This window comes from Chelmon rostratus, chromosome 7 (genome assembly GCF_017976325.1).
Source record: "Chelmon rostratus isolate fCheRos1 chromosome 7, fCheRos1.pri, whole genome shotgun sequence".
NCBI lineage: Eukaryota > Metazoa > Chordata > Actinopteri > Chaetodontiformes > Chaetodontidae > Chelmon > Chelmon rostratus.
This window is the reverse complement of record NC_055664.1, coordinates 25,866,298-25,919,215: the sequence shown is the minus strand read 5'-3', so window position 1 is coordinate 25,919,215 and position 52,918 is coordinate 25,866,298. Positions and strand designations below refer to the sequence as shown.

General features: G+C 43.4%; 4 protein-coding genes across 4 annotated transcripts; 2 read left to right on the top strand and 2 right to left on the bottom strand.

Moving 5' to 3' along the window:
* The first annotated feature begins 6,274 nt into the window (after window positions 1-6,274).
* On the top strand, window positions 6,275-11,362 carry blvrb (biliverdin reductase B). The gene is made up of 5 exons (XM_041940526.1): window positions 6,275-6,497; window positions 7,756-7,917; window positions 8,933-9,022; window positions 9,335-9,466; window positions 10,338-11,362. Exons 1-5 carry the CDS (start codon window positions 6,320-6,322, stop codon window positions 10,496-10,498), a joined length of 723 nt encoding a protein of 240 aa, XP_041796460.1. The 5' UTR covers window positions 6,275-6,319; the 3' UTR covers window positions 10,499-11,362.
* Window positions 11,363-12,165: 803 nt separating this feature from the next.
* On the top strand, window positions 12,166-16,468 carry sertad3 (SERTA domain containing 3). Its single transcript, XM_041941032.1, has 2 exons — window positions 12,166-12,403; window positions 13,412-16,468. The coding sequence occupies exon 2, from the start codon at window positions 13,425-13,427 to the stop codon at window positions 14,082-14,084; it is 660 nt and encodes a 219-aa protein (XP_041796966.1). The 5' UTR covers window positions 12,166-12,403; window positions 13,412-13,424; the 3' UTR covers window positions 14,085-16,468.
* Window positions 16,469-19,735: 3,267 nt separating this feature from the next.
* On the bottom strand, window positions 19,736-34,367 carry kcnk6 (potassium channel, subfamily K, member 6). The gene is made up of 3 exons (XM_041940730.1): window positions 33,962-34,367; window positions 28,144-28,536; window positions 19,736-21,414 (listed from the first exon to the last, which is right to left on the bottom strand). The coding sequence occupies exons 1-3, from the start codon at window positions 34,275-34,277 to the stop codon at window positions 21,164-21,166; spliced, it is 960 nt and encodes a 319-aa protein (XP_041796664.1). The 5' UTR covers window positions 34,278-34,367; the 3' UTR covers window positions 19,736-21,163.
* Window positions 34,368-37,535: 3,168 nt separating this feature from the next.
* On the bottom strand, window positions 37,536-46,769 carry si:ch211-14c7.2. Its single transcript, XM_041941325.1, has 5 exons — window positions 46,667-46,769; window positions 43,682-43,881; window positions 41,118-41,239; window positions 39,238-39,352; window positions 37,536-38,597 (listed from the first exon to the last, which is right to left on the bottom strand). The coding sequence occupies exons 1-5, from the start codon at window positions 46,746-46,748 to the stop codon at window positions 38,466-38,468; spliced, it is 651 nt and encodes a 216-aa protein (XP_041797259.1). The 5' UTR covers window positions 46,749-46,769; the 3' UTR covers window positions 37,536-38,465.
* Window positions 46,770-52,918: the final 6,149 nt, after the last annotated feature.

Genomic DNA, 52,918 nt, shown 5'->3' with positions numbered 1-52,918 from the left:
AGCAGGGTAATATATTGTACAGTGAGACAATAATCATTTTGCTATACCATTGTAGATTCTTAATGTTGACCTCAATATCATACCACAGCTGTATGTAGCAAATATTATGTGTATATGTGCATGCATGAATATATATATTGTACATATATGTGCGTGTGTGCGTGTGTGTGTGTGTATGTACGTATATACACACACACTCACTTCTGTACACATAAATATAAGTGCGTGTGTATGTATCTGTGCGTGCATGTGTGTGCAAGTGTGTGCAAGTGTATGCACAAGACAGCAGCAGGTCATGGGTGAAATGCAGGTGATTGCCGACTGTTGTTTTTTTCTAATCTAAACAACTACAACCATTGTAATTACCACCGCTAATGCAATATGTGAAAAGTAAGATGCATTGGCAGCCTCTGTGGACAATGCGTCTGATCGCAGGAGTCAAGCTTGCATGCAAACAGCACTACTCACGGGGAGACTCTACCAACAAGACCCCTCCCATGAATATCTACTGAGAAGAGAGCTAGCAGACCCCGTCTTCCAGCAGTATGTCAGTCTGCTGTCTGAACAACATTGGATGGCTTTCCAGCCGTATGAGAAGATCTACAGGGACCACTTGAACACCAATCAACGTTGCGAGCTGAACTTTGTGTACAGTATGTGTATGCATGAACAGCAAATAGTATAATATTGACCAGTACAAAAGTTGCCAAAGCATAGTAGTAACATACGACAACCTAGTAATGTAGGAGCATTTTAATTACTTTTGAGGACAAGCAAACTGATGAGAACCATACACACACTACAACATCCTATAGGTGTATTACAGAAGTTGATTAGTGGCAGCACAGGGCTTTAACTTAAGAAAAGTAGAATAAGGAAAAAAAACACTAGTCTATAATGTACCACAGGCTACTATGAACGCACAGCGAATTATCAGAGTGAGGGGATTTAACTGTCTCACTAAATGTCACTGAACTTACCAGTAGTTTTTATAGATGTTTGCTATCAACTATGATGAAATGACTGAATTAAATGAATAAAATGACTACAGCCATTGCTCCTTGTGACTGCATGTAAAGGTTAGGGTTAAAAGGTTAGGGTTATAATCACACTGCCTTCCTCCTTTCTGTCCTGTTCATCCCCCTCTAACACCTCCATCCATACACACACACACACACACACACACACACACAGAGAGAGAGAGAGAGAGAGAGAGAGAGAGAGAGAGAGAGAGAGAGAGAGAGAGAGAGAGAGAGAGAGAGAGAGAGAGAGAGAGAGAGAGAGAGAGAGAGAGAGAGAGAGAGAGAGAGAGAGAGTTGTGTGTCCGTCACTTTTGGGGACATTACTTGGACTTGCATTCATTTCCTGGATACTTGCCCTAACCATAACTATAACCACTACTTGCCTAACCCCAGTCCTTACCCTCACCCTAACCTCATCCTGACCTTAAACTCAGTCTTCATCCTCAAATGTAATGATTGACATTATGGGGACATGCTTCCCCACAACATGAGTAATATATGTCCTCTCTCTCTGTCTCTCTGTCTCACACACACACACACTCACACACACACACACACACACACACACACACACACACCTTGCACCAACAAACCAAAGCTCACTCGCTAACCTGCGGTACACCTGCCTGCACGGCTCTCCAGGAGTCCAGATTTAAATGACTGTCAAATTTAAGCCAATTTGCGACCATATTAGACAATCTCAAGGAAAGACTGAGGTTATATTCACTTTTGACTGCAGCTGTGATCAAACACACCACATAACGACTCGACAGGCTACAGTGCATCTGCTTTTTCAGTTGCTAAAGCAAACTATGCTGCTGTTGGCCTTGTCTTACCAAAGCATATATAGAGCAATCTGAATGAAATCCACCGCTGTAAAATCCCCTCAGGATTCAGGAATAACTGATACCACAAGGGGCAGAAAGGCAAAAAAGTAATGTGAGGTCACACAGTGAGGCCAGGGACACACGATAACTTCCTGCAGAAATATGTAGTGATCCTGTAGAGATTTGTCGCTTGGATAGGTACGTTGCTGTTTGCACCGGGGCACAGTTTGCCAAAAGGCCACAGAACGCAACCTAACCGTCCTGAAATGAAAGTTATCGGTTATAAAGAAACCTAAACTGATCCGGTATAACACACAACGTGATATCATAGCGCATACACTAGGCCGCTATTCTGCTTCTTAATCAATTTGTCTTTCCTAATTAGACAACCAGCTCTGCAGACATCATAAGCACTTTTCTCGGCATGCATCATGTAACGCATGTAGGTGAAAAAAAGACATGAAACAGCGCGTCCCCTCGTCGGTTCACTGCGGTACCCTGCACCCAAATGCAGGCCGGCGTCCCTGCAAAAAAAAAAGGAAAAAAACCCACCATGCACCGACTCCCAGCTCTCACACGGGGAATGACAAAATAAAACGACATCCCATGAGAAAGGAATCATCCTGTCGCTCTTCCATCGGCCTTACCTTCAGCTTCAGTGTCAGTTTTTTTGAGCGGTTTTGTCCTCCTCTGATACCAAGACGTCGCTGGACTGAATCGATGAGGAGAGCGGTTTATCAATGGAGGAGACTGATGCTCCGCTTTTATTCCAGCGGGGTCCTCCCTCGATTAGTCCGTACTGACGAAGGAAGCGGTTTGTCAGGGTATTTACAGAAGCAGCCCGGGGAGTCTCTACCGTGGAAATGCAACGCTTTGGCGCATGAAAAGAGCGCTGTGTGCCTGCAGCGGTGACCGCCGGCCGGGAGATGCTGTCGGTGCTGAAGATGCGAGCCGGTGGAGGGTGATGATGATATCCATAGAGGTCCTAGTTTCCACCTGACACAACCTCTCCTTCCTCCTCCTCCTCCTCCGCCTCTCCGCTGGTGATGCTGGAGAGAAATATCAGCATTAGTGCGGCGAGCAGGGAGAGAGAGACAGAGGGAGTGAGAGAGGCTGTCAGTGATTTTTTTTTTAGCAAGAAGCCACAAGACGCTGTTTCTCAGCTGCAGATGCGGCTTTAAGGCGGAAATCAAACGTTCAAAATGTCAAAGCCAATTGTTACATAAAGCAACTACCAAAATAAAAATAAATCGTGTTTGTTTCTAACTGTTTGTAATCATTTTGAGTCATATAACTGCTAAACGTTTTAAATTTCAAATAACGCTGCTAGCTAAAACGTTAGCCTAGTACTAAGGCTAAAGTAAGCTAGCTAACTTTTACTGTTGTTTTACTGTTACAAGTTTTGACTCAAGTTTAGCATACCTTAGGCATGGCCGTTAAATTGGTGTAACTTCCCACTAACTAACTACCTGACCACTTAATTAATATCTCCTTGTCATTAAAGTTAAAACAGAATGGATGTTTGGACTCCCATTTTCCCCTTTTTCAAGTTTCTGTTCCACGAAGAAGAAGTGGGTGGGGCTCTGGCTGTGGAGCCAATCAGAAACGTTTCATTTCCATCCAAATATTTAAATAAAGAAAAATTACTGATAATTGAACTTTTTCTGTTTTTAAGTCCTGTCATTCAACAGCTTACTTTATTCACCTAAATCAAGCTAATGATGTAATTTCAGCTGGTAAATGTGGTCTGGGGTGAGTTTGATATGCGCTAATATACTCAATAATGTAGTATTTGCTGTCCCTACTGTTTTAAAAATACTTAAAGTAAAACATTACTGTTTTCCCCACATTAAAGATCGAAACTGTGTTGCCAAGCTCTTTATTTATTTTGTTGTCTTAAAAGTATTAAGTTGTCTTTTGGTAAGGTAAATAGTCTGTATTTGGTATTTGGTGTATTTTGTATTTGTATTTTGATGGAAATCAAAAAGTCTGCATAACAACAGGCACCTCACAGCCCTGTGCCAGTGTGTAAAGGCAATGTTGTCAGTGAAAAGGGGAGCAGAAGGGCTAAGTGCACTTGAGGTCTCTCATACTCAGTCTGTTTTGGAGGCCCTCAGGAGATGTATTAAAAAATCATAAAGCAGGCCAGTATCCTCTGTGTATTACAAGCACAACTTGTGTATAGCAAAGAACAGGATTGAGCTTTTCTCCATTCGCTGCTCCAGAACCATCGACCATTGTTCTACCCTGAATCATCTCATGTGCTTAATATTCATCAGTCATATGAAAACTGCACTAATATTCCCACTTTCAAAGCTTGCATATGTTGAACTCTTTATGATGTTAGCTACGTTCGGACACTCACCTTAGCTACAGCCTATATATATAAACACATCAATGAAAGAAAATTGAATCTCATATTCCGATTCCAACAAATCACTGTGTTGCCACCTTTCAAAAAGACCTGGTTTGGGTTACTTTCAGACACTTTCGTGGAATACCAAGGCTGGTAGAAATCAGCAAAGTGGATGAGACTGGTGAGTTAAAATAAAGGAAAGAGATCAACAGTCTCAGTTCACTGTAATAATGCTAGCTCTGACAAGAACATGTGAGCAGCAGGGCTACTTTAAGCAAGCAACCCGCTGCAGCCATGCAGACTCTATGAAACAAGGCAGCTGCCGGACATGTCTACCACATGATACACCCTCAAAACGGGCTAGTTTGGGCTTTAGAACTATTTGTGTGCAACCCCATCATCACTAAGCTGTACCAGAGTGCTGGTGGCATGCCCGGTGGTATGCCAGAGGGTATGGCTGGTGGCTTCTCCGGAGCTGGTGGTGCCGCTCCTGGTGGTGGATCCTTTGGCCCAACCATCGAGGAGGTCGACTAAACATCGCATCACTTCAGCTGCTACTTCTGAAAGATGTTTTCAAAGAAAGTAACCCTCTTGTAGCACAAGCTAAAGAGTGTAATTTAAAGAATTTAAATGAAAAATTTCAGGAGGTGTGTCATGTATTCTGCAGAAAAAAGCTTCTCCCTTTAACTCTTTGTGTGGGAGCAAATGTGAATGTTGCCATACTTTGCTTTGTACATTTTCAATAAAATGTTTATGAAAAAACAAAACAAAACAGGAAATCAAATTGTTTAAAAAACTGAGTCAAAGGTAAAAGCACATTCAGGTTTCCCGGTAAACAAAAGAACAGACAAATTGGCAAAAGAAGTAGACAAAAATGAAATGGTTGAAGTCAGTATTAAATGATCAGAATTAGAGAAGAAAGGCAAAGAGTGGAGAACAGTGGCAACAGCAATGGGATAATGCAATGAAAGGGAGACTTTTACATTCAATCCAAAACAGAGAGGGTATATTACATGGTAGAAGAAAAAATAGGAAAGAGCAAGTAATATTAAGCAGGTTGAGGACTGAGCACAGCAACCTTAACAGAACACTTTTCATCATAGGAAAACATCCAACAGGCCTTTGCAATCAGTGTCATGAGGCTGAGACAGCTGAACATATTCTTATATCATGCAGGAAATTTAGACATGACGGACGCGGCTGTGTTTTATTAGAGGGGAGAGGTTTTCCAGTCAAGCTTTGTATTTAATGGTATGAGTGTGTTTTATCAGAGGGCAGAATATTAAAGATGTTGCCTGGGTGTGCGAGGTTGGCAAACTAATGCCTGCTCCAAGCTGCGCTTAAAAAACACGGGTACATGACACAGCCCTGTGCTACCGACAGCACCTCTGCTGTCCGTGTGTGTGCGGGCTTCAACTGACGTGCCAAAGGCAATGTGTGCGTGTGTGTGTTGCACTTTAATCTGGTTTGTCAGGAACAGAGAGAAGTCAGGTTCCTTTACAGGCTCCCCATGTGAGAGTCCAACAGACGACTAGACCCATCATTATACAAGTATTCGTTTTGATAAGCAGACAGATAAAACACACAGCACGATGCATATGCAATGAAACGACATTCATGCATTTAATGTCATTTAATGAACATGAAGGGGGGTAAAGTATTACAAAGTTGTCTAAACATGACTTCAGTGCAGGAAATAAAACAAGTGAAGTATTTGTGATGATCTTAGAGGAAAGAAGCAGAGATATAGATAGATAGATAGATAGATAGATAGATAGATAGATAGATAGATAGATAGATAGATAGATAGATATACTTTATTTATCCCAAGCTGGGAAATTGCAGTTGCAGTTAACAGCTTACACAATATTACAAAGAATGACACAGAAACAGGGTAGAGGACACCGTTAAAAGCACATTAGAATATGGAGATAATATGCAAAGGAATAAATGGTTTTGTCGTTTTGTAAGGACTGGAAGGAGGGCTCTACAGGGACGCCACAGGACCTCCCCTCAAAAATGGATAAAGATGGAGAATAACACCTGAGGGTGGCAGTAATGCAGCTTCGTGGTTGTCAGCGGCTGTAAAACTCCGTAGAAGAAGACGATATCGAATGTGGTTGTTAAGTGAAAGTGTCCTCCGCGTCGGACGCAGTTTATCTCCCAGTTTGAAGCTGCTGTGTCGTGAAACTCGGTGTTTAGGAACAATGTCTGACTCCATCAAAAACGTCGCGATATTCGGCTCCACGGGAATGACCGGGCAGGCGACGCTGCCGCAAGCGGTGGCTGCAGGTGAGGACGGAAGCAGAACAGAGAGAACAGAACAGAAATGATCGTTTAACTGCTTTTTGCTGGTGTTCCAGGACACAAACGAGTCTTTGATCAGTTCCTGTAAGTCCCCGCAGTAACATCAGATTGTTTCTGCATTCAGTTGGAGTTTGCAGCACAGAGAAAAGAAGTACTTTCTGTTTGGGTTTGTAGCGGTCGGACTTATTTCGTAGACCCGGATCAGTCAGTCATCTTCCCCCCTTTTGGGGTTAAACAGCGGATAAACTTGAGCTCACAGCAGCCCCCTGTCCTGCGAGGGTCTAATAATCAATCAAAACGTTGTTCAGCTGAGTCTGAAGTAGTTTAGTTTTACAGCAGATGTGTAGTGATAACATAAATTATTCATAATGAAATAAAACCAGAGTCCAGGCTTCACAGAGTCGAGTTGTCCACATTAACTTCTGTTGTGGATTCAGAGCTGGGCAATAAATCAATAAAACAACGTGATGACGTGTAGCGCAATACATAACGTGACATGTGACCTACATTGGGATTATCAAAGTGTAAAAGTTTAACTTTGCGATTCGCAAACTATTTGTTCTCAAAGTTTCCATTTGTGTAAATGTGTTGAAAATACCTTAAACCACAATAATACCACAAATCCACATCAAGGTATTCAGCCATCAGTATGTAATCTAATTTACATACAGTTCAGAAGTGGATCTTTTTTCCTTAAACTCACATCAACTTAAATGTTGAACTGGCGGATGAATTATGTTCTTTTAAACTCACTTTAGAATAAGGTTTAAACATCAGCCCCTGCTGTCATTCGCTCCTGCAGAGAGACAAATACTCACTCAAACATCTTATAAAAAACACAAAATGCCATATGATTAATTTGATTGTGCAACATTTGCTCTTCCTCTCCTCCGAAAAAAAAATAACGTTGACTCATGTTAGACGTTAGAGTTTAGCATTTTGCTGAGTCACTGTGACAGGGACAGCTGATAGTAAGAGAAGTTTGCTATCTCGCTCATACAGGAGGGGTGGGATCACCTTCATGGAGGTGGTGAAGTTCACCACCGACTACAGCCGACTCTGGATGAGACTCTTGTTCCAGTTTGAAGAAGTTTAAATCATGTCATCCTGTTGGATTTTAATGTCAAACTTGCCATGTTCACCAACGCATGCAGCAGTGACAGCACTAAAGCCGCCGAGGTGACAGTGATAGTTTGAGCCAGATGACACAGTCAGCTGCTTCATTTCCACGTTTCCCCCTCAGGATACAATGTGACGGTGATGGTGAGGGACCCTGTTAGGCTGCCCGCTGACCACAAGGCATCCAGAGTGGAGGTGGGAGACGTGCTTAATAAAGAGGATGTGAAGAGGACCATGGAGGGCCAGGACGCTGTCATCATCATCCTGGGCACCAGGAACGATCTCAGTAAGGCTCTGCAGTTTGAAGAAAAACAAAGAAAACTTTCATTTCTTATTTTTTTCTGTCTACTTAAAATAAGTTTCATCCCAGACGTAGACACTAGTACACTAATGGCACTGCATTAATCAAATTTACAGTTTAGTTTGTAGTTTCTGCATTTTTAATACTTACTTGGTGTCCATGTTTAAAGAAGAGCAGGTCACACTTAGCAATATTTTGTTTGTTAATGACTGAGTGAACGTCTTAAACAATACATGGCTGAGTGCAGCCCTGTCTTTTTCATTCATGGACACAGATATTTAGGATGCAGCAGCAGCTGGTCAGTGCGCAGAAGCAACCTTACATTTAAATAAAATAAATAAAATATTTCTCCACACTGATAGTTAAAGTTCACGTCTCCTTATGTAACTGACCCTGTTCACCTTACACAAGGATTGTAAGTTTTAATGGTGTAATAATGCAGAACATTCAGTAGAGGTCGCCATAAGGCCTTTACGACATCTGTGACGTTGTGTCAGTGTGACAGAACGTGAAACAGGACTGGACAGGATTTACAATATGACTTTACACTGAAGACAGTGTGCATTGGTTTGTACAGGCCAACATTTCCATGATTCAATTAATAAGCAACTCATTCATTTTAGATAAATCAACTTGCACAAAAAGCAACTTTCAGACAACATGGATACAAGATGGGGTTCAAATAAATATTGGGAATATATTAATCAAAAGTAGCGACACTGTAGTAGAAAAATGCTTCATTGACAACTTCAGTTAGAGTACAGACTTAATTCTGGTCCTCTAAATACTCTGTTTACAGTTTTAAGGTTTTAATCTTGTGTTTTCATGTATGTACTTGACTCTGTAGTAGAATAGCTCTCTGAACTACAGTGGAACAACTGTCAGCCAGTGGAAACACAGTAAAGTCCCAGTGTCTCCAAACTGAACTCCAGTTCAGTTTTAGAATATTTAGTTACTTTGTACAACAGTATGAGTCTGAGATCTGATCTGTCTTCATCAGGCCCGACCACCGTGATGTCTGAAGGCACCAAGAACATCGTTGAAGCGATGAAGGCTCGTGGGATCCGCAAAGTGGTCGGCTGCATGTCAGGTACGATGCCCCAGTGCAAGAATTATAAGAGAGTGGCTGTTATGTGGCTGATCTGGAGTTTGAAAAAGTACCTTGAAATGCGTTTTTTGTTTAATTCTCTGTTGGATACGTTTGTCACTTATTTAACAGCCTTTTCCTTCTGAGAGTGATCATGACGGCTCATTAAAACTATAAGGAAAAAAGCGAATAAAAATTTCATTTACGTGACAAACTTCTGTGCAAAGGAGACAACAGGAAGTGAACTCCTCTACTTTTCTCTGCTTCTCTTTCATCTGTACTCACTCTCTTCATCTTTTTCCTTATCCCCCCCAGCCTTCCTGCTGTGGGATCGCTCCAAAGTCCCCCCTCGCATGATTCCTGTGACAGAGGACCATGACAGGATGCACACAGTGCTGAAGACATCGGGGCTGGACTACGTGGCCGTCATGCCTCCTCACATCGGTGGTCAGTAAGAAGTAGAAACTGAGAGCTTTATTCCAAACACAAGTGGAAGAAATTGAAAAAGCATTGGTGCCATAAGTTTTGCTCTCGACATTACTTTGTGTGAAATTGCTCTTTTGCACAGCTCTGAAGCAAATTTGAAAAAATAACATTAAAGGGCAAAATCAGACTGATGAGCAACCAGTATAATAAGTGTCTATTAAACACACACAGTATGTTGTATCTGCCACTAGGGGTCTCTCTAGTCAGTCAGTGAAAAGAAACAGTTTGATGACGTGGTTAAGTAGTGTGGGATCATGGGAGTCTTCATTGTTAAACAACCACAGATAAAAATCTATCTGATGTGACTCCGGCAGAATTCATATTCATGTGATGTACTAACGTTGTATTCACGCAACGTTTAGTCACGTTCGCGGAAGTCTGACATTTTTCCTGGCGTTTGCTGTGTCATCATCAGATGCGGCCAATTGAAACGCACCGTTTCCTTGAATGAAATTGCACATTTCTCTCTGTTCTAACATTGTTTAAAACATTTGGGATAATGTAAGTGCACAACTCAACAAAATATATACCACTGGTGCAGTCGTTTTTAGACATTTGAATGCAGAAATGTGAAGTGTTTAAACAGAGAAAAACATTTCAGATGCACAGATTGAGACATCGTAGATTCGCCTCCTCAACCTAAAACGAAATTAGATCATTGATTTGACACTTTTTGTTTTTATAGTATTTTTGAATCTGATTTCCTGCTGCATTTGTTTCCCTCTCTCTCTGTGACGTCTTCGGCTGGTACAGTTTATTAACTGCAGCTGCAGAGCATTCACGTGTTCCTTATATTTTCTGTAAGGTTTTGCTTCTGTCTTGCTCCCTCCAGACGACCTTCCTCTGACAGAGCGCTACACGGCGATGGAGAACATGCTTAAAGGAAGAGCCATCTCTAAACACGACCTGGGACATTATTTCGTCAAGTGTCTGTCCACCTCAGAGTGGGACGGCAAGACGGTGGGAGTGTGGGGAGAGTATAAATCATCCTGAACAACACACCGCTGATGCCCTCTGTACAGCGAAGGGGTTTCATTCCCTTCCTGTCACTGATCGTCATTCTTTATTTCCACCAAAACACACTGAAGAGAAACTATTTCTTCATGCTGAGACACGCTTGCTGCTGTTACATATTTTTATACTAGTTTCAATTTTATCATCCGCTTCCACCAGAGTACATTTTAAGCCAAACCTGTACTGCTGCTTTAGCTGTAGCTCTTTACATTGCATCACATCATTTCTGTCTTTTCACATTAACAGTCTTTACATTTGTAATGTTTTGTTTCCCATCATTGAACATTTCATGCTGCCTGTTGCTGCTCTGGTTTACAGTAGGTCTGTTTTTTAGCTGCTTGAAGACTTTATTGTACTGTATTGTTGTGTTGAAAGAGCAAAAAAAAACATGTGCGTGAGTAAAGCTGCGGGCTGCTTGTTGCTAGAATTTGACTCACCGAAAGCCCCAAATGGCATCCTGACAGGAAGCATTTTAGCTAAAGCAACTTACCAACCAATACCTCAGCAAATTAGCTTTTTTTTAATAGCAAATTTGTTATCTAAATCATGAGTCTCACCTTTTACTTAAATTGAGCTGTTATTTAAAAATCCCCTCTGTTGAAAGAAGAATTTTTGAATTAAACAAAATAGATTAGTTATGTTTTCTCCTGTTGACTTCATCACTCACCCAGGTAACGTTCTCGAAGTTACATTCAAGCATGTAACAGTGGCTTTTCACAGGAAATGAAGGAATGGGGTTTGTTCTTGTCCCCAGGTGTGAATCTATATATGGATGGCAGTTTGAAGTGTGTTAGCGCAGACTTGTTAAATATACTATATAATAAAGTCTTTATTGCCACATGGCTTCTTCTTTTCTTTTGGATTTCCTTTGGTCCTTTGCTTATTGTTACTTCATTTGAATGTTTGAGCTTCACTGATTTATGGAGCCAAACACATCTGATTCTTCATGTGGCGAAAAGTACAGTGAACTTTGACATATTGGTGGTTTACGACAGCTGTTAAGTTCAATAACAGCCATCTCTCCCTGAGGACTGTTACCCAGGTAAATGGCTCTGTTTCTGCCTGTAATATGACTGGTTTGGACAAGTGCAGCTAAAAAAAATGACTTTTGACACAAGATTTTTAAGTGTTTTGATTTATTCATTATCGTTAACCTTTGTAAATTGTCAGTAATATGTGCACATTTTCATGTCTACTGTTCATTGATCTCTTCAGTAGCCTAATATTCTCCCAGAAGATTGGTGTTTTCTGACTGTAAGTTTAACAAAAACATAATACATGCTGACTGGAAAACCCACTCAGCTGTCTAATTGTCAGAGTTTTGCAGACACGTTGTCCACTTTGGATTTAATGGCAAAATGCGGATGGGAATCTCTCTCCTGCCGATGATGGAATTAGGAATTAGTGCTATACAAATTACATAATAACAAGCTTGACAAACCGACCTGTGCGTGAATAAATCAGGGCGGGAGCTCATTTACAGGGCTTCATATTAATATTATTATATTTGTCATTTAAATAGATTTGTCTGTGTTTGATGCGGGTTTGTAACGTGAAATTGATCTGATGGCACGTAACGTATACAAACTTCATTACCCACAATGCCTTTCGAACATCCAACCCCAATTGGAAGCGTTTGACGTGAAACTGAAATCACGGGCGGGAGAAGATCGAAACAGTTGGGTCGCTTAAACGAAACAATAACGTTTAGAGTTTAACCTGCTTTAAATGGTTTTTAATCGGTGACTTATTTCTGCATGACTTGAGTAAAACGTGTGACGTTAAATTAGGTTTTGTGGTCGAAGAGGACGGATAAAGACGACCAACAGCAAGGGTATCGACGATCGTAAACTTACCGAGGAGAGACGGGAAGTGATTCAACAGGTCTGTTTGGCTAAACATGTCATACTTTTAAACCAGATTTAAAGCCTACCATCTAGCTAGGTTAGTGTTTTAACTGCGTTTGTCGTTTTCGTCTGAATCAAGCTGATCAAAGTCAGTTTAGGATCATTTACGTTACGAATGAATGGCCCTTTTACGAGAAGTTTTATGTTTCCCTCCAAACTGTGAGCTAAGTTACACGGATGAAACTAACTTACGTTACAACCCCCAACTCATATTTAAGCTAACGCTAACTAACTGGGTGACTTAGCAGCTCTTCACATTATCACCTTTAGGTAGCACGGTTGTTTTAATCGGTTCTACATATGCTATCATATGCAATTTTCAGCAGTAATCTAAACTCTCTATTAAGAAAATGTCGTGTTTTGCCAAATCGTTGTAAATTGTAATGATCATTAAATCCATTTAGATACACTGAGTATGAACTTTTGCCTTAATAAGCTGTCTGATCAGGCTCTTCCTTAATTTTACCTTTTTTATTAAAAATATTTGTTAATGTATTACCTGGAGCAGTTAAACTGCCTTTTTTCTGCTCTCCTCACTATCAGCTGTCTCAGTCTATGGCTGCAACGTTTAATTATCTTTATTGCTCATTAGAAGCTATAAGACTAGAACAAGGCAAATGTTTACCCCAGGCTGTCAGAGACCAGAGTGATGTCTTAACATGAGAACAGCAGTCCAAAAGTGTGATAACAGTAAAACAAGCAAATCTTCTTTGTGCTTGTCAATCCTTTTTTTGTGGGAAATACAATTTCCTCGATTTACTGTTAAGCAACTGCTTGTTTCATCAGAGATTTGATCAAATGTACATGTTGTTCATCACATTATCATTTTGATATGATTCCATTTTTCTTCTTTAGTAGTTTGAATGTCAGAAATCCCTTCTTCCTTTACTAAGGACAAAACTGAGAAACTGCTATCTAATGTTAACAGTAGATGATTTTTACCCACAATATAAGTCAGTTTAACGGTTTATGCCTTCCTCAACAGTTTGAAGATTGTCATGAAGGGGCAGAAGCGCAAATTCCCACCAAAGGATGTGGAAGTTTCAGACAGGAGCAGCCCTTTCTGGGAGAACCAACGCCAGTTTGTGTTATCAGTTTCTCTGAACAAGTATCAGCGTGGCCAGGAGCTACCTGACCCCAGTCTACGGCGGTCTGTCCTGATAGCCAACACACTGCGGCAGGTGAGCCTGGAGGCTTGCACCGCACCCTTTGTGGATGCTGAGATGTCACAGCCACCTTGTAGCTCTTCATCTGCACTCCAGGAGAGTATTTTCACTGCTGCAGCAATACATCACTCTTCAGTGATGTTTTCTAACAGCCACTCAGCTCTTGCCAGCTGCCCCCAGGATTGTTCAGATTACTTCAAATTATGTGCTGCAAGTAGTTCTCCAGCATGCTGCCTCTCGTGTTCTTCAAATGTCCCTCTGTCTGTAAATGAAGATGAGGACTGGGGTTCAATGTCCATGGATCTTGATTTCTCTCTTTCAGCTGCCATCTCTTCCATTCTCACTACACTAGACTCTAACATTGACAGGAGCCCACAGACAGCTCCGCGGACACCTCTCAGGTCCTTGGAGAACCTGTCGGGGTCCTGTGAGGGAGGTGTGGAATGGATGAAACAGGGAGTCAGAGGGTATGAGGGAAGCTGGGAGCAGTAGGATGAGTGCAGGACGCAGGAGGGCAGCATGGAGGCGATCTGGACCAGCTACCTCAGTGATGTCACGCAGAGAACTGTTCCAGGATATAGACAAGTCACATGGTGCAGGGGCTCAGAGGGGGTGGAGGTGGACAACCCCTGTCCCTCTCGTTCAACCAGAATCTTGTTCTTGCCTTAGTGCTCCTGGTTCAGGCCACTTTTTTTCTCTGCCTCTTCCTCACCTTTGATTATTTCAGCACCCTTCTCTAATCAGGATCATATTAGAGAAGAACTTGTCCTGTTTGCCTGATCATCAGAAATTAGTTTCAACAGGAAGTAACCTGAACCCTGTTCACAAAAACTGAAGGCAAAGGGCTGGCTTGTCAAACACATTGAATATTCACTTTGTTATATATTGCTCAAGAAATTGTGTTTTTGAGCAATAAGAATGCTCGAGAATTTAGAAACGGTTGTTTGATGTCTAAGACAGAAAATTCTACATAAGTAGGATAGCAAGAGGAGTAGCTGTGATGCATCTGGCAGCTTTTTCAGCAACATGGAGGATTTGTGTTTTCTTGCAAAAATGTAGGTCAAGTCATAGTGAAACGTTTGTAATGACTGATCAGTGAATCAGTACATAATGAACTGCTGAAAGGCATTGTACTCCAGCCTCCAGTGTGACTCAGCTGTTTTAGAACTAAGGAAGGGAGGTGCCTGATTGAGAGCAGGATTTTTCCTGCAAATGAGAAGTTGTCTGGTAATTGCTGTTGGTTGAGAGAAAATTTCTTCAGCATTGTTGCCCTAAAATTTGTCAAATGCATCACAGCTTCATGTAATCCTGAATTCACATTGAACAACCTGGTTTATATGGAGAAAAAAAAAAAGGTAGTCCAGTCATGTACTGGTGCTGATTCATGCAGTGGACTGAATGTTGGGTGACACATGGGGTAAATCCCTTAAAACACAAGTGTAAAATGTTAATGTGATTTCACTGCTGTGGGAAGTAGAACAGCTGAAACACTAATAGGTTAAATCTTCTGTGAAGACATTTTTAGCCCCATATTTATCCATGAGGGTATGATATCTGATGCTAAGAGGTCAGGTCAGGATTTCAAACAGGAAAATGTGCGTTATAGTCATGAAAAATGTTTGCGTATTCATGATATCAGGCCATTTGACCAGAAAATATCCTCAAGAATCAGAATTTTGTTCAGTTCCAAAAAAAAGGAAATTTCCACTGTTCATTATATCCCTTAACTTTCATCTGTTACAATTCAATAACGAGTAGTTGGAGGTATGAATACATTTCATGAATGTTTCCTGTATTGGCAGTTAAGATTGTTACCTCTTGAATATTACTCAGTGGAAAAAGCACAACTCTCAATGCCTCTCAACGATCGACTTTTAAACTGAAAAGATTGAAACTGAAAGTAATTTTCTCTCAGAGACTGTTGGAGCGCCACTTGCTCAGCAAACACACAGTAACACAAGGTTGTTCTCAAATGGCTTCATCAACAATAAACCACAAAGCTCAGAAAGAGTATTTAATGTCCTCTAATAGGCGCTTTTATTCAAAGAGCCTTTACAGTACTGTGATTCTATACAAACGTCCTCGTGGGTGTTAATGTGACAGAACAGAACTACTGCAGGTGTCACGAAGAAGAACTACTACACAACAGCTTCTGTCACGCTTTGAGGCACATTGGCTGATGGAGTCTGATGGTGCTGTCTGAGCTTAGTGAGGGTCACATGTTTTGCCTGGTTTACATCTGATTTATTGCACTTTTGTTAATATGCATTTGTAAGTCTCAGTCATGTGATCACGTAGTTTGTGTCTTGTCTGTATCAGTAAGCCGTGGTAACAGCACAGATGAGATTTGGTCAATTTATTTAAGCTGAGTTCTGTTAATGCATGTTAAAGAAAAACTGGGAGGTGTTTTAACTGTAACTTGACCAGCTATAGATGTTGATCCAGTGTTTAAACCAACATTGCTGAAACGTGTGACAGGAAATGCTGAGATAAATTGTTTGAGAAAGCACATGATGCCTGTTTGTCAGGATTTTGTACTTTTTTTTCTGTTTAGCTGGCGAAGTTGCTTCCTGTGCAAAGATCCTTTCTGAATAGCTGAGATGCAGTCTCAAACTATTTATAAATGGTATATTTGTTAACAAGTTGAGTAATTTATGTGATAACATATTTGACAATTCACTAATGGTATATTAATATACTGTCATGGCATGTATTTACTTTTATTTCTGAAAATATTTTAATGCTTATGTGTTGAAGTTGAGGGCAGAATGCTCAGAAACTATGAATTTAGACTTTTTTTTAATACAGATGTCTGTTTATATATACTGGCATTTTTAATAAAACTTGAACTTGATTTGATTTCCAGTTGGAATGCATCACAAGGACTGAGTGTAGTGGTATTTGACAGTTTTGGGAAAGGACTGAGTGAAAGGGGTGGAAAATGCACTACCTATCCTTTTATAGCTTGAAGCTCATCTCATGCTCTGTCTTCATGCACTACCCTGAGTGAAAGCATTGCATCCAGTGTCTGCACCTCCAGGCTCTCCTGTTACCTTGTAAAAGACAGTTTAGGTAATCTGGGTGTTGTGATCACAGCAGATTCAGAATCATCTTGTGTCTGTCGACCTCTTGTGTTCAGATGTCATTCCTGCCTACATCACGTCCACTAGAAGGTCAAAGGTCCATTAGGTGTTGAGATTTGTTTGTTCAAAGGAGCTAACAGCTAGCTAAAAAAAAAAAAAAGTTTTTTACGTGTTTAGGCTATTTCAAAGTACCTTTAAACTGTCCTCCAGAGCTTGTGTGATCGCTGCCACCACCAGGTTCACCAGCACAAACGGGGCCACAACCACAGAACTGATGAAGTAGATCAGAGAGAGCCAGGACAGGGAGCTCAGACAGCCATCATCGTCAGGACGACGCTTCCTCATTGTGTCCTCGAGAGACAGAGCAGGATTCAGAAAGGAAGACTGGCACACAGACTGGAGGCCACAGTGCACATTTTTTTCTTACAACCCTGTTTCCAGAAGTCGAGTCGTTTTCAAGTCTTCCCTGAAAAAGACGTCTTCTTGTCTTGAATATGTGGTTCAGCATTAACGGTGCCTTCACACCAGCCACATGCCATGCTCACTAATGCACCCCCGTACCATCATGGATGCTGGCTTCAGAACTGATAAGCTGGATGGTGCCACTCCTCTTCAGCCCGGAAGACTAGAATTTCAAACTTTGACTCGTCAGACCACAGGACAGTTTAAATGAGCTGAGGACCAGACCAGTGTTTCTGGATCTGGTTTATATACGGTTTCCTCTTTGCATGGTAGAGTTTAAACTTTGAACCCACCAGTGAAGTCCACTACAGAGATCTCTTCACATTCTCTTTAGTGACATTATGTACTGTAGACAGTGTATCCCCAAATTCTGAGATTTAAACATTAAATTGTTGCACTACTTGCCAGCGCAGTCTGTCACAGGGTGGTGAACCCCTCCCATCTTTACTTCAGAAAGACCCAGCAGCTCTGGGAGGCTCTTTTTATACCCAGTCATGTGACTCACCTGTTGCCTGTTAACCTGATTAACGGTGAGATCTTCCACCAGCTGTTTTCTTTTAGCATTTCACAACTTTTACAGTCTTTTGTTTGCACTGACCCAACTTTTTAGAAACGAAACACTTCTGGCATCAACTTCGAACTAAGGATAGATTTTTCAAAAACAATGAAATTTCTCAGTTTCAACATGTCGTCTTTGTGCTATTTTCAATTAAAAACGGGGTTTCAGTGTTTTACACAGCATCCAAACTCTTGGAAACAGAAATCTCAGTTGGTCACAGTAATAGGAATAATTTGACAATTATACAGCAAATGAAATAAAATAAAAATTTATCTCTTGAGCTTCAAAGAGCTGACCTCACAAGTTAGGATACAATATTCGTCTTATTTTAAGGATCAGTAATTTACCAATAATTTCCTGAGAAGTTTTCTGTGGAGACTGTAATTATGCTCCATTTAAACCCGATTAAACATTTATTTTAGGAAACTTTATTCTCCACTTATGTAGGATTGTGTGCTGCTTTTAGACAAATTTCATATTTTCTGCTAAAACACTAATTTAATTGAAAAGAATTCATTGGAAGTGTACCAGTTGAATAACAAACTACTTTCTTTCAAGAACATTATTAGAAAGCCACAGATCCATGAAGGGTTACCAAAGTTTATTTCATAAATGGGTAAATGGGAACTTTGACATCCCATAAAACTTTTTTTTGCTGTCAGATTGATCAGCTGACCTCATCCTGTGCACTAAATAACAACTCCAGCAGGTAAAAAACATCACACTGTTTTAAATTGTTAAATGGAATATTTGGCATTTATTGATTTTATTTATTTGTTGGTGAACGACCCTCGCTGAGAATCTGAGGTGAAGGTTTGGCCTCGATATCGGTTGGGAAGCAACAGCCAATGAACTCACCCCCTCCAATCTGCACTGACGTGATTGGCTGCAACGGAAGGAACCATCTGATTGGCTGAACTTGAATCAAGGCATGTGTCACACACCAGCAATAAACACAGGTTCAACCGTTTATATCTGAACATCCAAATAAGTTTCTGCTTAAAATTTTTTGAGGATTTCTACATTTCTTCAAAACTTAATTAGTGGGACTCACACACATTTGGATTTGTTTCATATTTACATACAATAAATATAATCCTGAAGTATATTTATGAATCCTCCTGTGTGCATTCATTAATATTGAGACTGATCTGACTCCATACTTCGCTGCTCTGTTGCTGCTGTGTGCTCCTGCAGGGGTGTTAATGCGCGGATGAGTGCGTGCAGCGCTAAGAACAGCTAAGAATAGCAGCCACCAGTTATCATGACTACAATGCTCTGGACGAGATGATGTTGCATGTGTTAAAATGGAACAGCTGGAGCTTTGTCTGTGTTGCAGAAGCATGTTTCAGCGTCCTATTTGCTGGATCGTTCTCATTGAACTGCCATGTGGACATTTCTAGCATTGGAACGGTTGATCTTGGAGCTCACCTGAGGAACGCATTATCATGAAATGTGTCAGGACAGTTACTGAGAGCTTGGAGAGATGGTAACGTCCGTGTCTCAAAGACTGTTGGATGCATTTCCATTAAATTTTGTACAGACATTCATGAACCCTCAGAGGATGGACAGTATTTCAAAGCTCTCAGACACTTTGAGTTTAGGCCAGGCATGTCAAACTGATTCCATAAAGGGCCGTGTGGCTGCAGGTTTTCGGTCCAACCAATGAGGAGCACACCTGGCTGGAATCAATTAATCAGCTGATCTCAGTCTTCAGCTGATAACTAAGTGATCCCTTGATGTTGATTGGTTGGCCTGGTGTGCCAACTCACCTTGGTTGGAACAAAAACCTGCAGCCACACGGCCCTTTATGGAATGAGTTTGACATGCCTGGTTTAGGCGGATATGCACCTCATAACAAACTTAGTTTCTTAGAGGAATTGAAAACTGAGCTTTTGATTCTGCTCTCAGGCCACATACCCTTCAACAAAACTCGAAAACTACACAAGATGTGCAAATTCAATTTTTGGATGAGTTTTCAGCACAAACCATCTCAGTGAAGATGAGGAGAACGATGTTTAACAAACACGACAACATAATACAGAGCAAACCTTCTTTTAATTTACGGTGGTCCAATGTGAATGCATTAAACTGAAACTACTGAACTGGAACAACATACACACAACTTATTTTACAGTATCAGGATATAATGAACCTGTTAATTTGACTAAAACGTTGATGGTAAAAGAAAAATATCTGCTGTGAACATTAAAGTGCATTTCAAATGTTCATTATGGTGGTTTGAACCCAGACATTGTAAATCACACAGAACAGGTTTGACAAACAGCATTTGGTTTTCCTTTGAAATGAATCACATCTCAATCACCAAAATGAAACCTTTTATTTACCGTCATTTTTTATTTCTTTTCTTTTCCTCTGTCCCTCTATTCCAACCCTTTGAGCCTATGTGTTACTGTTCTGGAGGTGCAGTAACATGTGCTTCATACATGTAGACACCAGGGGGAAGCAGCATAAAGGAGGACAGCCCACACCCTGAGGCAACCTCAGTGCTCATGTGTACTCTTCAAGGCTGATCCAGACACAAGAAAGTTACTCCTTTCACACAGGAAATCTGGTTAAATATAAAAGATGTTCAAGTTAGCGCCCCCGGTGTTTTAAATGTTCCACGTAGCTCCACATATGACCCTTTTGTTTGAGGAAGTGATCTAATGTTGGTGTAGATTCGCTTGTCATTTCACCACAGCTGTGATCATTCATGCTTGTGAAGACACATTAAAGTGGGGCAAAAGCAAGCAAAGGCCAATCCTGGCTTTAAATATCTGGTCAATAGTCTGGAGGTGTTTCGGCCGTGATGTGAAGTGTAAAGAGAAGGGGCTGATCGATGCACCCAAATAAAAACAAATGCAGTTAAACGTGTAAAAGACTGACAAGTGCACCCACAGGTTGTGTTTGGCACCAAGGTTTAGTTTGAGCACAATTATATACAATATTTGTTAGTCCTGAATGAGCAACCAAAACCTGTGGCACAAAAAGCAAAAAGTGTGACAGAAAAACATGCAAATACACACAAAAGTGATCAATCAAACAGACAAACAACCACGTAACACAAGCCTGAGCCCTTCATGTGCTATCCCGAGGCTGTAAACACACCAGCCAAGCCTGTGCAGTGAACGCACCGCGGTTACACCAGTGCTGAGGAGGAAAAGGAGCATCTGTGCCTTTCAGCCCAGGCGGGTTGCCGTAGTCGAGTTAGTCCTTTCGTATGTGCACCTGTTTGTCGGTGCTATCACAAAGGCTGAATCTCAAAACTCAAACTCAATTCCCCATTTTTAATATGCTCGCTCCTCCTCCGGATGTTTTTAACAAGGAGACTAGAGAAGACAAAATGGAAAAAATGAAGTCAAGAATTCAGATTCAGCCCAGCAGTCAGGGTGTTTTAGCACTGGTTCAAGACCAAGGGGTCACCAGAGGTAGAGCCTCTTCCCTCTTCTCTGCCTCCCCACAGCTCAGCCTTTGTTGATGGTGTTGTACGAGGGCTGCGATCCCGGCTCCAGGGGCTTGCTGGAAGCTTTTCCTGTCAGGAAAGGGGGCATCTGGTCTTCATGTTCACTGTCCACGATGGGCTCCCTGTCCTCGTCCAGGTCGGACTCCTCACAGCGCGGCAGCTGCAGGAAGGTGGTCAGGCCGTGCAGGTCGGCCATTTTGTGGAAGGTGCGCAGCAGGAGGTACATCACCATCAGACCCACGAACAGGTAGACTGCGGGGAAAGAGAGACAGCGGTTAGCCAACAGCTCAATGTGAAAAGGTACTTTTCAAAAGAGTCGTTATATGGAGATGACTTTTCATGATTTATGGTATAAAACCTTTTCAGAATTGATCAGATACTCATTAATGTGCATGATTTTCTCTTCTTTGGCACTGTCTGTATGTACAGTATGTATGTATTAATGAAGGTATATACAGTTTGTATCAAAGGTCAACGTCCAGGTGAGCTGTGAATTCACAAACCAGCTTGCAGAGTTAGAAAAGCCGTTTCAAGGCTTGGACAACTGGAAGCGCTTTGAGGAAGAATAAAGTATTAATGTTCTGCTGATGTGGTGTATTAATGAGCATCACAGTCTCACAGAACTGCTGGCATGGCTATAAACAGCAGCTGAAAATAATCTGTATTTGTCGAGCACCTTTTAGACAAGAGGTGCAGCCTTCAGTGCTTTACAGCAAAGAATCAGCTTCACATAAAGAAGACATAGAATGAGCATTAAAACAGGGACAGAAATATAAGATGGAGAATAAAACCACTGAATAATAGCAATAAAATGCAGTAAAAACATAGCACGAAGAATACATAAAATCAAGTAAAATACGACATTTATAAAGAAGTGCAGCAGTGCATTAGGGCGAGGCAAAGCACAAAAGCTTCAGTCTGTATCAGGAAGTCGCGGCTCGTGAAAGGCTAAAGTGAAGAATCAGTTTTTAGCTTTGTTTTAAAAATATTCAGTGAGCTGCTTCATGACATCTGTAAGTAGTTTGTTCCTGAGCTTTGACAAAGGCTGCAGCCCCGATTTCCTTTCAGCTGTTGCTGGAAACCTCCAATAAACCAGCAGGAGATGATCACAGTGTTCTTGAAGGCAAATAATAAACAAGGGATTTAACAATGCAGTTTGGCTTTGTACACAAGGAGGAGGACCATCAAATCAATTGTGAATGTCGCAGGAAGCCGGTGCAGAGCTAAAACTGGACTAATGTGGTCTCTCCTTGTGGTTCTGGTTCATAGCTGAGCTGCAGAGTTCTGAATGAGCTGAAGTCTCTCAGTGTTTTTTTTTCAGGAGGCCAGTAAATAAAGCATTAGAGTGATCGAGTTGACTTGAAATAAAGGCATGAATCAGTTTTTCACCACCTAGATTTACATATCGTTGTACTTCACCTCTGTTTCGAAGGTGGAAAAATGAAGCTTTTGCCACCTTGTTGATGCGGGACTGGAAAAAGATCTGAAACGACCAAGATCTGTAACCTGAGATTTAGTCCAGGGAGTTAATTTCCCAGATTATTAAACATAGTCTCTCTTGTTGTTTTAGGGTTGACGAGTAGAATTTCAGTTTTGTCCTCATTTAACTTTAAGAAATTATTGCTCATCCATAGATTTACTGCTAAAAGACAGCTAGTAATGGAGTCTGTAGCTGCAGGATCATTTGTACAGTTGTGTGTCATCTGCATAGAAACATACATTGTGCTCTGTAAGAAGTGGCTGCATGTATAGTGAGAATAATAATGGCCCAATCAGCTCCCTGTAGGACAGGTGTCATGTTTCTCAGACACATCATCACTGATGTAAAACTTTCTCCCTTTGATGTTTGTTTGAAATCAGTCAGAAAGACCAGCCCACTGTTCAAGATGATTGATCACAACATCACAGTCAGTCATATCAAACACTGCACTTTGATTTAGGAGGAAAAATGAAAATGAGAGCTTATTTGCATCAGAACTTAGTCTGAGGTGGCTGATTATTTTAGTCAGAGCAGCAGCAGGAAGCGGGATCGAGTGCAGGTATGATGTTAAATCCCTATCATCTGATCATCAAACACCAGCAGGTTTTTTTTTATTTATTCATGTTTTTACAGTTTTTAAGTGTTGGCAGGGGCCTTTTTCCGGTTGGATTCAGCATGCACAGTCGGTCTAAACTGATTACAACGCTGTGAGTTCATGTGTTTTTCTCTTTACGTGACGCAGGGAGACATCGTTTTAAGTCATAAGTGTCATGTGCCATTTTGAGCACCACATAGAAGTTTAGCAGAAACCACACACATCTGGCTCAAAGCAGCACAGTGTGAGCGCCCACACAGCACCGCCCGACTACACCCAGCAGTGATGTGAAGGTTTCAAGCAGAACTCACAGAATTATGAATTGAAAAAAGGGAAAATCAAATGTGAAGTATTTTTCTTTATAAATGGCAAATAAAGAAAAGAAAGACAAGTAAATATGTCATCAGCTCAAACAAAAGAAGTTCAAAGCCATTTATTGACAGCCTGCTCTGTTTGTGACGGCTTAAGCTCTGAAAATGGAGCCAGTAAAAAGCCGAGGAATTAATGATAAAATTGATAATGAAGTCTGACATACAGCATAAGGGACTGTGGACAGAGAAATCTGTTCCAGTCAATCCATTTCAACAGAAAGAAGGACAAACATGCCCTCAAGTTAGTGGCCATGGTGAGAACAGAACGCGCACAACATTTGTTATTTCTGCTATGATTCTTGTTTTTTCCTTTAAGAAATGACACGAGACTTTCTTCTGTCACATGTGTGCACTGAAGTGCCCCACATAACCACAGAGTTCAGGTCCTGGACAAGGTCTCGCTAAACAAGTAGGCCAACTCTTTAAGAAAAACAGTGCAGGATTACAGAGGCCTCAGGTCTGCAGCTTTACAGTCAGTGTGGGAAGAGTACAGTAAGCGGTGCAGGGGAAAGCACCTGCTGGTGAACGTTTACTATTGTTGGTCATATGTGGTCAGTTTCAGGACTATTTAACGCTGCCTACCTGGAATTAGATTTAAAGAACAATAGATAAACAAAATGACTTCCACCAGAGAAGCACTCATCACGGTGAAAAGCAGAACTTGAAGAGTTAAAGGACTTTGACTGTCCAAACTCTGAATCACCGTTCCAAAACATTTGCACTAGAAATGCTGTGCTGTCGTGGAAAAGCCTTGAAACAGCAGTTTTGAACTTTGCACAGTCAACAATATGCTGAGGAGGTTTCAACATGTTTGGGACCTTTACTCTGCACAACTTCAGAATACACTGTATATAACGACAACATATAGGTTACTGTAGGATAATAATAACAAATAAGAGTTTCATTGCAAAGAGATCCAGTGCACCGCCTCCACTAACAACATGAGGCTGGTAACAAGAGAAACTACTTCACGGCTTCCTGCACGAGTGCTGGAAATCTTTAATTTCTAGAATAAAATTCATCTCCCATTATTAACACGAGGTGGTAAATCAAATTATCTCAGGACACAATACCTCGACACAAAGGTGTAGAAATATTTGTCCAGATGAGAAAGCAACAGATGAACAACGTTTCAGCTGTGGAGACATCACCAGTTCCAGGAGACCCCATCAGGCTGTGAGAACAGGCCACGTCCTGCAGCGGACCGACAGACTAATCCTCCTCAGGACCTGCAGGGACTGTTCGGGTTAATCTGACTCGACCTACATCATCATTATATAATAGAGACTGCGGGACGAGGAAACGGCACGGCTGCTCCGTGTGAGCGGCTGGGCCTCCTTCCAAACTGAGGTCAAGAGATTATCTGAAGACAGGACGCAGAGGAAAACACAGCAACTTCCAGCGTGTCCACCTGAGTCCCTCTGACCAGAAAACCAGACGTTAAAAAACGATGGGGAGAAAGCGTATATCGGCAGAAAGACACTTAAATATGATGTCCTGAATGGCCGTGCATGTTTTACAGACCTGTAGAGGCGAGGTTTTAGGTTTGTTAGTCATGTCAATGAGCAAGCATTCACTCTTTTTTCCGTCCTGAATACAGCAGACCACATTCATGTCAGCACGTTACTCTGAGCTCTCTGACTGAGACCACGGAGGAGCAACACAGCTCGGCCACTTTCAGACAAAAAGGTCATTCCAGCCCTGATTCAATTACAGAGAAAACACCCGCACAGAAACTGGAAAACAAGCGCGCGACTATGAAAATAACCTCCATCATGTGACAGTGATGTCTCAAGCTCAACAAGAACAAAGAACCACTGGGCTCCAGTGAAAGGTTTCATGTAGAAGCACATGAACAATTAACATATGAATCATATCACTGGGAATGCCCCCAAATGGTTTCCACACTAAAAAAAAAAAAAAGACACTTTCCTGTCCACCCTTCTCACCGCTGAGAAGTGCAGGTGCAACGTGCCTCTCAATAACACCACAACACACTTATTCTTTGCATGCTTCACAATTTCAGAGATTAGATGATCCTAAAAACAGACATCGTAAAAAAAAAAAACTGCTTTTCAGACACTGAAAGCCGACACTGGCGACCAGTATTTGACATGTACAGCGTGTTGCATCAAAGGTGATACAAGACGTTGCTTCTAAAAATATGGGAAATACACTCTATAAAAAGCACAGGCAAATATTCTCTGGTTCCAGGTTCTCAAAAGGCAGCATTTTCTGCTTTTCTTTGTTAAATATCATTCTAAACTGAGTGTCTTTGGCTTTCAGACTGTTGGCTGACTCATTCGTTGCTCATGACTGTTCTCAGTCTCTCTCTTAAAAACCACTCGTTCATGTCTGTTTCATGAAGTTCTGCAACGTTGGATTAACTCAGAAGAGTGAACTTCAGCTTCCGGACAACTATCAGATACATTCAGAGAGCAGTTTCATTAGAGGAAGTGACCTGTCAACCCCGACATACTACCGCGAAAAGAGAAGCAATGAGAGGCGCTACTTCTCACATCAGAGGTGACAATGAAGGCTGCATCAGTCAGTTTCCCCCCTCAGAGCAGGAACACAAAACAATCACCCTTAAAATATGAAATTCTTCTATTACAGTCTCTCAAGAAGTCATTTTATAACCCAGCTCTTCCTCTAGCAGCAGGTTATGTCAGCACAATAAAATCTGCACTGACGAATCGTAACCCTCCAACGTCTTTGTTCTTAAAAAGCCCATTTTTCAGGACAATGCCTCATCCCCTGCTTTTCCTGCCTCGTCATCTTCTCTGCTGAAAGAAGGCGGCGAGGAAACGTTTGTGCAGCGGAGGGATTGAGATTGGCGTGACGGTCTCTCATCTCTGCGCCGCTGCAGGCCGCCGCTGTCGGCTCAGACAGGCGGACTCTGCCGGACCCGCTCTCCTCTGCAGCTCTGCAGGCATGTAGCAGCTGTGTGTGACCCTCACAGGACAAAACCACACCAGACACCAATGTGACGGTGTCATGTGACTCCTGGGAGCTTTCATGTTAACATAATCACAAGTGCAGTGGGTTTGTAGTTATATGAAATAACAGTAACTGGGTGGAAATGTCCAGATATTATGATGACGCCGGGTGTGTCACTCTGGCTTTTAAATCATGTTAATTCTGTTTGGATATTTCAGAGAGCAGAAACGCTCTCAGGTGTGGAAACACATGTTCATAATAATGAAGATTATAAAATCCGATTTACATAAACTGAATCTGAATAAATAACGATGAACTTTTCCATCTCGGCCAGGTACGAACAAACTGAAATATCCATCAATCCATTATCTATACACCGCTGAATCCTTTGCAGGGTCACGGGGGGGGCTGGAGCCTATCAAACTGAAATATTTAGGTGCCTTTTATTTGTGAAGGAAACGTAAAGTTCTTTATTGCACTAAGAAAGGTTTGAATCCATATCTGTGTGTTATTTTAAGCTACAGTCTAAAGTCTTGGTTAGGTTAAATTAGGCTTGTTCTTGAGTGTTTGCTTAGCTGTTAAGATTTGAACTACCCAACCAGAAGGTGCACTGAGTTTACTTGAAAACAAACAAAACTTATGTTTACATTACCTTCGGGTGAAAAGTGTCAAATTCATTTCCTTCCTCATAAAATTATATTTTAAATCCTGCATTATTTATCTCCATGCTTACTAACTTAATTTGTAACCAGCAGTCTTCTTCTTCTCTGCCTTTGTCGGCACATCGCTGCATTTCCTGGGATTGAACAAACAGCCCTGCGATCAACAGACAACCTACAGCCACATGAGTACACCTCCTCTGATGGCTGATTATCTTTGCAGCATCAGGTCAGACGACCGTGATGATTGACAGATGCTGGAATGAAAGCAGACCAACCGAGGAGGAGGAGGAGGGCAGGAGGATAGTGTTGTTTAGTTTTTCTGACCTGCATCTATTGACTCTGAATAACACGAGATATAAGATCTGACCTCAACAGTTTGTGTGTCCTGAATCGTGACTGGGATGGCGATGAAAGTGAGTGACGCCAGGCACTCGGTAGTTTTCAACATGTCTGTGGTAAATTTCATGTGTGAGCGAGACTCTGCGCTGATTCATCTGCATGAACTGAAAGCACGCATCTCATTGGCTAATCCTGACTCCAACCTCAGGACACTCATATGCATGTCACTATGTCCTCGACTGTGATGAGACAACACACTCTTATCAAACATATACTGGAGATGACACAACCTTAAAAGGAGAAGTGTGTGTGCATGTGTGTGCGCGTGTGTGTGTGTGAGAGAGAGAGAGAGAGAGAGAGAGAGAGAGAGAGAGAGAGAGAGAGGCTGGCATTGTGGCTGTAGAAACATTCAAGCTTTGAAAAATCACACAACTGTTGTGTGAGCAGAACAAACTGGGCGCAGTTTTTGGAAATCAGTTGAAAGAATATGAAAGTAAAAAGTCTGATGTTACTGTAGTTAATGGCAACAGGTAAAGTTTGGCTGTATGAGGTTTGGGTTTGACTCATGAGGGACGTAGTAACAGCTGCACTCACCCATGACAGCGACCTGGTACAGCGACCTGTACCTCTGCCCAGGCTGCGTCCCCGGAACAAAGTCCCCCAGCCCGATGGTGCACAGCGAGATGAAACAGAAGTAGATCCCATCCAAGAACGACCAGGAGTCCTCCACCGTGCTGAACACGGCCGCCGGCGCCACGAAGAAAGACAGCAGCACCAGAACCAGCAGCAGCAGGAAGTGGACGACGGTGGCCGGCTGAGGCTCGATGCCCGAACGCTGTATGAGGCCGACCGGAGCGAGGACCAGGGGGTACATGAGCCTCTGGACGCAGGCGGTGAGCACCAGCATGGTGAAGGGGACTCCGATCAGGGCGTAGAGGATGGAGAAGCCTTTTCCAGTGTCAGACAGAGGAGTGGTGTGACCATAACCTGGAGATTAAGGAAGGTGACAGATCAGTTGGAGACAGCGGAGGAAGAGGAGGCACAACAAAAAAGACCTCACATACTGGGTGAGAAGCTCAAACGCTCTCGTCAAAAGCATGATGTCGATATTCACCACGCATCGTCTTTTCAGCTGCCGATCAGTCGTTTATTTCAAGTGCAAATCAGCTTTTAGACTCAAAAACTCAACTCTTACTGAACACAATCTAAAGTTGTGTTTGGTAGTTTCACGTTTTAAGTACTTTATTATGTTCTGTGTTTCATCTCTATGGTTTCTTTTTAAACGCATTTGTTTTACATGTTTTGCTTTCATGTTTTTAAGTTTTGGGAAGATAAATACAAATTTCCACTCTGCTGGATAATAACGTTATATTCTATTCAACTATATATATATATATATATTAAGTGTGAAAGTTTAACAAGCTCCATCAGTCAGATGGTTTGGATAGTGTGCACACAGCCTGACAGGAAGTGCTGCCTGACAGCCAAAACTCAGGGCATCAAGGGGAATTAAGTCCTGAGAATTAAGTGAGAATATGTTTTTGTCATTTAAGCTTTTTACGGGGGAACATCCAGTAGATGAGTTTCCCTGAATCAGGGCGACTGCACAGTAAGGACTTGGCCGACACAATTTACAGTTTAATCATAAAAGTCACTCAGTGTGATCGTGAGTACAGACTGCTGCAGGATCAGAGGTAGTGGAGTGTCGCAGCGACTGAGCCTGTAAGACAAGCGGTAACAGTAGCACATGATTGGCTCTCAGTTGGGCTGCGGCCAACTTTTCAGTTCAAAAGCACTGAAAAACAGCAGCTGTGGCCAGAATCAGGGAACGACGGTGGGGGGACGTAAACAGCCCGGGCTCATAGTGCAAAGTCAAAATTCTCTGATTTCAGCTCCTTCAATGTGGATATTCTCTGGCTTCTTTACTCCTCTCTGACAGGAAACTGAATACCTTTTGTGTTGTGGACAAAACAAGACATCTGAGGACGTCATCTCGGGCTTTTTTGGACACAATGATCAACATTTTTCCCCATTTCTTGACATTTCACAGACCAAACAACTACTCGACTGCTAAAGTAATCGTTAGTTGCAGCTCAACTAACAAGCAGCACAACTTCACTTAGTTATCTGTGCAGATAAGCAACTGGTTGTAAAAAAAAAGTGATTCTGTCTCTGGGCTCTTCCTGGACCAGCTTTATCAGATCTTGGTACAAACATGCTGCATTCTTATCAGCTCACTGACGCTGGTGAGATTTGACCTTTAGGTATTAAAATTTGGCATTTTTTGATACTCAATAGTATTGAAGCAATCCGGTCGGTACCATAAAGGTACCAGGGCTCAGTAACCAGCCCTAGAAATGAGTCTCTCATTGGACCAGATCTCAATCCATTGCCTCCGTCACATAAAGGAAACGTGGTTTACCACACAGACACATGATAAAGCACATGGAAACAATACGCACAGTAAAGAAAGATTAGAAAAAAAAACACATCAACTCAGACACATCTAGCTGCCACATTGATCCACACCGTCCAGACAGTTAAAAGCATCCAGCGTCTGTGCAAAAGCAGTGAAGATTACAGAAAATCATCTCATGTGCAAACAACAGAACTGCAGCTGGTTCACTTTGGGAGTTTTGTGAGGCTGCTTTCAGCTGAATGCTTTCAACCAGCTGTTAGAGTAGAAGATCCCAAACCAGACAATGAAATAAAAACATCATTTCGCTGCACACAAAGGAGTTCGTACAGAAATAAAACACACATGCACCAATTTCTGTCTTTTCACGAAACGCTGAAAATTACAGCTGTTCAACGATTGTGTGCAATTCTGTTTATACAACATGTGTTTGTGTGCGCTGTAAGCTGTAAAGCTAAACAGAATGAAAACATAAAGCGTGGACGTGGAGCGACCCTGAATAAATAACCTAAATAGGTGGAAAATCAGATCAGCTTTAACAGCTAATATCAGTATAATGCAGCTGTGGTGTTCACTGGCCACGTTGGGAGGATGTGTTTAAAAGGTACTGTGTGACGGTCATTCAGGACTTCATGCGATCAGGACAAAGCGTTCTTTGTCACAGTGAGTCAACAGGTTTATCTCATCATGACCGACGATCAGAGCAGAGACACAAACAGAAACATGGCTGACTGGATGCACGTCTGAAATCCTGTTTACAGTGTTTTGAACGTGGTATCTGTGGTATGAATCCAGACTCATATACCACAATCTTTCTTTTGTGCTGATACACATCTGAGCCCGAGCCTTCGCGACCGTCCCGACACCAAACACCTGACAGATCCAACAGCTGGGTGCTTTTCATTACGGGTGCTTCCAGGGCTTTAACAGGCTGCACAATCCTCTGTTACAACAAGCACAAGTTCAGCTAAACTGCAGCTAAAGTGGACGTACAACAAGGTTACCGTGAATTCAGTGAACGCCACATAATGATGCTCTCTGCTACAAGCTCAGTTCTCGCATTTGATTTTTGGTTTTTAATGTTTTTTTTATTTTCTATATGCTGTCTCATTTTCTTCTAAGCTACGTTGCAACACTTAGAGTTTCAATGAGTAGAATTGAACTTCTCCTTCTATCTGGAGGTGAATTTAGAGACTTGTTCTGTAGATACAGAGCAGATACACAAGGGAAATGTTTTTGCTGTGTTCAGTTGTTAGACAGCTGTTGTGATGGGATGTTCTTTTCACCTCTGTAGAGAAAATACTCCTCGCTCGTATTGAATATGACCCAGCAGTCCAGCCTTAAAGGTTTCTGACCACCAGTGAAACTCTGTTTGAGAGCAGATCTCAGTTCAGGCTGAATGGGGCCAAAGAAAAAGAGACGCTGGCTTGCAAACATGGATATAAACACAACAGATGTTTCTCGAGGACAGAAAGGCATTAAACATGTTTGTTTGGCTTCAAATACACATGCAGTCTTTACACTGAATGTAAACCTGTGTTCCTCTATAGCTAAATCACCAGAGAGGAAGCTTAGATGCACAACAAAAAAATATTTTTAAACAGTTTTCCACCATTACAAAGCTGGAAGGACCCCTGGGCACAGATATACAGGCCCCTGAACCGCCCTCACACCCAGACTGAGACAAACAGCTGCAAACCACACACACTCTGCTGTAGTTGTTTTGCACCTCTTAGTCATTTGATTGACCCCACCTGACCTCTTGGGCCCCTGGGCCTGTGCCCTGGAGGCCCTCTCAGGAACCCATTCACTCAGTGTGGAGGGACACTGAACGCAACATCCTGGTGACTGTGAAACTAACTACTTCAACGTGAACCGATATGTCGAATTTGTACTTAAAACACCTGCAGCATCAATTACTTCTCAGTGTTCTTCGTGAGGTGGCCACATGATCAGGCTGTAAACAAACTCACAGTTTCACCTAAAAGCTGAAAACATTCAAATTACTTCCCAATCTGTCAGCTGTGAACTTCCACAACTGATCTGGCAGAACAACAGGACGGTTCCACTTTAACGCACCACGCCGACTGCGGCTGTACACGCTGCTGTTTGTGCAGCAACATGAAGATGGAGGTTTGAGGACAAACCTGCATGATCGTCGCTTTCCGGCCTGGACTGAGACCCTCAGGCCTAAAAACGCCACTGATAAACATATTAAAATGTTTACAGAAGTGTCACGTCAGGAAACACATGCAGTGCTGTGAAGGAAATTCATACATCACAGAGCAAACAGACGTCTACTGAGCACAAGGGTCCCTTCTCTTCTGCTTCATGCATGAATTTGCGTTTCGTCAGAGCCCATGTGAGTGTTTCTGAACGCTGACCATTAAAATGACAAAGCATTTAAAGTAAAGACAGTGTCCAATGCACTTCACTTTCTGAAGACATGATGCTTCTATCATTTAAACAACGTCAGGCTCATGTTTGTTTCATCTAAATCTAAATGGAACTCGGCTCCATGGTTTGAATTTTCCTTATTATTGTTTCTAATAACAGATGCATGAACGTGATGTCTGTGAACACAATTCATTGATGTTTCAAAGTCGAACTCCTTCACACCTGAGGAATATCATTCTCGCACTAAATGTTTGTTTCCATTCTACCAGACGGATTCTGCATGAAAAACTCCAAAACAAAACTTTTAGGAAGACTAATGGAGCCACAGAAGAGATTTTTGTCATAATATTAACTGAATCAAAAGAAAATTCTATAAGGATTATTTGAATTAGTTCCATTCAACCACCAACAGCTCTGTGGCTACACTGGCCCCACTAATGAATGTGTGATTAAATGTAAATCGGAGCTGTTTTAAGACAGCATGTGTGGCTTCTCTGCATTAGAAAATATGAGGAGATAATATAAGACAAGATGAGAGATTTTCCCATTGGGGAAACTGTTCTGTCTCTGAACTACAGATCATCCATCTCCAGGCAAACTTAACCAGTAAAACCGTGATACAGCAGCAGCGTATTAAAACTATAAAGCTCTCTGTCACCATGCGGTTCCACCTGTGCAGCATTTAACTGCCGCTATTTCAAATCATAATGGAGGGGGGGGGACAAGTAAGCTTTAAAATAACGGCTCAGTCTCCATTCTGGGGTCGGAGTCCAGCAGGTAAGTGCTCATGATGGATCTGTTTTTTTCTGTGCCTCTGAAGTCTTTTCGAATATAACCTGAAGAGAATGATGTTGTTTCAGACTGACAGGTTACCTGATTAAACTCTCTTGAACTCTCTACAGGATGTTTTTTTTTTCGGGGACGCCCCAACATGACTGCTGACTCCACCTGCAGATGACCTGGCTGGTCCCACAAAAACCTCTGTTACCTATGGCAACCCCGCTGTCAGTCAGCTGCATCCTGTAACATCCAGGCCAGGTGTCTAAATGCTGCAGAACAAATCAGACACAGGAGGCTGCAGGATTCTGTTACCATCATCCTCTTCCTCTGCATGAACAAACTCTTCATCTTAGAATTCCACAATAAAAGCCTCATGAAGCCTCCGGACGTCTCGCGTGATCAGATGAAATGAGAAAGAAAAGTTTCCATATCTGACTGTGTGCAGAGTTTTGGGGGTTTTCAGGTAAATGAACAGGAAATGAGATGAGAAAACCTGTTTGCTGGATCTTTTAACTGAGCTGAAACTTGTCTGAAACATGTGTGACACGTGGCAGAATAACACCATAAAACTATTACCAGTATTTACATTTCGCGGTGTTTTATCTCGGATTAAAGTCAAACATGAAGTCGCTCTTTTACACTGCTGGAGCTTTTTGTTTGGTTCATGGTCCCTGTTGTGTTATTGACATTTTTCTGAGGCATCTGCGCGATGTGAAGTTATTTGTCGTGAGGTTATTCGAGGGGAGTCGTGCGTCGTGCGCAATGACGCCACCAGGTGACTTCCCTCGCTAAAAACTTCGTGGTTCGGTTTGAACTCACCGACTGTGGTGACCAGAGTGTTGGCGAAGAACATCGAGGATGCCAGGTCCCAGTTTGACGGGGCGGAGGAGTTTCTGAGGACGGAGACGCCGTACTTGTTGGCCGTCAGGACTTTGACCAGAAAGCGTTCGAGGGACGCGGCGCTGACGCAGCTCTGGTTCAGAAACTCCTGCTTCAGGGCTTCCATGTCATGTCGGAGCTTGTCCTCCACCGGCCGCTCGATGCTGGAGAAAACCAGCGCTCCGAACAGCAGGTAGATGATATAGAAGAGAATGAAGCCGGTGAGCAGCAGCCACGACCTGCCTACAGAATGCATGTCTGGGTTCAGTCCGGGACGAGCATCAGTGGAGCTGCGGACCGGGCTTCCCTCTCTGCGCGTCGGACTGCTTTCTTTCCTTTTCCTCTCTGTGTGAGAACTTTTTTTGGGGGCTGTCCTAATTGAACTTGAACCCCTCCTTGTCAACGCATCCTCCTCCCACGGTGGAAACGGGAGGGTGTGTTCAGCTCAGAGTCCAGGAAGTGCATCCCGGATCCTGGACTAGTCTCCAAATACACATGTTCGGTCATCACGTGGGAACATGTCGGGTCTTACAGCTGTGGATGAGCCCTGTCGTTCATCTCTGCATCGGTCTTTTCTTTAGCTTGAATAAAGTCGTTTGACAAAACTCACAAGTGTTTCATGGTTCATTCATCCTGCCCCAAATGATGAGCTTTTTGCTTTTTAACTTGGCTGAAGTTGACCAGGAAGTGACAGATCTCCATGCTTTATCTTATTTTATTGTCCAAAAAGAGGACAGAGATTCTGCACTTGCAGGTGCGTCTTTGGTTGGTACGTATATGTGTGGGAAGTTTTCACAAAGTTTGCATGTGTCTCTCTGGCTTCCACTTTTAGCTGTTGAGGATTTTGATGTTTTCTGATCCACATGTGGCCCACACACCCTTTCTCGGTCCTGATCTGGCTCTGTGCTGGCTGAGTTCTTGTGGTCGCTCTCAGTCTGAGTTGTTCTGCTCTGTATGTAGGCCAGAGGAAAGAGGGTTCCTTGTAAATCCACACCTGTATACCCCGAACATGACTGCATGGAAACAGCTGGTAAAACCTGCTACGTCACTGTATGCATGTGATCACTCAATAGTGTTTTTGTGTGCTAAGTCCCAGTGTCCCAGACATAAGAACAATGCCTCAAACTGACCTTAAAGAACCCTGGTCTGGGTCAATGCAGAGATCCCATGATGTCCACAATGGCCTAAATGCTTTTCTACAGTCTGTTATGCTGCTGACAAGTGTAAAATTGAACAGCACAAACACAAAGCTGATGCAAAATCTGGGATGAAAATGGCAAAATTCCTGTATGTTAAATGTGCAGTGTGTGGGATTTAGCAGCATCTAGTGGTGAGGTTGCAGATTGCAGATCATCTCACTCGTCCCTTTCCAAGCACGAAGGAGAGCCGACGGTGGCCACAAAACTTTACACAACAAAACTTTAGCATATTTCATGTTTGCATTGGCTTCCGTATAGTATGATGTGGAATATAAATTACTCTCAAAACCACCCTCAGTCAATATTGAACTAGAGCCAGCAGCTGGTTAGGTTAGCTTAGCACAAAGACTGGAAACAGGGGGAAATAGCTAGCCTACCAGCCCTCACTCATTAAAATGTTTAATTTGTTTAATCTGTATAAAAACAGAGTGTAGTGCGACGTCGCAGTACGACATGCTGTGGTCGACATGCTGTGCTCGTAGTACGGGGGTTTATTTTCTTGGCTGGAAACAGTGACTTAATGAGATCATATTGAATCAGCTTATTTCTCATTGCCCTTTGAGTCAAGCTTCATAAAACTTCTGTAAACCAGCGCTAGCGTGAGGTCGACACCCTCAGCGAGCTCTGGCTTCTCCTGCAGGTCCTCGCTGTCTTGTTTTGTGGTTATTGGGTAAAAGGCCGAGCGACTCGTGCGCCGGACACGTTGAGGTCGGGCGGTCTGTTGCCCACAGGCCTGTTTTCCACCTCGCAGTACAAAGCTCTGTTATCACGCTGCAGCAGCAGGCGGCTGCTCTGACTCAGCACATGAAGTGTTTAACTCCCTCTGGACCGCAGAGCTGCTTCACTGATCTCACCAGCGAGACATGTGGCTTTGTATTGAAATGTGAACCCGTCGATGTCTTCAGACTTCCATGCAGAACAAACCGTCTACTCTGAACTGAATGTTTGTTTTTATTGAAGAAGTCCAAAGCTTGTACATATACTCAGCTTTATCCAATGATATATAAAGATCTTGTAAACATATTGGTATCACTCAAATCAGTTAAGCTAAACTTAAACTCAGTTTAAGTTCAGTATAATCCTGCTCATTGTCGGCTCAAACAGGAGTGAATTAAACACATCTAAACATGTTTTGATCCCAGTTAAAGATGTCCTAATGTTTGCTATTTATATGTTTGTTTGCCGCTGTGGTTTGGTGGTGGTTTGCCAACAGGCTAAAAGTTTCGGGAGCTCCGTGGCGGCTGCAGCATGTGATCACGTGGTCCCGCGGCAGCAGTACGAACACTTTAAAACGAAGAGATCAGGTAGTTCTGAACGTCACAAGGCAGCTTTCAGCCATCACACGGTATCGTTTTATTACATCAGTTAACAAGGCGACAACTCGTTCTCCTTCATTTGAACAGATCAGAAAATATTCATCTTTTTCTTTTTCAGGAATTTCTAGTTTGCACAAATGTCACACACACACACACTCACACACTCACACATGATTGTTGCTGAATATCATCACAAATGATTGAGTTGACAAGTGAAATATACAACATAGTGTGAAATAAACGATCTGGGGTGATAGTATGTCTAAATTAAACATGTACAGTGCATCTTTGCCATGGTCGTCATGTGAACAATATTCTCGTACAAATACTGTTTTGATTGACAGCTAGATTCAAGTTTTGCCCGTGAAGTGGACTCAGCTGTGACGGAGGCAGACAGGAAGCCAGACAGAGACAAAGGAAAAACATCACATGCCAAATGTTTTGTTTGTGAGTCCACTTCAGTGTGTCTGAGAAACAAGAGGCGACGTCTCCTCCTGAAAGTGTCTGCTCTGCCTCTGCCACCTCGTAAACGTTGGCACTTTCACTGGTGTTCCTGTTGGCACTGGCTGGAAGACAAGCTTGTTTCTCTGAGGAACAAAATCATTTGCAGGTTTGTTGCTGTCACTTTTTTCCTGTCGCACATACATGATGAAAGCACATGCAGCGTGTTGCAGAATGTAAATGAAAACATTTAGGACATCTGGATCAGCTTCAGCATTCTGCAAGCACGAGTAATGCCCTCCAGAGTGATCACATGACTTTCTGCCACTTCCATCATTCAGCAAAGGGAGGAAATGAGCTTTGACTGTTGCATGAATCCAGCTGACACTGAGATCTGTCGAGATATGGTGAGAGACAGCAAAAACTTTCTCTAACAAAACAAAATTTCTGACATCCAAGCATCACATGGATGTAACTTTAAAATGTCGTTTTTTTCTGAAAGCTCCAATTAATCAGCATTAAATAATAAAGAATCGCTTGAAAGGCTCCTTCACAGTGTTCCTTTTTTTTTTTTTAACACTTGAACAGAATTGTATTCTGCAGCTCAGTGTTCAATAACTGTCATTATCACTAACACTGGCGATCTTTTTCAACAATTTAAACAAGTTGTACCAGGAATCCTTTGTTCTTATTGCTCGCTTCCATTTCCACATGACATTAACACGACATCGGTTCTGCAAACCTTCTTGTCAGAGCTGCTGCAGAACGAGAAAAACTCTCATTGGTTGAGTTAGACGACTCTTCAGCCAAATATTTGCAAAAGGTAAGGACTGTGTGTGGGGGGGATGTATCCAGCTGCAGGGGCCAAGCCGACTGCATGCTCAAACTGGCCATAACTGCCTGTATCAATACACATAGGCTAGCTAGCAAACATGCTAACCTTCTAAAATCCTGAATGCAATGGTCATGAATGAAAGCAGAAATTATGTAATATTTACTTTTAATGTTTCTGAGTTAATTCTTTGCAAGTCAGTATTTTTGATTGGCTCGACCCGTCGAGATTTAATTCAAACAATGAGAATTTCTGCCAAAACAACAGATCTGACACAGTGAATTGTTTCTGTTTCTCAGATGATAAAATAACAGGAAGGATGAGGTGATGAGTGACTCGTAACTACAGGACATCACGCTCCAAACAATCACTGACAACCTGCAGATATCAGAGCTGAAAAGGAAAACGGGAGGTTGGTGAGCAACAAGGTGGCTGATGTGTGATGGAAACTCTCCACCAGTATACACCAACACCTGAAACACAACTGCAGAGAGTCGCTCCATTTTCATCCAGGGTACGTGTTCTGGCTCCGGCTTAAATAACCAGAGTGTGCAAAGAGTCAAAGGTCAGTCCGTGGTTGACTAGCAGATAGTACACATGTGAATCCAGAGTCTGAGGAACCGCTCGGAGGGCCAACCAGAGCTGAACCCGCACAGTTACTCCACGATGTTCCTGTTGTAGTCGTACGACAGCCGTCGCTTAGCGCCAGCGTTCTGGGCGTGTTGATTGGCCGAGGGGAGGCCAGGGGAGAGACGCCGATTTGCTGTCCGAGGGGCGGCTCTGCTTTCCTGCGAAGACGAGAACATGATGCACGGGTGATGTTAGACAACTGAGCACCTGCACAGCTGCAGGCTGTAAAGCTCTAGCTGCTCTAAGCTATGTTTAGCATGTTAAAATGAAGTAACAGATCAGTAATGACTGCTGAAGGATGTTTACTTCCTGAAAACCAGATTAACTGTTAAACAATGAAAACAGGAGCCTCGCTGTGGTATTTCCTGCTCTGCGTCTCTGCAGAAAACATCGTGGAGGAGAAAACCACACATTTGCATGTTTTGCAGGTGCTCCGTCTCTTCCCACATGGTTGGTTTCCACTACGAGGCCAGCCCGCCTGCTCCGTTCAGTTATCTACGACTGTGAAGCGCGAGCACTGTTTTACATGTAACGGCGTCACCTCATTTGACTGAAGCTGCAGTTTTTCGAGGCCAGCAGCGTGATCGCTTTATCATACATGACGTCCACAAACTCAACTGAACAACACTGAGCGCTTTGTGCTAATTCCTCTGCGTGAAATCTCATATGTGTAGAGAGCATGAGAGCGTGTGGAGAGGGTGAAATCAGTGTTTTCTGACAGAACGCCGAGCAGAGACACGTCAGCGTGACTTGAGTCATTGAGATGTGTGCGTGTGAATGATGCAGGTCTTTACTCACAGTGTGTGGCTGCTCCAGGTGTAAGGTCTTCAGCAGCAGGTCACGAGACACGCCGTTAGCTCGCTTGTATCTCCGGCAAATCATTTTGTTTAAGTCATGGAAACTGTCCAACAGCCTGCAGGGTCAAACGCAGACAACAGAGGAGGTCATGACTCAACAGACAGACTCAGTGACGGGTCAGTTTGTTCGACATATACTGCATGTATGCACTATCTGCATCAACTTCAAGGTTTTGCACCAGGTGAAGGATGAGTAGAACTGAATCCAAACTGTGCAGGGCTTAAACACATCATCTCTGTTATAAGAGATTTTCTTGGACATTTTATGGCTTGATGGTGTAAATTCTGTCTGTGTGCTGTTACTGTAATTATCTGTTCATGAAAGTGATGATACTGAACACTGGCTGCTCCGATATTTAGACGTCTGCCATGCGATGATCAATCATAAAAACGATCCATGTTCTGCTTGCAGTCCACCTCCAACTTGCAGTTCACAGCAGTGACCACTTGGTGGCCACCATTGGTCACATTTTCAAAAACACAGTATTAAATCCCTGCATGGCTGCACAGAACCACTTCGATCCCAACATAAATTTCACAATAAAACATCAGATGAGGTCTTTGTTCCTCTCACAGCACAAGCTTGTGACAGCATCACAGTGGAACGGCACATGCAGAAATGTTCAATACAGGCAATAAAACATAATAAATCTGGTGTGACTGCATGAACTGGCATCACTGAAAACTCACACAACCAGCTGGATAAAGCAATGAACTTAGTAAGTTATACAGGGAGCCACAGGGGGGCAGTATTCACTGATACATGTCTTATATTGATGATACACTTTATTATAATATACAATGAAATAACTGCTCCTATATGAATAAAGCTCCATTCCAAATTGATCATTCCATCCAATTACACTTCACAGAAATCGATGTGGTGGTTTATTGAACTAAAGGTCCAGTCAGTGTGTGCACTTTAGTGACATCTAGTGGTGACAGAAGTGTCATGCAAGCACAATTAAAGCCATGAAAAAGAAAGAAAAAGGAGGAAATAATTATGCAGTTTGACAAAATATTCAAAGGCTTTTGGGGGGTTATTTTAAAACTTCACTAAATCAGTTTTAGTAGCTCAGTAATCTCCCACTTTATGGTAAATACTGTGTATCTATTCAGAGATTTTAACGTTCAGCATTTTAACGTCGTGCTGTTGTGGATAATGACACTCACTCATTCACTCACTTCTACTCCAGCTTCACTGCCCACACTTTTATTGAAAAAGAGCTCAATCTCGTCTGCTTCACCCCAAACGTTTAAGGGGCATAAATTCACATAAAAAGACCATCCAGGATGCAAATGAATTCAGAGAACATGTGGCCACAGATGAAAGGAACCTGCCGACATGAAAACCCAATGCATAGAAAGCAGCATGAGTACAGATGAGACTGTGCTGACATCTGCTCCACTGAGCAGTTAGTAACCTTTTCCCAAACTGTTCAGCCTCCTGAAAGAGCCATCATCACCGCTTGCCTGAGTACATACAGCTATAACCCCCCCCCACACACACACACACTTCCATACCTACCTCAACATGAATGGACAGACAGGACAGATACTGTTTCATCCCACTTTTACGTGATCTTGAACATTACCATACGTTAACTTTCCTGTAATAAAGCTGTCCCACATTAGAAACAGATGTTTTCCTCCAGCCGAATGCCTCCATGTCATGTTCCTGCAGCTAATTATAAGCATGTCATAGCACATCTTTCTGCACGCTCTGATATCTCCTGTTACGAATGGCAGCAGATCAACTGATACACGGTCAATCACAGTGATTGGGCTATGATAACGGGCTCCTGGAGATGGATCACTTACCCCTGGTCCTGGCTGGCTTTGCCCCTGAGGAGCTGGGTCAGAGTGGGAACAGCGTCCAGGTCACGGGGGTCACTTGAGGATGAAGCAGGCAGCGAGGGGAAGGCTTCAGCAAAGACAGCCGCCTACAGGACAGAGGGAGTTACAACAACGTCATGGACTTAGAAGATTTCAGACATTTAATGAAAACAGATAAACGTGCTGCCTGTAAACATGATGCACCCGTGACCCACAGAGACTTTTTTGCAGCCTTCTTCAGTTCATCACGTATGAAGGTGATACATGATTTTCTTAAAGGTCTCTGAAAGGTGCTATTAGCATACGAAACAGCTGAGCTCTCCCCTTCACTGCAGCTTTTGGGCAGAGCTCATTTTTCATCTGCATCTTTTCGCTGCAGCTAGCGTCCACTGGGAGATTCCTCTCGCTTCGTTTTTTCTCATTTTGAGAGCTCACGCTGGTCTAATGCGACTTCCAAAACACTGACTAATTTCAAGTCTAAAAACTTCACCCAACCCCCAGCGCTATGCTAGGATGAGCTGCGTTCCCATGGTAACAGGAAACATGGCTCATAATGACTTGAGGTGAGGAGGTTATGGTTATAGTAGGTATAGTTTCTAAATACAAAAATAAAATGATTAAACACAATTTAGTGGAACGTTTGACAAAAAACAAATGGTTTTGTTGATATTTTTGGTCATCAGTGGTATTCAAACTTCTTAAACACGACTTGACGAGTACTGATTAGGCTGCTTTTACAGTGAGAACAGGACTGATGCAAGCAGCAGTGTTTAGCACATGTAGCTCACAGACATCCACCTGACGTCTCACTGTGAGTCACAGTCAACATATTAGTACAAACAGCCTCAGGAGCACAGGACAGTTCAGGGTTTAGCAAAATTGATCTTGAGCAGCAGGAGGTTTTGCTTTGTGTCGCTTTGTTTCATACGAACGACACATTTAGCCCTCAGCCAGAAGTTAAGTGAGGAGACGACGGCCTCACAGGAGCTCGGGAGGATTTTAAAGCAACCACAGTAACTCGAACTCCTCTTACTGGTGCTTTTATTCAAGCATCCTTACCGACCTGGTGGGAATGGAAGCATAAAAGCAGTTGTTTGTGGGTCATCGTTTCACTTTTAAGCTCTTTTTCTCCTTGACGATGAGGCCATAATGAATACAGTGGAACGGCACCTGTACTGTGTCTGAGACGCACCTGTTCTATTACAGACATCTTATTTTACTTTGAAAATCTTTGACCAGGATCATGACTGATCTGACAACATAAGCAACACTGGTAGGATCTGTTCTGTCTGATTCTCAGTATCAGTAGTGGCAAACGGTTTGGTCCGACTCATACTTTAAAAACAGTCCTGAGCCTGAGGGATGAAGCTTTTTCTCAACACAAGGCCAGCAAAAACCTAAAATTATGAGCCACTTGCTTGCAAAACAAATTGCTAATATCGTTATTTGTGGCGCCAGCAGCAGTGAGAGGACACAGGGTCGGAAACAGACTGATTTCACCCAGTCGTTGTTTCGTAATAGTAACTCATGTTTGATTGTGATTCAGGGACGGATCAAACCTGAATATTCACCGGTTAGGAGAGTCTATGGATTGCCTGCAGCTTCCAACGTCTATCTAAGTGCTAATTTTAGAGGCAAATGTCCAAATTTCAGATTCATGAAAGTGCAACATACAAAATCACTGAGTTAAAAAGCACTTAAATCACTGCCTCCAAGCCTCAAACACAAAGCCTCATTAACAGCAATGCAGAGAGTTCAGAGCTCAGACTTTCCTCACATTTTCATACGGAAGCTCAGAGAAAAGGACTTTTGCTGTTTAATCAGCTGTTCATTTACTGGGTAAACACTGGATATCTTGGATTGTTGCATGTGCCACAATGATGTAATGTTTTTGAGTTGGAATATCTTCATTTAGGGGCTTTTCCAAGCAAATATTCATATATGTGATTGTTTGCAATCAAAGCTCCATATATATATTTCTGCCACCCTCTTTCCAGCTCAGGGATATTCCTCTAGCTCCGCCCCTGCTGCTCTGTGAAGTCTGACACAGTGACTCAAGGGACAAATCTGCAGACGTGGAGTTAGACAGACGTGAGCTGTCCAGACCTCTGCAGCCCACTCCTCATCTCAAGCTCAAGGCCACATGAATCTCTGCCTGAGCTTCATCAGTCAGGTTGCATCATGGGTAATGTAGGTGGCAGGTTTTGATAAGGAAGAAGAATATGTGGAATAAAAAAGATGACTTGGATTAATCTGACTCAATCCGTGTGTGCAGATGAATATTTTTTTTACCTTAGGATCCACAAGGGACTCAATAATTACAGAATTATAAAAGGACACGACTGTTGGAAGACACTGAACGTCGCAGGCAGTCATGAGCATCATTCACAGACAGTCATTTCCACAGCAACGGACACAATAATGATGATCCAAATGAACCAATCATGAAGAGCCTGTCAGCGAATTCTCATCTGAAACCGAGAGAATTTCTATTTAATGGTTTCACGAAGGCCGTCTTAAAGAGGCGGAGCACAGAGGAACAACTGTACCAGATTCTGATTGGACAGGAGTCTGTCCCTGCTCTCCTCCACGGCGCTGGTTGGCCACCACTGTCCTCGGACGTCTCGACGCGCCTCAGATGGGTCCTGAGGAAAGGCTGTCCAGGTGTCGTCTGATTGGTGGAACGAGCTGTCCGTCCAGCCTGCTGTCCAGTGGGCCGGCTCCCCCGTGATGGCGTGGTTTCCGAGTGCTGTTTTCAGACACACACACACACACACACAGGGTTAATAGTGGAGCGTCTGTTGTCCCTGCAGTGTTGTGGTCTGTGCTGAGCTGTCACGTTTCCAGCCGGCTCTGCCCTCATTCAGATGACCTGGATCGACGACCAACTTAACCCACATTGCACTGAAGCTGGTTTAGTGGAATAGCTAAAAAGAGATGCCTAATAATGGGCAACAGCTGGCATCCATCACCAAACACACTTCAGAAGAGCTGTGCAGTTACAGTAAAGCTATCTTACACCTGAGGGATCGGCTCCACACAGGTCGTAAACTGGTACTGGATCTGGATCTGTATCTGCGAGACCTGGTGAAGATTTGTGTCTCATTGGGTGTCTGTTGCTGCGGATGTTACCTGCTTCATTCTTTTAGTCTGCGGCGTCTCGCACTTTGACGCCTTCACGTGTTACCTTCCATTGCTCAGACGTTGCACGATGTGTCTATCAGGCTCTTCAGTCGTCTTTGTGTGTGTGTGTGTGTGTGTGTGTGTGTGTGTGTGTGTGTGTGTTGGTGTGACGTCCTCTTTCACCAGTTGCCCCATAACCTGAGGCTAAAAGGAGCTTAGAGTCCCAGGCCCGGTCTGCCTCCTCCCTTAACCCAGCTCTGAATGATTAATACCAGGGAGCGAGAGATCGGTTAGGAATTCAGGTCAGGACAGACCGGAGTCTCATTTCCACTGCGGGGCCACGTGGTTTACCACCAGACCTGTTATTGGTCAACTGATTTTATGTTTCATGCAAATACGTCATGTTCTTGCCCAGAAGTTTTACATGTTTCACGTAGTTTCCTGTAAATCACATATATTTCACATCATAGCTAAACATTTAGCAAACTATGTTTGTGTGAGCTTCTTCATGTATTTCCTCAGATTTCAGGCAGCCATTGGCTTCTCTTAGTTTTTGCATGGTATAAAAAATATTTAGCAGACTCTTCAAATTTGCCTAAATGTTTAATCCATCACAGCGAATGATCTCTTCTGCGTGAAGCTACATTAGTGTTCGTGGATCAAACTACTTTCCACAATAAAAACAAACATCAACGCAGACTTGATTTATGCTGATGTGAGGACGCTTTAAAAGATGCATAAGAGCAGCATTCATATTCATGATCACTACAAAAAAACTACGCAGATGGAGTGCAGCTAAAGGGTTGGTTTGCCTAAATTAAAAATATATATTCCTGCCTCCAACTGGGCGCAGTGGGGATGAAGGAGTTTAAGGTTTGTGTGCACTGAAAAATGACATTTCATTCAAACCAAAGGAACCGTCCCCATGAAAACTGCTGATATCGTGTTGGGAGCGATGGGAATATTTCCAAAGTTTAGTAAATGAACCAAAAGGCCACTAAAGGTGTGAAAATACATGTTTGTCATTTGGGTGAAGTGACCCTAAAACTTTCCAATCCTAATCCATTATGTCACATCACATAAAGGGCATTCTGTCAAAGCAGACAGCAAACGCTGCTAATTAATACCCCGCTGAGAATCAGCAATATGTTCAAATAATTGCAGAAATGCTTTTAGGTGGATAAACGCAGAAGAAGTGAATAATGAGTAAACCCCGGCTTAGCCTCGTTTGGCCCCGCAGCGGAAACCAGGCTTAGGTGATTAGCTAAAGGGAGCATAATGAGGGAACATAAGGACTGATTAACTCTGGCTGTTAGAGAAAAACAAAAAGGCTGAAAAAAACACTGAAGACGTGTGTGTGTGTGTGTGCGTAATGACTGCGTCGACGTCTTACTCTGAGAACTGTGAATGAGTCTGACATCATTAATCATTAGAGTGTTTTCTGTTGAGTATTTTGTCTTTAAAGGACCAGCGTCTGATGTGAGTTCAAGTTCCTTCACAACAAATCATGTTAACATCACGTGTTCCTGATCATCTACTGTTTCCATAGAGCTAGGTTTGACTCTCCTGGTTAATTTCATGATCACACTGGTTTATGTTGACAGCTTGAATTATCTGAACTCGTCATGGCGGATTGGTCCAAATAAAACGTTAGCCATGAGCCTCGGCTGCGGCTGCTGTGGAGAAGAAGCCAGTCAGAGGCGCAAATCAGAACGAGTTCAAGACGTCTTTAAAGCATCATAATGACTGAATGAATCCAAAATCAATGGTGAACACGAGAGATCGTGTTGCAGTTTTCTCGTCTTCTGTAGTCGTGATTTTAACCAGGAGAGTTTCGTGTCGATCTGAGATGCAGAAGAGCTCCAACCGTGAGTCACGTTACGCTGTCGTAGGGACAAAATGAAGGGAGTGATTTCTACTTCTGGAAGCAGCTCGTCCCACATACGTGACACATTGTTAGCTCGTGTTACATCGTGATTGTGCATGAAGCAGCTTAAACAGCAGGTTGATTTAAAAACACTTTACCTTTTAATGAGACTGCAGCTGCTAATTCATACACTGAACTAAAAAACCATTTAAACTTCACACAGCATGGTTTGGAGTCTGTGTGATCTGTAGGAACGGGGCTGGCCTGGCTCTCTAAAACAGACTGTGTGTATATGCATTCCTGAAAGTGTACGAAAGGTTAAAAATGCACTAATACTCTGCAGCTCTGCAGAAACCAGCCAGACCGTGCTCGTGTTTCTACGTCTCTACATCAGCACATTTCTGACATCTTTAAACATCTTGTCAGTTTTCACCAAAAGCTCCTCTGTTCTGTGTCTGAGAGGCAAACTTACTGACGCTCCTAAAAGAGGGAGACAAAAGAGGGAGGAGAGGGAGGAGGATAAACTAACAGCCGTGAGACTCACCGACACTCTCTCTGCTCCCACAAGGCACTGAGGCAGGCATGGTGGATCCCTCGCTCCAGGCTGGCTCTCCCTCCGCCTGCATGAATACTCCAAACTCATCTTCCTCCTCCTCTCTCCTCCCCTCCTCAGTGGCCACAGTGGAGCCCCTCTCCTCCTCGCCCTGCTCCTCCAGCTCTCTCCTCTTCCCTTCCAAGCCTCCTTCTCCGTCTCCTGCCGGCGCTCCAACCCCTTCCTCCTCCTCCTCCTCCTCTGCCTCCAGACAGGGCAGGCCCGTCGCCATGGATCCCAGGGGGGGCAAAGAGGGGGCTGAATTAGCCAGAGAGAGCGCGAGAGAGGTGAAGGGATCAGCACAGGCAACATTAGTGAGCTCAGCGCTGGTCTCTCCATTCGCTTCATGGGTGGTGCCTGTTTGTCCACAGGTGTCTCCAGCCTCCGCCTTCCTTCCCCTGCATCCGGCTGCAGACTCCTGCAACCTCCAGCTGTCTTTTTCAGCTGGAGATGAAGCATCTCTCTCCTCTACCTGGCTGCTGTTTTCCACATCTTTAGAGAAAAGTTTTCTGTCATCGTTCACAGTGTTGTTCTCGTCAGCCACACGGTTCGGTTCTTGTTGCTCAGATCTGCTGACATCCACGTCTTCTTGACCCACGATGCCGTAGTCTGCTGCCCCTTGTTGATGACCCTTCAGGTCATGGTCTATGCTGCTCTCTCCCTCTCTCGGAGCTCTACAAGTCTCACAGTCCGCATAGCAGGTGCTGCCCTCTACAGGAGCGGAGGGCTCAGAGGAGACTGCAGTGCTGATGGAGGCAGAGACGTCCTCATCGCAGGTGGATTCGATGGAGGATTCACCAGGAGTCTGACTGTTCTCGTCAACATTCACGCTCTCCGTTTCTTCCTCTGATTCTTGATTTGCCTCCCCATGATCAGAAAATCCATTCACATGAGCTGCTCTGTCTTCGCTTGGGTTTCTCTCACCAGAGTCTCTGTTACCTCTTGATGTGAAGTCATCAGTCGCCGCCTCAGAATGGCCATGAAGGGAGTCATTGCTTGTGTCAGAGTTTGTATCCTCCTCTTTCTCTGAAGAGTCGTCCTTGCTGTGAGAGATTTCTGCCTTCGGCTCCTCGCTGCTCTCGGCTTCTCCGATCTCTTCGACATCACAGCCGCTGAGGGATTGTGGGTAAAAGTGGCTAGATTCTAGGTCAGGGTTTGGTACAGCCAAAGCTGAGTTAGAGGGCTCTAACCCACAGAGGCCTCCCCTCTCCTCCTCCTCATTCTTTTGCCTCTCCTTCCTCATTTCCTTCACCTCATTATTCAGTCTGTTTGGGACTCCTCTTCTTGGACTTTCACCTCCCTCGTGTTCGTCACGGCTTTCCCGATTCTGTGCTCTCCTCTCACACTGAGAGCAGGCTTTGGGAGAAGCATTGTGGCAGCATTTAGGACTTCTGAATGCTCCCTCCTTCTCCTGCCTGGCTCTCCTGATGTCCTGCTGTGGGCTGGGACACTGTTTGCTGTCCAGGCCTCCTTTGTCTCGCACTTCCTGCCTTTCTTCCAGAGCGGTTTCTCCTGCAGGATCCTCCCTGCTGCTCTGCCTCCTCTCTCTGCTCACGCCTGTTTTCTCGCGGCCCGCTGCATTACAGGACTTCCTCCATCTCCGGCCAGATCGCACTCTAACCCGGTTTGCTCCGGTCTGCAGAGTTGGTCCTTGGTCCCTCCTCCCGGCTGCGGTGTCTCTGCTTCCTCCTCCTCCTCCTGTCCTCCCTCTCAGCCATCCCCCAACCACACTGGAGGCTGCGCTGGTGGTCGCACCAGAACCAGGCTTAGCTGTCGAGTACAAACAGCTGCCTTTCTCAGTCCGGAGGAAGAGGCATTGAGTCTGTGTCTTCCCGCTGCCCTCTGAGGTCTTTAGAGTGGCGACCGTTACTAAAGCTCCGATCCCAGCCTGCCTTGCGTCCAGCCCCAAGGGTAGCCCGTACCCCATGCGACCCCACTCCCCGCTCAGATACACATCTGCAGGCCTGGGGCAGGAGGTCGAGCCCCCTCGGCCTGCAGGTGGAGCTGTGGGGGCTTGTCCTCCTCCAAGCAAACCACCAGCCTTGCGGCGGTTCTTGGAGCAAAGGGCCCAGGCTCGGAGGCCCCGGATCAGCGGCAGGTCACCCAGACCCAGCTCCAGTCTGCTGGGGAAAGGCAGAGAGGCTCGGGAGCACTTCTGGAGCATCTCCCGGGTGGAGCCCGACACGTTCAGGCAGGGGTAGTTGTTGTTATTGTTCTGCTGGAGCATGGTGCTCGTTGTCGGCCTCATCTATGTTTTATTGTTTTGTCCTCACTTAGCCTTTATCGAAATGCAGCCCGGCAGGTGAGAGGCAACGCTGGCACTATCAAGAGTCTGTTCTCGATCCAGAGCGCGACGGCTCAAAGGTAAAAAGATCGTAGCTTGGAAAAAATACACGACACATTATGAAACAGCTGAAATGCTCTAAAGAATTCCTTACTAGTTCATTCTGAAAAGGAGAAAATGTTCACTTCACCCTACAGGAGAGAACTGACGCTCTTGCTTAGCTCATGAGCTCACAGTTCATCCGGACAACATCCGAGTTTTTGGACAAAAAAAACAGAGAGCGAATCAGCTGTTTTCCTGACAGCGAGCTGGAGTTGTGTTTCTGTTTCTCCTTATCGCTCCTTAACTTCTCCTGCAAAACAAAGTAAACGCTGACGTCCAGCTGTCAGCGCTGATGATCGAGAGGATAATGAGAAGTTTGTTTTCTTCCACTCTGATGCTCAGTGACGCCGTCTTCAGAGCTTCACCGCCCTCCCTGTCGCCACGGAGGACTGACTCAGCTGTCACAGAACAGACCTGCAGGGGATTGGGACAGAAAAAAGGAAATTAAAGTCGATATAGTTAAAATAGTAAGAACCATGCCAGGAGGAGTCACAATTCAACCCTTTGTTGTGCTTTTCTGATTATTAAAAGCATTTAGAGCCGGATCTCATGAAAATGTGAATGAAAACAGAATTCGTGTCACTTTGGTTTGGCTCACTGGACTACAGCGATCCTGTTTGGGGGGGTGTGAGTCTGTCAAAGGTCATACATCTGAATCCAAGTGGCTTATTTTCACACTACTCCTACACAAGCAGGCCTTCTTTTGATATAAAATTGTGCATTCACACCATGTCCATCGTGCTGCCAGTTAGATTAGTTGTTGCATCAGCCGTACAGCATCATCAAATGGACTAAAAATGAAACACAGGTGGCCATAAATCCATAAATCCATAAATCCACTTCTCATGTCTCCACAGCTTCAAGGATTTACACCAAAGTGACTCCATAAAGCGACACAAGCGGTGAAAATAGGTTTGGGCCACGCAGATCACACTTAGCCTACTCATATCAGCAGGCTGTGTACCACTATGATAAAGACGGACCACGTCAAACCACACACTGCACGAGCAAATCCAACATCCCTGACAGGGATCCCTGACAGGGATGCTGGAGACAGGTTGTTGTTTCTCACCTCCTCCGACGCCTCAGTGTCTCCGCTGCGGGCTCTGAATGAGCTGTCCTCTACTTAACGTCTCTCTGCTTCCTTGTTGTTTACAGGCGAAGCCTATTCGAGCCGCCTCGGGCTCCGGAGCATCCTTCAGTGGGATCAGCGCCACCACATCCTCCCAGTCGGCCTGCACCACTGGAGCTACAGCGCTACAAATCCGTCAATCCGTCCCATGGTCCGCATCAGGGCCGAGCACCGCTGTGGATCTCGCTTCGGTCCCCCTCCTGACTCGCTCGGCCGTTGCGCATCGCCTCATCCGCCGCGGCTCGGCATCGTGCGTCGCCGCATCTTACCGCAGTCGTCTCGGGTGCGCTCAGCGAGCAGGATGACGGAGAGCTAATTTAACTTGCAGCCCACTCACCGATAGGAGGGCTGATTCGTGCCACACAGAGGCAGGAGGAGGCGAGCACGGCGGAAGTGTATGCGGGGTTGTTGGTGCCACATTCAGGAGAAAGATTTTTTTAATTGTAAAAAGCATTTGCTGGCTTTGGATATTCGTAGAAAACGCTTCCCAGGGTCACATATGAAAAATGCAGCTAATCATATGAGTGTGCGTGGAACAATAACTCCTATTGATCATTGCACAACGTGCTTTAATGAATATGATGCACGTTTTCTGTGGAATGAGTTCATTTGTTGTCAACACTGTGGGAGCAGTTTTGCTTTTGTTCCGCAGCAGTACCAGCGACCTGCCAGCAGGTGTCAGTGTGTCTGTGCAGGCAGGAAACAGATCAGAATTCAGATCAATGAGCATCTCTGCATGCGGAAAAAGCTGTGCTGTGGTTCTCAACATTAGGTATTATTGTTATATTTACCAGTTAATCTGATGATATTAGTTATAGTTTAGTTTTCCGTCAGGAAAATGTGTTGTTTTCTTTGCAAGTTAGCCAACGGAAGCCATGAAAATGCTCCTTTCATCAGTTCATTAGTTAGGAGGTTATGTGACTTATGATTTACCGTGTAGTGACTGTCAACCTGGAATAATGTTTTCATATTTGCAGAAAAACCTTTATTACAAATGTCACACCAGAGACCTCTGTGACATCATTAATGCAACAATGTTTGAAATATAAAAAGCCGGTCAGCAGCTACTACACCAGGGGTGGGCAAACTTTTTCACTTGTGGGCCACAAAGGGTTCTAAAATTTGACTGGGGGGCCGGACCAGGAGCAGATGGATGGAGTGTTTTGGTAATCCACCTCATAAGAGAAAATAAAATATCATGAGATATGTAGAACACATGTGCTTTAATTTCAATTGAAAATGAACAAAAGCATTACAACTAAATATCTGTCTTTGAAGTCCCACAGAACTGAGCTATTTATTGAAATGACTCTTTTTATTATTTTAAAGCACTGAAAGTTGTGTTATCCTTAAGGATATTATCATCATCAGTCTCCTCCTGACTGTCTTCATTTAAAAAACGGTAGGAGATGCAGGTCTACTTGTCCTCTCCTTCTATTCAATCATCCCTAAAGCCAAAACTCAACAACGAGCAGCGCGAGGACGGAACAGTGACAACGTGCCAGTATGTGGAGCGCGTTATATTTGATCGCGCTGCATTTGCGCACTTGGTTTTGAGAACGTACGTGCACCTGAGCACCACATATGTGCATCCCTTAACAGACAGAACAAATTAGTTTCAAATGCATTTTTTACATAACACAACGGAGAAACGTACGGGAACAGTGTTGTTGGTCTCCCTTTTTATCCAGCGCATCAAAGTCTGGAGTCAGTTTTCTTGCTGTATCATGGTCTTTAAACACCGCCTGATCGGTGTTCAGTCAAAAATATTTAGTTGTCCACTCCTTATTAAAAACTGGACATTCTTAGCTCCGCTCATCTTTACAGAAGGGCTGAGGGTCGAAGAGTAAAGCGCAAACGTGGAGTAATACGCTTCACCTCAACAAAGCTCAATGTATCTAGAGTGCGCCATCTATTGGGAAAAAGCCAGAATTGCAGGGAAAATAAAACATTAACAAGGTTTATTGATATAATTTGTTCAAGTTCAGCGGGCCGGATTAAATTTTGTAACGGGCCGCATATGGCCCTCGGGCCGTAGTTTGCCCATGCCTGTACTACACCCACAGCTGGGAGGAGACAAAACAGCAAACTGAAGGTAGATGATATAGTTGTTGCTTGTGTTTAAATTTGTAAAAAGGAAAGTGAAGGAACAACTTGATTGAGCTCTGATAGCCAAACACTGACAATATGAAAGTGATGTAGTGAAGAAGTGTTCCAGTCCAAACCTTCCTGCTACAAACAGAAGATTACAGACTCATCTATGTCTGCTCCACCAAGAGTGAGATATCATGTTATTTATTTATTCTGTCAAATCAGCTGGAAACAGTAAAAGCGCAGCTGGTGTCGCCTCTGCGGCATTGTTTGCTCCTCATACAGCAATAATCTCCCCTCACACACACACTCACCCTTAGCTACGTCGCACAGCATCATCACAGCAGTGAATAAGTGGATTGAGAGAGCACACACTCACACAACTGAAGACGTCATGCACTGGTGTACATTGTTCATCACTCACTCTCAGTCCCTCCTCTCAGGATCTTTTCAGTACGACTCATGGCCGAATTCAAAGGTGACAGGATGAAGTTCCTCAAATTATCTGTTCCTGTGCTTTTGCTAGAAGTTAATGCCTTCAGTGCTGTTTCTGAATCACATGGGCAGTTCTGCAGTATATTCTACGTCATGTTGC

Excerpts from the sequence above, each read along its gene's own strand:
- sertad3 (XM_041941032.1), top strand. The coding sequence starts at position 13,425 with ATGAAGGGGCAGAAGCGCAAATTCCCACCAAAGGATGTGGAAGTTTCA.
- si:ch211-14c7.2 (XM_041941325.1), bottom strand. The coding sequence starts at position 46,748 with ATGCAGGCGGAGGGAGAGCCAGCCTGGAGCGAGGGATCCACCATGCCT. Across the intron at positions 39,353-41,117 it reads AAAGCCAGCCAGGACCAGGG|GCTGTTGGACAGTTTCCATG; the intron begins GTAAGTGATCCA and ends TTGACCCTGCAG. Across the intron at positions 38,598-39,237 it reads ACCTGGAGCAGCCACACACT|GAAAGCAGAGCCGCCCCTCG; the intron begins GTGAGTAAAGAC and ends TCGTCTTCGCAG.
- blvrb (XM_041940526.1), top strand. The coding sequence starts at position 6,320 with ATGTGGTTGTTAAGTGAAAGTGTCCTCCGCGTCGGACGCAGTTTATCT. Across the intron at positions 7,918-8,932 it reads GGGCACCAGGAACGATCTCA|GCCCGACCACCGTGATGTCT; the intron begins GTAAGGCTCTGC and ends TGTCTTCATCAG. Across the intron at positions 9,467-10,337 it reads CATGCCTCCTCACATCGGTG|ACGACCTTCCTCTGACAGAG; the intron begins GTCAGTAAGAAG and ends TGCTCCCTCCAG.
- kcnk6 (XM_041940730.1), bottom strand. The coding sequence starts at position 34,277 with ATGCATTCTGTAGGCAGGTCGTGGCTGCTGCTCACCGGCTTCATTCTC. Across the intron at positions 28,537-33,961 it reads CACTCTGGTCACCACAGTCG|GTTATGGTCACACCACTCCT; the intron begins GTGAGTTCAAAC and ends CTTAATCTCCAG. Across the intron at positions 21,415-28,143 it reads GTACCAGGTCGCTGTCATGG|TCTACCTGTTCGTGGGTCTG; the intron begins GTGAGTGCAGCT and ends CTTTCCCCGCAG.